Here is a 53,443-nt window from a genome sequence, read left to right on the forward strand (position 1 = left end):
TGCAACCCAGTGCCAGGCCTCACAAAACCCAGTACTGGATCCCAAGTTTTACCTTTCAAGGCCTAGAATGGTAACCATGTACACTTCACATAGTGGCATTCTGCATGTTATATGTTGCAATTGCTAGGGATCCCCATAAAACATTCTCTGCAGTAGTGGTTTTGGTCAAAGAAGCATAGAATTCGACAGCAGCAGACAAGAATCATTCAGCCCATCTAGTCTGCCCATTTTTTCTTGATGTAAAAATTCAAACCTTAAACAGTCTTCGGTCTCGTAATTGGCAATTAAGTCTATGGGTAGCCTTCCCTTACCTCCCTGACGGATGTCTTGCATGTTTAAGTATACAATCACTGCTCTACTAATTTAATGTCGAGACGCCAACATTACCAGCCATCCGTTGTAGGTGCATGGCGGTAGTGATGCACCATTATCTCCCAGGTGGCAGTACGGATGATTAATGTATAAGTATTTTTTTACCTATAGAAATGTTTTGAATACACATTGATACACTGACAAACCAAAAAACATTCATATGACATAAATTGAACATTTTGGATTCTTTGATTATTCCACCTACTGAGAAGGTCCTAAATTAGGAAGCATCAGGCGTCTACTATAAAAATATTTGTACTGGTCTAATGGTGGAGTCTCAGAAGGAAGTGATTTAAAATCTGCATAAGCAAATGCAGTTTCAAGGTCATGTAAGACAGAAGAAGAGATACATATTTTTGTTATAGGTGTATAAAAATATTCCTAACCTCTTTTCACAAGCAAATTAGAAGGCAATTGCTTTTAATTTCTTTAATGAAAGATAAAATAAGGTCCAATGACACTTATTAAAATACTTAAGTTACAGCCTAGTGGCACAATTGTTTTTCTTTTTATCTGCCTTAATCTGAGTTTAGCTATAGATTTATAATAACAATAGTCATGTAATGATAAAGAGCACATGTGCATCCATTAAACGTATCCAACCATTTTCCTTCGGTATGGCTGGAAGGAATTATTACTGCTGTTGAAAAAATATTTGATTTTCCGTTCCAACCATTCTCTTGTGAAATGACCTCAAATATGATTAATGTCTATGGCAAGTTAAGGACTTAATAAAAACGACAGGTGGATAATTGACCAGCTTATTTTTACAGTGGTTAAACATTTGTTGGAAGCAATGGCACAACATCATTTTATTTGATTATTTACAATAAATATAGTTTAAAAAATAAAAATGTCCTCTCTTTCTTTTGACACTTTAAAATTTTCTGTTCCAGGATTTGTGAGACTCCAGTCTTGGCAAATGAAACACTCTTGGCAGTGTTCACTTTGTGAAGCACTCAAGAGGGTAATGGGAAAATATTATTTTCTATGGCGATTTATACATTCACTTTAGGCTAAAACTATATTTAGAGGTTATCTTTAAGGTTATTTCATGTCCTTTTTTAAAATGGCTGATAAAACACTTTTTTATTTTTATTTTAAACTTCACTACCCCTTTTTTTTTAAATCATAAGTAAAAAAGAGTCACTTCACTTCACACTAAATCAGGAAACAATTAGGAAACTTTCACAAAAGATTAATTTATAACTAATTGTTGCAAAAAAATGTAGCTGCTTTCTTGGTTTCCGTAGTGATGTCATTAAGAGAAAAAGTATCTGCACAAAAAAGCAAAACATTACTACAGGAATATCACAATCAAAATAAATCTCTTGACACTTTTTTGTAAACTCCCAATTTGAATGTAAGTCTGTTGTTTGCTGTTCCAGTAACCGTGAATTTAATCTACAAAAACTTCCTTTTTTTTCAAAGATTTATTTTCCATCTGCAGCTAAAAGCATGATAAATATTCATAAGATATCAAAAATACCTCTATTTCTGCGAACAAAGGAAACAATGGTGGTGGGATGTCACAGGAAGCCCATTGCAAGTACATATGAAGAGGTCCACCTAATGACTGTCCTGGTCCACTGTCCTCAAAGTCTTGTGGGGAGTAGAAGGTATGTTCCACTCAATTTCAAATGTTATCTTTCACGCTGCTCTTGAGATTGCCACACACTGATATTAGTGATGGCATATGATATGGCCCACCACAGAGCTAAGCACAAGGGTACTGATCATTTGCTTTGGCTCATTCATTCAGAAAAGCTTGGACTCTCTCCGCATACATAGCCAAGTAGTAAGTGCATATGTTGCAGCGTTAGTTAATACAACATTGGTATTAGTTTTAGCTTGTTCCATTATAAAAGCAAAATCAATTTTTAAAGTCCATAAAAGAAAATATAAGAGTTGTACTCCTCATGAAAGTAGTAAGCCCCCCCCCAAATATACACTATTAGACACCAAATGAAAACAATAGAAATGGGCATTTATACACATTCTCATTGTAATTGCCCTGTACTAAAAATAAGGCAACATGCAATAGTTTATGATGGCAATAGACAAATCAACACTTAAGACCATATACAATTTACTCAAAGATCACCAACAAAACATGTTATTAGGTGTATTCTACCCCCCCCCAAAAAAAGCAAATCAGTAAATAGAGAAAAGTAAACTGTAAGCCTGCCTAAATAGTTAATTTTCCATCTAGCGTTTCATATTATGATATTAAAAAATCTATATATTTATCACAACTATGTTTGCAAAGAATCCGTACCAAAAAGTACTACATTGTGGAATGTAGCGTTTGGACTAAATGCTCTTTCCTCCTCTCACCGGTCCAATTACAAGACTTCAATAGCCATGAAGCCAATTTTAAAATACTAAGCATTTTTTGTACTCAAGAGTCAACGGTACTGAAATTTTGGCAGGTACGTTGTTTAAAGAACGTGATCCCAAGTTTTCAATTGGAATGTGATTTCTCTATACATGAGGCTGGATTCTTTGGAAAGAAAATATGCAAGTGCACACAGCAAGCTTACCCTTGTATTGTTTTAAATATACCACACAGAAATGTTTTGTGGACTTGCGTTTTTTTAAAACAAATCCTATTAAATTACTTGAGGCTGAACAGACATTTATTCTTGTTAAATAAAATTATTTTTGGAGCACTAAGGAAAACCAAACTTGGCTGAGCTGAAAAGATAAAGTAACAACTAATTATAACAGACTCCGATAACCTTTTTTGAAAGGTCACAGCTTCCAGTGACCTGATATGACCTGCAATCAATTAAGGACATTTACAAAAGTCCAGAGATGGGGTGGGTACTGAAAGCAAATTAAAAGAGAAGTGGTTTTGTGCTGTGAACATTTACAAAACACTTTATCAGGAGATCAAGTAAACTCGTTGTATGGGAAACCCCTTATAGGCTTCCACACAAGGATTTTGGCTCTGATGAATAGAATGCTCGAAACAAGTCATGATTGCATTCAGACAAACCGCTTCCTAGACTTCTTTCACACAGTTGCATTCAGCTAGACTAACAATGTTAAATCTGCAGGTCACACATGAATTAAAAGTTAATGACCGGTTTGTAGTGCATAACAGGAAGTCTTTTTGTAATGAAATTTTGGACAACAGTAGGATAGGTTTTTTTTGCTGATCAGCCTACACTAAGGGATAATGAGAAATTATCAAAAAAAGGCCGTTGGGTTTTCTAGTAGGACATTTAAACCCTTAATGACAAAGCCTGTACATGTACGGGCTCAAGATGCATTGTTTTCAATGGGTTTAGGGACCGCCCATTGTCTTTAAGGGGTTAAACACCTGAAACTTTTACTGATTGACTACTGGGTGGAAGATGATTTCAATCATGGTATCCCTACATTTTGTGGAGATCCATTTTCATTAAAGATATTTCCTTCTAAAAGATATAATTACTATATATGACTTAATCTCCCTTGTTTTGAAGGTGCCCTCTAGTATGCATGTGTACTTTTTGTTAACAACAACAGAGTTGACAGAAGGGTGAGAAACAGATTGATTCACCTGTGCTCATGTAAACCAAAACAGGAAACTTTTTGAGGACACTATTTGATTGCCTAGCCTCTATCATAAATCTGCAATACAATAACAAAGCTAATAAAGGGCAGTCTTGTTTACCTTAAGCAGTCTCACCCTCAATGAATGCCTATTAAAGTATTCAATAACTATTTTCATATACATTTTTTGTACCTGGAAATACATGTAAAGTGGGCCCCGGACACACAAAATAGGAGGGCCCGCATGATCCGGCCTTGGTCATGTTAGGGACCTGATGACCTATGGGGTAGAATTTGGGAAGGTTATGGTTGAGGAGGGGGTGTGGTTTGAGTCTTTATAAGAGAGGTCAGGGTTTAAGGCCTTCCTTTTTCATCCCGCCAAGACCAGTAAAGTTTTTACCTCCCACCCGCCCTAAGTTTTGACAAGTTACAGGTTGATGGTAGGGATCCAGGGACGGGCTGGGCCGGGGGGCAATTGCCCCCCAGGCCGCCCTGAATCCGGGCGGGCTGGCAGGGCTGCCGGCAGACGAACATTCATGGCAGCCGCAAAGTTAAAAACTAAGCCGCTGCCACCGGGACTGTCCGCCGTGCCTCCAAAAACGATGTGCGCGGCAACTGTGGCTGTGCGTCGGGATTTGATGTCAAATCCCGGCGCACAACACTGAAGCCACCTCTTCCGCGCACCGGAAGGACAGGACACAGAAGAGGAAGAAGAAGAGGAAGAATGAAGAAGAGGAGGGAAAAGTGACAGTGCCAGAGGAAAGGTAGGAAAATATTAGTGTGTGAGAGTGATGGGTGTTATGCTGTAGTTTATGATGAATGTTTGTGAATGAGGGTTTCAGATTGCATGGAAGTGTGGGGGGATAGCATAGGAATGGCCATTGGGTCTGACTGCTGCATGTTGCAGGGGTGTACCTAGAGTATTTGGCACCTGTGTGATCCTGTATGTGGCACCCCCCCACACACACACACACTTTAAAACTGCATAGTTTCTATGGTTAGGCAAACATTGACAGGGGTACAGCAAAATTGTTATCATTATATACTGAGGCACACATTGACGGTGGTAAAGCATAACTGTTAACATTATATACTTAGGGATTACGCTGTACCACCGTCAATGTGTGCCTATACCTTGAGCCAGACACTGACAATACTGCAGTACAACTCCTATCACTATATACTAAGCCAAACATTGATGTGGTGTAGGCCTAACACTTCAGTGACTGGCTTAGTATATAGTAGGGATGCACCGAAATGAAGATTCTGGACCGAAACTGAGAATTCAGCATTCATTTGGCCAAAACTGCAAAAAAAAAAAAGTTTAAAATACTTAAAAGTAACACACCAAAATTAGACAAAAAAAAATCCACAATATTAATATATATATATATAAATATAATTAACAGCAATCACAATCCTATCATGCCCAGGTTCTAGCATGTACTGGCTGACTTAGCATGATAGGCGTGTGATTGCTGTTTGCGACCATATATATCTATTAATACTGTTATTGAATTATTGGACGAAAAAAAAAAAAATGATAACAGCAATCACACGCCTATCATGCCTAGACAGCCTCCCTATGCCATGCTATCCCCCCACACTTCCATGCATTAACCTGTGCACAGAACGGAAATAGGAGGGCCTCTGTCCTTTTATAACTGTGGTCCTGGGGACACAATTTTTTTAAAATAGTATTTTTAAACTGTTTACAGTGGGTAGGATTTTCTGTGTTCAAAGAAATGCTATTAATAATTCAAGTTGAACTCCATACATGCGATTGGCTGCAACTACTGCTATTGATCATGATGGGAGCTCATTCAACAATATGCATGCAATAAAATGTATTTGAATCTATGCAAAATGGACTCCAGTATGCATTTTAAATGAAATTAGGACTCAAGTGGTACTTTAGGGATTTAGTATTTGGCGTCTCTATTTTTCAATGCAGTGCTGTATGTCTTATTCTATTCTTTTTTCTCATTTTTCAAGTTTATGATATCCTAGTATCTCAATTAAAAGAAGTATTATTACCCCTGTTGGAATTATTAGCAATGGTATTCATTCTGATTTAATGAAGCATCAGACACAAAGGGTATAATTTGTCTTCTATTATACAAGAATAGGAAATTGAAATTATTATTTTTTTCAATTCATCTAACAGATGTAGGTTACATTTTCATTTGAAATAGGCATATATTTTCTGTAAATCCCAATGTGAAGGATAATTTATGTCTTCCTATACAACAAAATGACATATTTTTAAAAAACATGTAGCCATCTGTCTAAGATGCCTATAGGTATATTAGAAATTAATGCTTGTTTGTACATGTTTTTAATTCATATACATTTAATAGTTTCAAGAACCCCAAATATGTATAACACTGGTCAAAATAACCCCTCTCTTTTATTTGGAAATATTATATGGTACTTAGTACAGAGCACACAATAAAATAGGGAGATGTCAGATACAGCTTTTCCAGGACTGTGTAATTGGAAGGAATCATTTTAACAATAGTCTTTATTCTAGTTTCCTTTTTCGGGTTATCCTGTGAACTCTGGAAAATTCGGATTTGGCATCCAACATGTACAATATAAAGACCAAGGTTATTTTTATATTCAAGAAGGCAGGAAGCCATTCATTGTTTACCGGTAGCCTATAAACCACCTACCTGCTTTGAAAAACTGTGCACGTGTACCTAAGAGAATTGATGCTGATTTTAAGACAAAGGGTGGTAACGCAGAACATTGATTTCGATGTTTCTTTTGTTCACTCAATTTGCATTTTGTTAAATGGTAAAAATAAACTATTAACTTGTCTATTTTTGAAAGCATTCTTACTTTATAGCGTTTTACAGCAATGACAAAATTAACGTTGTAGAAATAAAACATTTGGTGAATGCCTGTGCTAAGGAATGTATGTATACACGAACTGAAATAACTCCCAAATACTCCCATATTAAAGTTTGTTATACCAGATACTTCCCAATGTAAAATGTGTCGGTTAGCAATACTTAGCTGAAAAAGTTGAGAAATTAATGTTTTTATTTATGACTCACACCAAGTAATAAGAGACGCTAGCGAGTACCATCACGAACTTTCAGATGTGGCTCCCGTTGTACTCATGATTGAATGTTGGGTTGATTGTTGTTTTGAATAGGGGATGAATAATGATATGGCTCAGACAAGGAGCAGTGTGGACACCAACAATCACAATTTTCTTTTTTATATTTTTGTATATGAGGCCAAAAAGACTTAAATCTACATAAAAATATATGCATCACACGAAAAAAATTTCGATGTCTATTTTTAGAAAAAAAACCCTCTTATTTAGCTCACATAGAAAATTCCAAAACATGCACTTCAACAAAGAAGATATTTATAGTTTCTTTGGTTTTTTTCCAGTGTTGTTTCCATTTCCTTATTCCCATCATCCTTCTTCCTAAAAAAATGAAATGTGACAGTGCATCATATTTCCAGTCTGACAACTTTAAATGTAGTCATCTGGGTACATGGATATTTGAAAAATACACTTTATCAGCTGTAAATATGCAATTCAATCTAATGTGCTATGTGTTGTTACTATGAAGACTAGTTTTCTTTCATTGCAAAGGGACTCATGGAATCCAAAAAGTCCAACTCACAAATTCACTGAAACCAACTTAAATTACTACTAGCAACAAATCACTTACAACACACATATAGTTGCAGGTAAACCAATCTGATGTGAATTGAGAAAAGAAAGACATTTGCAGATTCATTAACCTGCGAGTTGCCTGCAAGGTACAAGCGCCAGTTGTCAAACTCACAAACATGACTTGACATCTCCAGGGTGTTGCAAGGTGACGTGCAAGCCCCTGCTTGCACAAATATATAAAAAAAAAGTTTTGGATTTTGAAATTGAGTAAGTTATTGGCAGTCCCCTTCACAGAGAACCAATGTCCTGCAGCATAATCGGGAGAATGCCGCAGCCTTTTCTGTAGGACATACTGTTATGTCCATGTGGTCTTTTATACCACATTCCTTGAAGCATAATCATATATCCTAGTTGTAACAAAGGGTTAAATATGTTTAACATGTGTAAACAAGTGTAAACATGACCTCCTTTGCTAACTTTAACCCCTTAAGGACAATGGGCGGTCCCTAAACCCATTGAAGACAATGCATTTTGAGCCTGTACATGCTTTGTCATTAAGGGGTTAAGACAATAAAATTATAGTCTCTATTTCCCTTCAAGTTATCGCTCCCCTGTCGTTAAGTTTCTGTTAAGACTGGGGTATGGAGAAGGGAGATCTTTAGGCTAGTTATGAGACATTAAACCCAAGTGCTACTTCCAAACGTCTTTTTCAGAATTAAATATATTAAATATTTTTGTGCATTTCCCCCTACATAGAAAACTTTCTTTAACATGACCTTGCCTTAAGCAAATACTGCAGAGCACTTTAGTTTATCCAAACATTCCAGCAATGTTCCTGGGTTTCAAGAAACATGGCAAAAACAAAACTAAATAAATAAAATCTTAATTGATTCCAGAAGAGTATAACTTCCTTAACCTGCGTCATTCTTTCTAACTGCTTTATGAGTGATCTATTTTTCCTGTAATTCGAGGTTAAATGTATGCAGGCTTGGGAATGTACATGAAACTTCTTAAATAGCTGAATATCTAGCAGGGGTCGACAAGGATATTGTGTTACATGGACACAACATGACAAATACTGTCTAAGAAGACTATAGAGACTAGGATTCCACTGTATATTATAAAATATTGTAATATAGCGATTTTGGTAAATCTGAAACTAATGGCCAAATGACAGCCAATAGACTTTGCTTTCGTTCATGTCTAAAAGTGGCCACTCAAGGCACAAAAATGTTTGTCTTCATTGTCGTAGAGGGTTTACAGCTTTATGTAACCTGCTCATATGTCACATCAGGTAGACATTCAGAGACCCCAAAACAAAAGGACTGTCCCTCCTAAACAGGGTTGTATGTAGGTTTTTTAATGTCAAGTTAGCTATTAAAGCAGTACATTGTATGGATCGTCATGAAAATAGATGGTGTTCCTGTAAATTTAATGTGTTCTGCACAGCTTCCTTTCCTAAAGTTTGCCGAACTCCTTATGTATTTGCATACTTATGTCTCCCCGAGCCCTTGTCTTATTTGTGCTGGTTTAGTACCGCAGCAGGACAGCAATAATGTGAAGTCGGCAAGCTTTACAAGGTCTTGGTTGGGGTGCTAGTGACTCGGAAGGTAGAAAATGGTTAAAGAGGCAGAAAGGAATTAAAAAAGGACTTATGGTAAGAAAGAGAAAAATGGAGAGCTGAAAATGAACCGAAAAGCAACCAGTGCAGGATTTATCCGTGGCACATCCTAGAGTTTTTTTTGTTCATCTCATTTGGCTGTGTCTTACATGATTTGTTATAATTTTTTTAATTTTATCTTTACATTCACATTTTTTAGAGTTTATCCTTTTTGCCCTATAGTTCATATAAGCTGTATCCTCTTCTCACCCCATATTATCAAAAAATTCTACCTGGCTTAAAAATATGTCGAGGGGATTGAGCCAATGTGATTAGTCCATGAGGCAGGAATATAGGATTAATGGAGTCAGAGCTGGTGCTAACAGATTAAGAATAGGAACAGGATGTAATTACAAAAAATCATGACTCATATAACCAAAATCTTGTTCTAAGCCAGCGCTCCTTTAGCTGTGGAGACTACGACGGGATGACAGATCTCGTACAGAAATAGTAATAGCTGGGGGTGGATAAGTGGGAGGGATGTAGCCCTAAATCAGATCTCTGACAATACAATAATACAATATACCCACTTTTAACATTATAACATAGGTAACATTTCTGCTAATAAAAAGGTAGCAGGTGTTTCCGCTGTTCTTGAAATCTTTCTTTTTTTTTGGCAAGTTTTCCTTGTGTAGTTGTTTTTGCCATTAAGCAGTAAATTGTTTTCTTCTAATGCTAATAATCTATTGCTACAGAGCTATATTGTTAATTTGGTATTACTGGAATAATATATATATGCTAATGTGAAGCCCTTCTCTCAGCTTCAAATAGAATTTAATCTGCCAGAAGGTGAAGCATATAATTATTTAAGAGTTAAAAGTTTTTTATTAAAATCTATAAACTGGAATCTAAATGTAAAAGTACAAAAACTTTTAAGTGACCTAGTAGTAGGGGATTCACAAAAAAAATTGTTGTCAAAAGCACTAACTTTGATAACGCTACTTAAAAGGGAATGTATCCCCCCAGCAATTAAAAAATGGGAGAGAGATTTAGATATTATAATTAAACCGGAAGAATGGAATAAATCATTATATGTATCGTATAAAAATATACACTGTTTGAACCTTAACGAGATGCAATATAAACTGATGAACCGGTGGTATTTAGTGCCTACAACACTGGTAAAAATCTCTCCCAATAATCTGGCGAATTGTTGGAGATGTGGGTATTATAAAGGAGATATGATCCATATTTGGTGGAGCTGTCCTTTGATAAATAGAATTTGGCAAGAATTATCTAACAAGTTCATTAAACTGTTTGGATCACACTGGGGATTAACACCAGAAAGAGCCTTATTACATCTAAATCTACCTAAAATATCTATTCAGGAATTGCAGTTCTTATTACATGTGTTAACATCAGTTAAAATAATTATATCTAGGAATTGGAGAACTTCTGACCCAATCAATTGGATAAAAATAAAAGCCCAGATTATGCATCAATGTTATATGGAAAAATTGCTTCTGTTATATGATAGAGGGAATAAAGCTGGGTCAGAAGCCTGGGAAAACTGGATAAAATTGCTGCAAGAAGGCAAAATGGATTAATTAAGATTAGCAATCCTTTAATTTCTTCTTTTGCAGCTATATCTCTGCAGTTTGAAAGAAATAGAGCTTCAACAATATCCCAATAGAGTCAATAATACATTGATATGAAGAAGTAGTATTGTCCTCGTATTTCTTATTTTTTTTTTCTCTATTTCTTATTTTTCTTTTTTGAAATACGTGGCAATTGAGGTTGTTAATTGGAATCCAAAATTGTATGTCTGTCTTAAATTATGTTATGTATTTATGTATTCGTTTAAATGTTATCGATGTATTTATGTATTTACTTGAAAGTCTTTTTGTATTTTCGTAATAAAAAAAAAAAAAAAAAAAAAAAAAAAAAAAAAAAATCGGAGGCAGGAATATAGGATTAATGGAGTCAGAGCTGGTGCTAACAGATTAAGAATAGGAACAGGATGTAATTACAAAAAATCATGACTCATATAACCAAAATCTTGTTCTAAGCCAGCGCTCCTTTAGCTGTGGAGACTACGACGGGATGACAGATCTCGTACAGAAATAGTAATAGCTGGGGGTGGATAAGTGGGAGGGATGTAGCCCTAAATCAGATCTCTGACAATACAATAATACAATATACCCACTTTTAACATTATAACATAGGTAACATTTCTGCTAATAAAAAGGTAGCAGGTGTTTCCGCTGTTCTTGAAATCTTTCTTTTTTTTTGGCAAGTTTTCCTTGTGTAGTTGTTTTTGCCATTAAGCAGTAAATTGTTTTCTTCTAATGCTAATAATCTATTGCTACAGAGCTATATTGTTAATTTGGTATTACTGGAATAATATATGCCATATCACCACTGAAACATCTAATGCAATTTAATTTGCATATCTTACAGAACGATATGAATGTCTGGCCCAGTATGGGAATTGTTCAGATGTGTTAGGGAATTAATTTCATAACGGAATGTAGCTGGAAAATAATTTGTGTAATTATCTGTGGAATTAATCTACTGTATGTGTCTATGAAGAGTTTGATTGCCATAATGAAACTCTTTTTTATCTATACGTAATAAAAACTTGAGTTTCAAATAATGCTAGTAATTCAACGGTCTAATTTATAAAGATTTTTGGCTCTAAGAAGATTATCATAATAAAAAATAAGGAATTATGGTAGTCAGGGGCAGGCTGTCATTTTTGGTCCAGCGGCAGTCCCACTTTAATGACCCACTAATATATTGGCACAAACACGCACCAGATCGGTTTGATACATGTTCTATGCCAATGCTGCTAAAGTGGAAATGCACACCAAGTACTCCAAAAAATGTGAAACCGACACAATTTTCATATTTTCTATTTTACTGATACTACATGAAAGATGAATAAAATTAGCAAGTCAATTATAGTCCACGTGGAATAAACTGAATCCTAAAACTAGGGATAGCAACTCTTAAATGTCTCTGAAAATCAGGAGGCAGCCACCAGGTAAGTAACCGAGCACACTGAAATATTAGATTAGAACAGCCACAGTGTCTGAAACTCTTCACTGTTCGCTGACCGCATCTTTACGCTCTAGTAAAACAAGAATATGACATAGCTTGGGTGTCTACCAGGCAATTTGTAATAAATTGGCCACTGAGGTCCATCCCACCCTTTGAACTGGATAGTAGGCACTGCACGTTTTCTGCAAGAGTTCTAAGATAAAATTCAGTGGATGAAGAACAGATGAAGTGTTCGCAGCAACAAATGCAGGGATTTCTGAGTTATGTCAGATAATTAGAACTTCTCAGTGTCAGAAGGCTAATCTGTACATTGCATTTTTTGTTTTTTGGTTTATAAGAGAGATTGGGGGGCTTGATTCAAAGTCGGAGGGTAGAATACTTAAGTGTAAAATACATAACTGCTATTCTAGACAAATCCCCAGTTGTGTAATAGAGGTAGTCTATTTGTTCATATGCTTGCACCACAGAAGTAAAGGGGTCAGATCAACTTTGGACAGCATGCCCACTATATATGACTTTCTATGTGTACTATAGATACTGCTCCTAAAGTGATGTTTTCCAGACTTTCTGGGCCATTTCCTGAAAATGTGCAATAACAATACTGCTTCACTCCTGCTGGCTGGAATGTTTTCTTTCTGCACAGCTGTTCAGCCATTTTGCCAGCTCCTCGGTCTTGGTAGTAGTTGTAGCACAAAAAATCGATTCTGAACTCTTTTATCTCCTAGTTACAAACACTAGAGAGGGCAAACAGAATCTAAGTATATAGTTTATAGTATCCTCCTTATTGTCATCCCCAAGGTCGGTCTTGGTAGAGTCACCAAGCTTTAATCAGTTTTTTTTTTACCAGTGTGAGATCAATTGACATAACCTACTCAAGCTTTGAAGAGCCTATGGGTTTTAGATGAGTTAATTAAACTGGTTGAGCTGAGCTGGAAAACATCACGGGGCAATGTATATTAATCTGTAAGGCTATCCTTGGAACAATAAAAATATTGGTATTGCAAAAAGGAAGAAGCTGAGAAAAAAAAGAGGCAGTTGAAAAATCAGTACTAAGAAAAAAACAGATTAATTTCTAAGATTTTTGCAATTTCAAGAAGGCACGCATTATGTATAAGAAGCAACAAACACTTTGAAAATGATTTTCCTCTTGACTTTGTTTAAATCCAGTTGTGCTGTTTGGATAAAGAAAAGCATTCACCTGGTCAAGCCAAGTCACAGTATGTGCGAAGGATCATGTGATTTGAGGATTTGGGGAAAAATAAAAGCCATGCTGTCATTTGACATATAAAGTTATAATGGTTTAAATTAACTAAATCAACTAGAGGAAGGATGCCCCTTAAGTGTTAAATATGGGAATTAAATTATTTCAACATGATTTGAATTAAGTGGACATTAGATAAATGTTACCTTGCTGTTTATGTTTCAACCAAAACATATGGGGAGAAGACAGAAGAGCAGACTCTCTAGTAAAAACGTCCAAATACCTAACCTGTGAATCACAGTCTTGTTCAGACTAGGAAAAAAACATCACTTAAGTCACACACAAGTCAGTCATAGCAGGCAGGCTCTATACCATCTGAATAAAGAGGTCAGAAATAGTCACAGTAAACAGTTCCTACAGAGACACAATAGAGAGGTAACATACTATTCTCTATGGACAGAATTATATGAGAATCCTAGATTTTTTTTTCACAGAAACACTTCAGAACTATGTTTCACAATGGAAGACAATAGAACATGCTTTTATTTTATTCATAGACTTTAGAGCTCTCATATCCTAAACAGTGCAGCATCATTACGTATACAGAGCAACTGTAGTGTAAAGCGGTCAAAAGATATGCAATCACCAAAGCAACCATTGATGACATCACTGCTGGAATCCCCTCACTCTGATGAAGAATTGTCTCTCCTAGCATGTTTCCATGCTGCTGATCATGCTGTACAGACACAATAGCTTTCAGGTGTATGAAGAGAAGTACAAACATGAAGTTTCTTCTGCTAAAAAAACAACTAAATAATAAAAGTAAGTGTACAGACTTAAGCATTTGGATTTGTACGAATTTAAATTTTCATATAAATGTCCAAAAATAAGGAGGAGACCCCAACTAAAAAATGAAAACGAAGCTCTGAATTTTTGTTTGCATTTGTTTTTTTTCGCTCTCACTCTTATTCATGTTCTGACACACTCTCTCTCTCACACTCTCACTCTCATTCATACTCTATCATGCTCTCTCTCTCTTTCAATGTCTCCCTACCTTCTTAGCTGACCGCTTTCTTGTCCCTGTCTCATTACCTGCAGCCCCACTTCTTCTCTTTCTTCTTCTTGTTCTTCATGTATCTTTCATCTTCTGCTTTTCTCCGCCATCCTCTCCATTTACCTGGCCTCCTGGAGAACTTTCGCAGAAGGGGGCATCCTCAGAGCACATCCTCTGAGCACATCCTCTGTGTCCTGACTGGAGGAACGGGGAGAGACTGTCTCTGTGCCTCTGCCCTTTGCTGGAAGTACTACTAGAGGCCAAAATATTGCAGGCAGATTTGAGGAGAAAGAGAGGTGTGGAAACGCAGAACAGTCTCCACTGCTTCAGGATCCAATGATTTACGTCGCTCTAGCTAACGCCGCTCTAGCTAACCTTTGGCATTGCACGTTTGGCACGTTCTTCAGTATGACCCATTCTACTGCCACTGTTTGTCTATGGAGATGCCTGCCTATGTGCTTGATTTTATACACCTGTTCGCAATAGGTGTGACTGAAGCACCTACACTGAATAATTAGAAGGGATCTTCACATACTTTTGGTCATATAGTGTGGCTTGCTCGAGCCATTTTTTGCAGCATTGCTACCTTTGCTTATAGGGCAACTAATTTATTTTAAAGAGAAGGTGGACACCTTCATCAGAAACAAACCCCAGCTTAGACTAAGTCCTTAGAGTTTTAAAATGTGCTCACCTTGAAACAGTATATCTACGCTTTTTAATATCAATCAAACATACAGTCATGGCCTGGGCACAAGTATAAGGAAGAGTTTGCACCTCTCAATTTGCATTAAATGATCCGGCATTCTATACATGTTTAGACATCGTACCCTTTCTACATATACAGTACTATGCTGGAGGAAAAGAAACATGTTACAACAGTTATGGATAACTTTTCTATCCTCCTTTAGTTTCAGCCCCGGGATCTAACTGGACAATAAAATGTGAAACTGGTAGGCCACGTGATGCTAGAAGCCAGGATATGATCTCTTCTTTACAGTATTTTAGCTCTTATTTCAGTCAATAAAGCAATGACATGTTTAAGCCCAGATGTTCTCAAAGCCAGAGGACATCAGAGAGGTGCCTTGATGGTAATTGACTTTCCTACTTACCTCTCAAGCCAAGAGAAACAAATCTTGACAATGCATTTAGGGTTCCAAAACCCTCAATGGCCCATGTGCTATGCATGACTAAGCTGGAAGCTGGCAAATAATGCATCGAAAATACTCATCCAGTGCAATTCCCTATTTTTGAGAATGAACACACTAGTGCTTGTTAATGCTAGTTAAAGCCAGCACTAGCAAAAGGGATTGTTTTCAAATTGACTTATTCTTAGTTAAATACTATGATTTGCTATGGGATATTGGAGTCTATTATTTGGTCACCAAAAGGTATAAGGTCACATAAGCTTTCAGCACCTCAGAAGTTTCTTCTTGAATAGATTTTAAAATATACTTATTACTGGTTCTTTACTACTAAATTATTTCCTACAAATCCTGGATTGTATCTGAGTCTCATTTAAAGATTTGCCATACCCCTCAACATTTGACTTCCCTGAGTATAAAACTGTCCCGTACTAAAAATCGAACAGTAGGGCAGCTGCCTGGAAATCAGGACCATTCCATGAAAAACTGGGACTATTGGGAGTTATGGTTTGTGTACAATTTTTCAGACTCCTCCACTCAAAGTTTATCTTTACGAAAGGAGATTTTTTTTCTCTAAAAATCCTATGTTTCACAGTTTGGTACAGTCCAGTAATTGCTATAATAGATTAAAATAAATTCTATATCTATGTGCATTCTGCTACGGAATATGATGGCGGCATATAAAAACTATAAATAATAATTCATAATAATAATTCCATGATTGCTACTTTGATAACATATTTCGCCACCTTCAGCCACATAATTCTGTTTAACAGTGATACATTTCTGGGAGATAAAAAGTGAGATAAGGGTAGTTTTGCTAAAAGCAACAGATCCCTTTTTAAGTGTTTCATTACAGATCATGGTCAGATAATGCTTGAATGTGCAGTAACTGGAGATGTTTCTCCCCCAGTCTTGGTTATACCCACCCCAAAGGAAGTAAGTAATTTCTCCTTGTGGGTTACAGTCTATGAGTGACATAATACATGTCTAGAAATATAGTAAGCAGGATGGAGAAGAGCACACACACTAAAAGCAACGCTACAATACTTCTGACTGTTAAGAGAACCAAGGTTTTCATTTGTTTATTTGGGCTAAGTTATGGCAGCTTAAGCCACACACCATGTCTAAACCACAACCTGAACACATTCCTGACACACCGCATTACTATGTATATAAACACAACTATTTCTGAATTAAATAGCACCATGGGATAAGTCTACAGCTGCCGATCTCTTGACCAAGAATTGTTCCTCTTAGTTAAGAGTTTTCCTATGAATGAGATTCTTTTAAAACACTGTGTATTCAATTTCTATGGAAAAAATATGAGGAAATTATTCTGTTTATGTTCATAAATGTAAAATAATGCACTTGGGAACAGTGACGTATGGGGCCTCAGACCTCCAGATGCAAAACTGGGAGGCAGAGCATCCTCCTGAGTGATCAGGCCCCCTGTTGTTCCGCTGCTCAATGGGATCTTTGTTCTCTTCAACTGGTCCATTTACTCTATGGAGGCTATGCTGGTTCAGCACAGCCTCCATAGACTGCATTAGAAGGTGATGCGCGCCTTTAAGACACAGAGCGCCGGGATATGACATCATATCCTGGCCCCGTGTGTCTTAAAGTTACGGTGCACATTTTAATGCAGTGAAGAGGCCAAACGTGGATGAGGATACTGCAGCGAGAAAGGTAAATAATAAAAATCCAAATATAATATTGAGGTACTATGCTGCCAGTAACAACAGGAGTAGGAGAATTATTTCTGAGGACTTAAAGTAAGCAGGTGATGCAACAAAGTGTCATAAAAAACAAGTTAGAGGCAATAAGAGAAGAAAGAGATAAGTGGTTCTTGCCACCTTACAGCGGGGACCATGTTAAACGCAGTGCAAAAGGGGCAACTGCCCCAGCCCAATTATTTCTGGGGGACCCATAGCAGCTGCCCCTTGAGCCTGCAACAACCATGGTCACAGGGACTGCAACTCGAGGGGGCTCAGGTAACCTCTGTGACCACTTCCACATGGGCCTGCAGCATACCTCTGTGTTCCTCACACACTGTGGGGGTAATGATGGTGAGGGGACAACACAGGGGTGGCCTGCACAGGGTGCCAAACACCTAAGACTGGCCCTGTCTGACTTGGATGTCTGTTTCAGGTCACTCGCCGGACCCGCACCATTAATTTGCTATATGAGTGGCAATAGGGCCCCTACTCTGCCCTCCATGTGTGGCATGATGACATCTCACTCAGAGTCACGCTGGGGTCAGAAGGAGGGAAGACCGCACTGACTCTAACAATCTTCTCCTAATCTATGGAGTCAGTGCGGCAAGTACTTTGGGACCCGGGACTGGGGGGGGGGGGCTCACAGTCCCCAGACAAATGCTTGCCAGGGCCCTGCCTTACAGATCTCTGATCATACCTCATCTAGAGTATTGTGTTTAGCTCTAGAAGCCCCATCTCCAGAAGGATATCGACATTTTAGAGTTCAGAGGAGGGCTACCAAGATGGTGAATGGTTTGCAGGCTAAAAAAATTCAGGAAAGTCTAAAAGATATCAATATGTTCAACTTGGGGAAAAGACGAGAAAGGGAGGATGTAATAGAAACATTTAAATACATAAAGACGCATGTACTGTAAAATACAGGAAGTGTTAGAATGAGGTCATAATCTAAAGCCAGAGGCTGTAGTTGTAAGGAAGTTTTACTTTACTGAGAGAGTGGTAGATGAGTGGAGCAGCCTCCAAGCAAGCGTGGTAGAGGCTAATACAGCGAGGGAATTTGAACATGCATGGGATAGACATAAAGCTATCCTGAATCCAGACCTAGGAATAATTAAGGGTCTTTTCTTTGGAAAAAAAAAAGGCAGACCAGAGGGGCCGGATGCTTCTTATCTACCCTCAAATGCTATGTTTCTGTGTTCACCTTGTGGGAATGCACCTTAGTGAAGCAAATCATACACTATATAGTAAAACTACACAAAGAAAAGCTTCTGCCCCTTTTTTTTTCTAAACCCACAGGATATTACTCCAAAACAAAGCTAGAGGGACAGCCATGTACAGTGCGAGGGACTGTAATGTGAGAGAGGGGGGCTGGACTTTACAATGACTGACAGCAACTGGGTGAGGTTTTTAAGAGGAAAAAAAAAGAGTAAGAAGTGCAGAGGCCCAGCACAGCTGTTTGTGAAGTTGAAGATTTCCTGTTTCCCCTGGAGTCAGTGAAGTGAGTCACAGAGCTTTCAGCCAGCGAGCGGTGCCCATAGGAATGCAGGGAGGCTAGCAAGCCGAGTTTGTGGCGAGGAGGAGGGCAGAGGAGCCCCCCGTACATACCCAAAACTCTGTGGAGTGTTCGCGTTATTAGACTTTTTTTTTATCCGCTTTGTTAAAGTTCTGGAAATTTGTTTCTCTATTTTTTTTTTTAATGAGGTTAGGATAACCCACGCACAGTATGGATTCAGTGGGCTTCTGGTGGGTCGCTACTTTACTGTGGAGTTTGACAGCCAGCGGGAGTCTCTCTATTCCACGGAGTTCGGGTGAGTTCTCGCCACTTTGTAACTGGTTTCTGTAGGTTGAGGCTGCGTGTCTGTGGGTGCGTGTGTGTGTGTGTGTGTGTTTGCGGGTGTCTGTGCGTGTCTCTGTGTGTGTGTCTGTGTGTCTGTCTGCGTGCCGGGCTTGGGTACATTGTGCGTGTGTGGAAATGGGACAGGGTGAAAGAAGAAATACGGTACCAAGGTGGGGGGATTCTGCTAGGAGAGGCCTGTGGAATATTGTTTTTTTTATTATTATTTACATTCAGGATTGTCCGTGGTTTGTTATATGTTTATGTTTGTCTTATAATTAAAGAGTATCTGATGTAAAAATAACACATCACTTCCACCTTCTTTCTAATCCTATATATGTATGTATAACATAAACTGCAATTTTATGGGCTATACAATTATATATATATATATATATATATATATATATATATATATATATGCATAAAAATATTATATATATATATATATATTATGCACACATATATATAGTATATCTTGTGTAGTTTATTCAATACATTGTAAATGAATACATCAGCCTACATCAGATAGAGTGCTGAAGAATATGATGGCAATGTATAAATCAATAGTAATAAAGAGTAAAGTGAGTCCCCATTAAAGTAACAGCAATGTTTTCTGTGGATTGCGGCAAATGCGTATGTGTATGTCATTTGTACTATGTGTTATTAGTGTGATCACATTGCAGATATGTCAGTGAGCCCCATAAACAAATTCCAAGAATCCATGTCCCTTAGAGGCACCTCTTTAAAGCAGTAGTTGCTAATACCTATAGTATTCTGCAGACTGTCTGTAGATGTGATCTGTGCTGTACCGTTTTTCTGAAATGTATGTCTGTTCGGTTGTATCGTTTGTTGTTTAAATGCATACTTTTATTTACCCAGCTTTAAAGGAAGGCTACCACCGTTTGTTTGTGTAAGTGTATTGTAGTGAAGTAATATGTCACAAATCAGTGTCAGAGTTATGTAGTCTAAGTGTGTTGGGTATGTGTTGATTTGCGGCATTACGTATTGGGTTTTACCCACCCCCGCCAGAAAACCTAAATTATGCCCCATTTCATATTCCATGTGTCTGTGGGTTGTTTCCTATAGTATTTTGCACGCCTCCACTATTTTTCACACTTGATGCTTGCTGCAAAAGACTCCTTCAAAGGACACAAAAGGTTAGAGTATAGATTGTACAGTTAAGACATTTGTGAATCAAAGTCAAATCATTTTCTGCAGACTTGTGATTTTCCAAGACATGTGGGACTGATTTTAGATCAGCAATAGAAAAATACATGACTGTGGGACCGTCTATAGTCCTTCCTTCAAATAAATACAAACACTAATACTGATTAAATAATTTTTTATTTAGCTGGATATATAAATTGTCCACAGTGGCCAACAATGTCAACCACAGTGACACTCCACAATACATCATAAATGATAGTCATTCACATAATAATAAAACTTGTTGCAATATATTTGATCATTAATAATATCAGCAATGCTCCGTTTAGAACCAAAATTCAGCTTGAATGACATTCAGTTCATATAACCTAATATTAGACTAACCATATAACCTATATGAAAGCCAACCAAACTTGGTGTATGTGTACTGGTGCAAAGCCACTGGCGTCTATGGTAGATATGAAACCACTTATGTATCCTTGTAGGGTGGCCCCAACTTAACCAAACACTCCTGAAAAACTGATAAGAATTGATACCGTCACAATTATCTCCATGAACGAGTAATGATTTACAACCAGAAGGGCAAGTCCTCAATTACTCAAGGAGGCTAAACCACAGGTAGACCGCACTGCCAGGTAGCTTTCTGAAAAAAAGTGGAACTCTCTCTCCTTCAAATCTGTCGTGGAATGCTGTATTTCAATTAACACCCAATCCTCCCCCACCTGCACATCATCCATCATACTGAGTGCCCTTGTTTGTCCTAACAGGTCACTTATACTAAAGGCCTCAAAGAAGGCCAAAGCAAAACCAACCCTGAGCAACTCAAATTCAGTAGGTTACACACAAACGGACCGCAAGAGCCTCACAAGCCTTACCAACAGCGCAATATGACACCTTCATAAGTGAACTCCTCAGTAGCTGTCTACTCCTCTCAGCTTCCAAAGCACTTCTAGCGAATGGACCCTGATCCAATCTGCTGGAGGAGCCAACATGTAAAATCTGTCCCACTGCTGGCGAGAAAGTGCTTCATCCACCCCAACACATGTTCATCTGCAGACATCTTAAAACTAAGTTCCTCAGCAAGGCAATGACTGGCCGAGAAGAGCTGCACTATGCTCAAATTAGCGGACCAAAACTAAACCCTCTTATTAGTCAGACAGTCCCACATAAACCTCCACTACTATAGGGAATAGTTCCAGGAAGACCAGGTTTACAACCAAACCTGTACCCTTCCAGCTAACAGACCAGATGCCAGGTTCATTTATCCCTGAAATTAACCCCATCTGTACAGGCCTTCATTATATTTCAAACATTTTGTAGATTGGCCGGTCCTACTTCGGAGCCTGAAGAACTGGCCAATGTCCTTGTGCTCCTATTGTAAATCTGGTCACATGCTCCTGACATTTGTTACCCTAAATGTTAATTAATGCGAACCTAAGTTGTCTTGTGAGTTAAATTCAGTGAAATGTGTAAAGCTGCAAGGAGAATTTATCATAACAGCTGAATCTGATAGGATTCCCCATTCAAACCAAGTTCTAATGTAGGCACAAAACCCTAGTGAAGTCAGTGCGCAATCAACAAGTAAGTTCAACAAGAGAAGTTCAACAAGTAAAGACGCAACATATAACAAAAGTCCCTAAAAAGGTAAAATGGCACCTATAAACATGCATTATCACACAGATTACTGAGAATTGGCAATACATATGTAAAAGAATATTAACTTGATAATGAAATAATAGACTAAATGATTTGTGTAAAATATTTGGATGATCCAACTCCAATGACTACTGTTATTCACTGAAATTATAATTTGTTTTTGCCCCCATTCAGTAGTAATATTATAATGACATCTGTATTCCTCACTACTTTATGAAAAATCATTCTAGCAAGTAAATTCATTACCTAAAACTATTCATTCTGGGTTATTTGATCACCATAATAGTTTGTATATATTAATCTTATGGAAGTTTAGATCAGTGGCAGCCTGTGGCAATTCCCTGTTTAGTAGTACACTCTCTTCTCTTCTATCCCTTAAAAAGGGCTGTCAGAACCAATCAAGAACAATCAGAGGCTTAAGAAATCTATATTACATATTGTATATGTATAATATGCTTTTTTAAAATCTGTAAACACCTTACATGTGGCCCCCCTTGCAAATGTATGGGGGGTTTTGTGGAATACTATGATACACAACCCACCCCCAGCTTCCAAACACATCCCTTGCACATGATATACTTAGTGTCAGTCAGCTTCAGTGTTGGCTCCACAAATTTTGTAGGGACTGGGGGTCTAATGAGAAAAGGCGTTCCGATTATTTTAAGTGGGAGCACTTTTCCTGACACTGATTGGTTGCTTTCTAAAGTAAGTGAATTTTTAAAGAGTACATATTAAAGTACTCACAAAGTAGTTTAATATGAGTTATTCTTATGTAGAAGTGGGGTTGTAGCTATTAAACAAGCTTCTATTACATTTGTATAAGCCTAGTGATTGGAATTTATGGTAGACTGCATTAAAAATACCATTGCCTCTTAAATCATTTTTTAACATGTCCTTATCAGCATTGTTACCATTTCTGGGTTTCAAAGTTCCTTTTCAAGTGTAGGTCACTTTGACTTTCTTCTTGCCTAACAAACTCTTAAAGATTTATTGCTGAGAACAATAAGGGTTAAGTAAAGGTTATGTCTCTTCAATGAACCTATTAGCGGACTGCGTTAAGGAATCATTGGGTCTTAGTCATGGTCCTGATAGAAAAACAAGCAGAATGACTGATAATTAACAGTTGATTTGTTGCAGAGGCCAGTATGTGGAAGCATTTGTTATAAATAGAAAACAATTAGCAAATAATAATGGAAAGAATCAATAAGTCTGTGGGGCAAATTTCCTGGCGCAAACACTACTTACTTAAAGTACACCTGTTGCCAAGAATTCCTCACATTATATTTCCTTACGGCCTAAATAACTGTAAATAATGTTGATGTTGCTTTTTAATTGTACATTTATCTTGTGCTTAGAACAAATCAATCCTCACATGTACATACCTGGGAACACTCCTTGTTTCACCCAGAGACTCTGAGCTCTGAGTGAAGCACTGCTTCTCCGGGCCATGATGCAAAATCTCTAGATTGTGGGAGTGGCATTAAGGCACGCCCCATCATACCCCGCCCATTTCATCTCCCATCCCATATAAATTGAAAGCATTTGGGACTAGATATTCCCTCATCATCAGTCATGCCCACACACATCATCACCCCCCCATCCCCAAAGATGGAGGGCTCCGAGTAGCCAGAGGCTAGAAGTTGAAGTGACTCCCAATGAGACGTTATTACACATGCATATAAAATGCACGTCACTATGGCACTTGTTATGACAGAGGGACCAGGTTATAGAAGAAAGGGCCCATACACAGGTCCGTTTGGACTGTGCCGATGCTTTGAGTTTACCTTGCTGACAATAAATCTATCACCAGTAATTGAATTGCAATTGTCTCATAGAGTGAAATGGAAAATATGAGATAATAAACAATGATACATTTATAGTCAAGGTTAATATACGTCTATACATCTAGACTAATGAACCTGGCCTAACATCTCTGTTTTTGAATCCGATATTTCCCCATTGTAGTCTTTGGGAGGATTGCTATTCAGTTACTTGTGATAAATATGCCCCACGGCAATTAAATGTTGCTCCTTTTGCAAAAGATGCGTAAAGATTGCAGGCTCTGTTGGCTTTGATGTGTATTAACCATGATAAATTTGCAAAGGGATGTGTTTAGTTAAATGCGTGCAGCTAGCCTGAGGAAATAGCTGTCAGATACAAGATTCCAGCATGTATGTAATGTGAAAGTAAGTTCTTTGTACGCTTAATACATTTTTTGTATGTGGAGGAGAATATAAGAGGTGTCAGAATTTTGGAATTATGTAGCATTTCTTTAATGTGTATGGTTTAATGCCATTTTATAAAGAACCTCCTGTGTGTGTTTTCCGCCATGATACCAGTACTTCCTGCTTTTGTGTTCATACAGGAAACCGCATGAATGAAAAATGGCAGTGTTTTTTTTTTGGAAAGGGTCAAAAAGGACAACTGCTTGAGGCCAACAACTCACAAAAGCGCCTTAGTCTTTTCTATAGGAGCCACATTTTATATGGCATCTTTGTGTCTTCTCAACTGAATGCTTCTTTTATTGTTTTCATGAACAAAGTTACAGTTTATAACACTTCTTCCAACACATTAGCTAAAAAGTGCCCTGCTTGCAAGCTGATGTTTTGGTAAATCTTTGTCATATTAGTGCTTAATGATTCTTGGTAGAGAATAAATACTGGCACATCCAAATTACAATATCAGTGTTATGAAACACAAGAACACCGAAGGTGATTTTAAATGGTGTTCCACATAGACAAAACATTAATGATACTGTATGTTAAGGAAATAAAAAAAGAACGAGGTTTGAGTATTTAGCGGTAGAGTAAGTGGAACAGCACCTTTAAAAGTAAACGATACCGTCTTGTTCCAATCAGCTGCATTGCTGTTTATACTGTTTAAAAAGCATCAGCTACCAACACAGAAACTGAACTATATGTACAATAGTTGGTCAGTGCATACCGTTGTTTAGCAAAACTCACAAGGATTGCCCAATGAATCCATTTCCCTAAAGAGACTTATTCATCTATCATTTAATATAGTGCTTGCAGTGTATGCAGCAGGACAGGCTTATAAAACAGATCTCTTGTGCTGCGCACAATGCACAAAGTACACTGACATTGATTTACTTATGCAGCAAGGAGAAATTTATTTCATCATATACACACATAAACATTTAATGTCGATGTTAAATAAAGGGCACAACTTAATTAATAAGAACTTTGAATACATGTTAAAAGAAGTATTACTACTAACAAACATATTATCATCTCCATAGGCTAGATTCAGAAACAAAATAGGGGTTTCAGTACATATCACTGAAAATACAAAATATGCACCTGTGACTAAGACTATCAATTAGAAGTATTAGAATTTCTGACCCAGGCCTCGACCTGCCCCCCAAGATGTTCTTCATGTTAAAAAAACCCACATGCCTTTTACTTATGGACATTGTGTCAAAGCACAGCTCTCCAGCACCCATGTAATGACGTGGGTGAAGGCCCCAGGGCCCCTCCAAAGGCTGGGCCCCATAAAAGTGTTAGTGGTGGTACCTTCCTGATGATGACCCAGAGGAATAAGATTTAGGATCACATGGGCTTTCAAGAACGGAAATAAATCTTTGGAGTCTAAAGAGAATAATATGCATAACTGGAGTAGGTCTTGACTAGTTTCCAAATTCAGAGTTTACTGTCTTACCATTTCAAGGTTAAGGTTGGAACGTGAGATACTAATGTAAAAATGCATTGAAATCATAAAGCATGCCTCACATTTTCTCAAGTTAAAATAAATAATTTACTTTCAAAATCATAGGAAACATATGAAAGCAAACCAGGATTGACCTACGCTATCTGTAATGGCTTTTAGTCTTTATCTGATTTGTACAAGTCCTGTAATTTGTATCTTGCTTGTTATTTTATGTTTAGAACAGATTGATGTGGTTCCTTATATAATTGTGTCTTTTACCATTACTGCAGTTGATGTTTTTTCTGTTGCTCATCAGACATCATTTCTTCACAAACTGAGGAAACCCTTTGCTCCACGAGCCAGGACCTACTTTGTTGATAGAAAAATATGTTTTAATCATCCTGGCAGGCAAAACTAGGGCATAGAAGAGAAGAACATGCTCTTTAGGAAGTGAAAATGAAAAGCAAATGGGTCACTTTGCTTATATATATGGAACGTCCAGATAGAGGAATGCTGGGGCTGTGATGTTCAGTGATGGCATTAGTGACCACACAGGTCTCCTATTAAAGAGCCATGTCTTACTCCACGGTCTGGGTTTGTCACCCGATTATAGGTCATTACATTGATTTGGTAGACAGAAGCCAGTAAGTTAACAATGCTCACCACCATTGCTCTCCTCGCTGTTCTCTGACTCCTCTCCGAATTTTGTCCTCCAAGCCTGGAATACCAATCTTTTCTAGTCTGGTCTAGAAGAAAAAATGGATTTTTGATCATTCATCCACCAGTTTCCCTCTGCATCCTATCATATTACGCATACTCAAATCTAATTTATCGCTGGTAGAATGAAGGAATTTAAGAAAATGAGAGGATTTAAAGATATGATCACTCTGGAGATCTGCAGAATTACAAACTAGGTATAATTTCATTGATCAGAATGCAGGCCCACATCCTGCTACTTAAGCATTCATGGAACTTCATATTCCACTTTTGAAAGTTATTCAGATACATGGAATAAAATGTGTTTGTGTGTGTTTTTTACCATGTTCCCTTTCCAGTTGTTACTGTACACACAGGCACACGTATCGTAATGTGACCTCTCTTGCTACGTTCATTTTTTTAAGTGAACCAGTAACCTAACAATCTGAAAAAGAGCAAGATGAAGCATGTTTAAAATATGCCTAATAACTAGGTTCTTTTTGCATTCTGTGGCCAAGTTAGAAAGTACTGTTGACTGCGTAGGCTCTGAGAACACCATAATTAAAAGCAGTTAAAAGCGCATGCATGGCCTCCGGCGATATTCTCTTCGTCTCGCTTCTATTCTGTGCATTTCTACTAAGGAGTGAATTAGAAAAAGACCTTTTCAAATGACTCTGTGCAGACTTTTTTTTATCGGTCCACTTATGGAGGAGGACAATGAATTGGAGATTTCATTTGGCTGCATGACCATCATTGGAGGCTTTCTTTATGGACAGTGGAGTGCCAGAGATCGACTCTCGCTATTGAGTCAAAAACTGCCGTTACATCTAGTCCAAAACTCTGTGTCCATTAAAAATAAACAACTGCGTTTGAGTGCTGAATGTTTACACTTTTATTTCAGTCTCGCCAGAAGCTATGATTTTTCCAGCAAAAATGATAAGTTCCATTTGACGCTTTATAGATTGCTTATTTGCCTGAATTTGCTGTTTATCTGTGTATAATTTCTTGCAGCCATCTTACGCTGCCAAAACCTCATTATATGTTTGATAGAGTGAATTATGGTGCCTCAAGTTGAATCTTTTTTTTGTTCCATGAGGATGTTATACAACAATAGCCTTCAAAATTCATATTTTGCTCATTCTAATTAAAAGGTTATCCAATAAGTAATATCTGTAAGTGGTTTAAATAAAAGCACAGTGTCATTTATTTGGGGCAATTTCAGGCGGTATGTTTTTAGCGTATCATCATGCTGCCTGTAATATAGGAGAATCTCCATTTCCCTCACACTTGGTTTGGTAGCATCTTGATAAAGTCAGAATACTAAATAAAATATTGGAAAGTTACCAAGACATATCCCTTCCTAATGAAATACAATGTTTTTACTGTAACTAGGCTGCCCTACTTGAGTCTGCTGTGCTCATCACTCAACTTGCCATAACAATCTTGACATTATTTACAGTTCTTGGCAAAAAGACCTTCTAAAAAACTGGTGGCATGTTACTCATTCTTACGAAATTCGAAATAAGTATTTTTTTACAATTTATTCGGTTGGTAGACTTGATACGAAAAAAACGTACCAGTATTAAAACAAAAAGTAACTATACCAGCGGTTAAGTGGAAATATCAAAAGGTTCTTACACCGTTATGCTGCATGTGTTTTACTGGGTGTACTTTGCATTGTCCAGAAAAATGATTGCTATTCAGATGTTCAAGGAGAAAGGGAACAATGCACTAAATTCCTGGATTCTTTTTTAAATTCTGTCCTTATGGGGCATCATCTGTTAATCTTTTATTTACTTAACAAATAGAAAGTCATTAGATTTTTTAAAAACAGATAAAAACAAATATGCAGGATGGATTTCCCTATCTTCTGGCTTGGACCTCAACCCTTTATCTAGATTTTTCTTCTCATTCACAAAACATCCTTTTTAATAAAAGAAAAACATATATATATATTTTATTGCTAGTTTCATAAATAAATACTTAGACAACTGCTACTGGCGAAGATGTTTGTACGTCAATAAAGTAGGAAGTCATTGAAAATCCACAGTACAGACAGTGTTGAGAACAGAGATGACTGTGTTAGGATCCAAGATGCATTTCTCTTCCTACTCCCAATACAAGCAGACAGAGTCAACTGTCTATTCTATATTTCATGTTAGGGGTACAGCTCCTAGCAGATATGTTCTTGCAGTTGAATAATTAAAAAATGGTGGTTTCCGTTTGGTTACCAGATGTCACTCCAGTGTCAGCTAACCTCATCAGGACAACGTCAGGGTGTGTATATAAACAGCAAAATATTGACTTGTCTCTGCGTCAAGAATGTCCTTACTCAGCAGGGCAAGGGATTCATTAATTTTTAGACAGGACAGTTGGTGCTGGTTCCAAGGGAACGACTCCCCATCAGAGTTTAACATTGTTTGACTTTCTCCTTATGACACAGTCCCTTAAACTGTTATCCAGAGACCTTTGCATACACATGTCCATGTAACAATATTTAGAATTATTTTCATTCTGGTTGATAACCCTGGTGTACTTTTGTTCATTTTCCATACTTACTATGAAAGACTGATAAAGCATACTGAGTCCTTGGGTTTATCAAGCGTGTGTACAATTTGACAAGCTTTTCTGAGCTGGTGTGTGTGATGCTTGCTACTCTCAATTACATAGCTATCTGTTTGAGATTACAGTTAACAACCCTATAAAAATAGCTTCTGTTTGGCGGGTGGGGAAATTGTATACAAGAACTTCCAAGAAACATATAAAAAGTAAAAAAACAAAGAAAAAAAACCTAATTTCACCTGAAATAAAATAGTACTTAAGTACTTTAAAGTTTCTACTCACATCTTCAGGATTGGGGGGGTTTAAAGAAATGGCAAAGGTAATTTATTCCAGCATACCTACGATCTTCCCATTTTGACCAAATCTCCACCACTTCTCCTATTGTCTCACCCGTTTTATGCCTGGGCCCCTCCTTGAAAGATTTTTTCAAGTGTGGGAAACAAGTGCTTTATGTTCATAGAGGCATTTAACAATGCGACTGCGACCCTTTTCCCAATGAGAAAAAAGTCTGGAATAACCCAGACGCTGTTCATATGCTCTTCTATAACAAAGAATGCAATTATTACATAAATATGTAGATACAGTCTATGTATTCATATTCAAAAAGGAGGGGTGTCACATCTAGTTTAAATGGGAAATCATAAGAGGAAACAAATTAACCATAAGCCGTTCTGCTATAGTAGACATTACTATTTTAGTACAAAATTGCCAATAAAATTGTAGAAGAATGGCGGTATATTGTTTTCAGAGGGCCTGAGGGCTGTCGTTTCCTCTAGGTATAAAGAAGGGCTCATTAGCTCAAATAAATTGTTAATGTTGTTGCAGCTTATTGTAGTTTTGTGTAAAATAATATATATGATTTCACGGAGCATTTATGTGGTTGAAATGGTCCTTTTATGGTACATTATGTTTTAAGAGGTATGTAAACTGGTTCTAACGTGTCATATCAAGCAGTGTTTATTGGTAAAAGAACTGTGTGTTTAGTGCCGGTTACTGAAGTTATGTTGTCATTTATAGGTTTGCAGCGAAGCCGCTTAAAGGAATTACTAGTGGCTTTACATCCATATGAAAAATAATCTGAATGACCTAATATTTAAGCATGTAGATAGAGAATTGACAGTGGGGTGCGATATGTTGATTGTTGTATACTTTATGTATTTATGTGTATGGGACTGAATGGTTTATTCATTAAAGCAAAATTTGACAGGGGAGTTGCTGTGGCCATTCCTATCCATCTTGTGAGAAATGCAGAGGCACCTTCTCTCTATGAAGATCTCTTTTAATGGGTAATAGGGACTTTACAGCCCGGAAGATTTAATGGTAGAAATGAATCTGGCTCAAAAAGCTCCTCTAATGCAAAGGCTGTGGCATAAACTGGGGTAATTGAAGAATTGCAATGAACTATGTACGCTTTTCACAGTAATGTTTATGCTTTTTAAACGGTAATATGCGGATACAATAAAAACATACATTCAATACAATGAACCACTTGAGGATCAAAGTCCCTAGTCACAAATGTACCTTGAGAAAGAGGGTTTCAAGTTTGAGTAATTTTTAGATGCCAGCTAGCTATAGCTCTTGACCTTTGCTTGTTAATTCTTGTCATTGATCTCTATGGATATTGTGACAAACCCTGTGGCATGAGGGCCATACATGTCACATTTAGGGGTCCTAAGCACAGTCCTCTAGGGCAATCAGAGTCAGGAACACCAGCTTTGAACAAAACAGCACTTTATTTTAACTCAAACCCCCAAAAAACCAAATCATAAAAAGAAAACCTAGCTCCCAATTGGAGCCTTCTCTAACTGAACTATGCTGGTCCAGACTGACCAGCCTAAATCACCCACTAACTCAACCTCCCAGCCAGACCCAGCTACGCCAGGCTCTGGAAAACCTCCCCCGACAGCACACAAAATGTCCAGGCAGGTATTGCCTCACTTGGCTCAGGGATGGTCTTCTTGTTCATGGCCTCTCCTTGCCCTGGGAGCGCAGGGAAACTTCCTCTTCCCCCAACAGTCTCCCTGAGTATCAGGCTCCAGGGGTTTTTAATGCCCAGCACCTGTGCCTGATGCCGGCCCCATAGGAATCCCGGACCGGATGCTGCAGACTTCTAGCCTCCTGGAAAACCCGGCATGGAATTTCCACAGCATGGGGAAACGGAGCATTGGCCCACCCTGCTCTCCAATTGCTCCACCCCAGGGACCCATATGTATAATCTGCATAGCAGCTGTACCCAGATGCCATGCTAATCATCTCCCTGGGGTTCACAGTCTCACAATATACAAATCCTAGATTTGTTCAAAATGCTAGATGAATTGAAACATTCTAAATGAGATAATGGATAGATTCTGCCAAACATTTACACAATCTATTGCTCTACGTATACACATAGCTTTATTATAATTAGTCTGCTCGGCTTTTCATCCTCAAATTCTATTGCATTCTACAAAACCAGCCATGCCAGATATTCGGTTCTCAGCTGCAATATTTACCACCGCTAATGCCATGAAGACTAGAAAATAGGCAGTTTAAATACAATAATAATACACAGGCTGTTTTGTGGGCACAGAAACTACATAGAAAGTATCCATTTTAATACAGAGGAAGTGAACTCTCTATTATTTCACCTTAAAATGATAGTCGGATATTTACTAAAGCTTTACTTTTCCATTCATCTGAAGCAGCATTTGAATCCCTTTAGTTTGAGCACTGCTTAAACTGCCCAGGGATTTACGTACCAAACATTGAGCTGCTCTTTTAATGGTGCCCTGATATTTGATGAAGTTACATGAGGGCTACTTACTATTATAACTAAAGTTTGCAGACATTTGTGAGTTCTGATGGGGATGATGTGGGTAAAGACCAAACGAAAGGGAGGCCCAAAATGGCAAGTCATTTTTGTGGAGCCTAATAGCCTATAAGGTAGTGTAGTTGTTACTGTGAAAGACCGAAATTGGTGAATGTCGACTTTCACCGGTGAATGTCAACACATACCAAATACGTTGGTGAAAGATCGAATATTTCATTTCATGATATTACATTCGGACCCTCACCGGTGTATGTCGACAATCACAGATATGCTCTGGTGGAGGTCAAAAAGAGTACATTCGGACCCTCACCGGTGTATGTCGGAGACAAATAGGCGACTGGCTGTCTCCCGCTGCTGTCAGTCCGTATGCCAAATCCTTTGTTCTGCTGTCAGTCCGTATGCAACTCCCGCCAAATCCTTTGTTCTGCTGTCAGTCCGTATGCCAAATCCTTTGTTCTGCTGTCAGTCCGTATGCAACTCCCGCCAAATCCTTTGTTCTGCTGTCAGTCCGTATGCCAAATCCTTTGTTCTGCTGTCAGTCCGTATGCAACGTTTGATGGTGCGAGTAACGTTTTCTACATTTTTTACGACACCCTTATTTATAATCAATGGATACCGCAGTGAATCGTGATCTTTTTATTGAAAAGTTAAATGCATTAATTGCGGAAAAACGAGAAGACAATTGTTTTTATTTTTCTCAAGAAAAGTACTCTAAAATACTTTCTGAAGTGGTTTCTGCTAAAACTAAGTGCAATACACCTTTGGATTACAGACGATTAAAACGTTTTGATGTTTTAAAAATTAATGATGAAGAGAAGTTAATTGTACCATTAAAACAAGGAGACACGAATATCCAGTATTATGTTACCAATGAGGAATTGTTCAGTATACTATATGAAACTCACACCAGAATAGGCCACGGAGGAAGAACACGTATGCTGAAAGAATTGCAAGTTAAATACAAAAATATTACGTATGAAGTTGTCATGTTGTATTTAAATTTATGCAAACAGTGTCAAATGAAACACAGTGCACCTAAGAAAGGTATTGTTGTGAAACCAATGGTCAGTTCTGAGTTAAACTCAAGATGTCAAGTTGATCTGATAGATCTACAGTCAAACAGCGATGGCGAATATAAATTCATAATGGTTTACCAAGATCATTTAACTAAGTTTGTCCAGCTACGACCTTTGAAAACTAAGAGAGCTGAAGAAGTAGCGCATCACGTTCTTTCAATATTTTTAACATTTGGTGCTCCAGCAATATTGCAATCAGATAATGGTAGAGAATTCAGTAATCAAGTCATATCCGAACTATGCGCTATGTGGAAAGATGTTAAGATAGTCCATGGAAAGCCTCGTCACAGTCAAACACAAGGCTCAGTTGAAAGGGCCAATCAAGATATACAGAATATGCTATCCGCATGGATGAACGATAACGATACAAATAAATGGTCAGATGGTTTACCCTTTGTACAATTTGCCAAGAACACTACATACCACGAAGGAATACGCCAAAGTCCTTATGAAGCCATGTTTGGCGTTAAGGCTAAAAGAGGCATAGCATCGTCTTTTTTGCCTAGCGAACTAATCGCAAATATTGAAACCGAAGAACAACTCAAAGAAATTGCCAATACTTGTGAAACCGAAAAACAGCATGAAGAAACTGTTGATACTTCTGAAAAAAATTTGTGCGGTGGTCTTTCGGAAAACCATATTTCAAGGAAAAATATTGAAGAGGACCTGCATTCTACTACGTTTCCACATCAAGCTCTAACTGGAAAACACGAGTTAATTTCAATAAAAAGAGCGGCCGCGAAAGAGAATCTTGTACTGCAAGCAAACAAAATGTTACGCACCTCACAAAAACAATTTCCTCCTGCTCAAATTGGCGATAGTGTACGAATACAAGTGCCTGATGTCGACCGTGGTCGTACAGATAGCCGAAATGTGTTAGCGGTTGTTGTTGGGATAGAAGACTCCGACTTCTATAAACTGGCAAATAAAAATGGTACCCTCAAGCAGCTTTACACACGTAACCAGTTCGTAATTTGTAAAGAAAAGTTACTTTCCATAAATGAGATTTCGGCTCAAGAAATTTCGCTGAGAGAAGCAGCTGCAGCTAATTCGAGAAGCGGCGGGCAAGGCTATACACGCTGTCATTGCAAAAGGAAGTGTTCCACAAATAAATGCAGTTGCAAAAGCAAGGGACTTCTGTGTAATTCAAGATGTCATAATAGTTTCAGTTGTTGCAATAAATAAGTTAATGTAGTTGCAAAAGCAAGGGACTTCTGTGTAATTCAAAATGTCATAATAGTTTCAGTTGTTGCAATAAATAAGTTTCTAATCACATAATTGAATCCTTTTATTATCACCCTTGTGATATTTTATCGCCGCTGAAATACGGAGAAGAAAATAGAAATCTCCGACATTCACCATTAGTACTTGGTGAATGTCGACATTGGCCGGTGTAAGTAAGAAATAAGGGTATTTAGCAATTATTTTGGACATACACCAAGCGACTATGTGAATGTTGTGACTTGATTACTGAATTCTCTACCATTATCTGATTGCAATATTGCTGGAGCACCAAATGTTAAAAATATTGAAAGAACGTGATGCGCTACTTCTTCAGCTCTCTTAGTTTTCAAAGGTCGTAGCTGGACAAACTTAGTTAAATGATCTTGGTAAACCATTATGAATTTATATTCGCCATCGCTGTTTGACTGTAGATCTATCAGATCAACTTGACATCTTGAGTTTAACTCAGAACTGACCATTGGTTTCACAACAATACCTTTCTTAGGTGCACTGTGTTTCATTTGACACTGTTTGCATAAATTTAAATACAACATGACAACTTCATACGTAATATTTTTGTATTTAACTTGCAATTCTTTCAGCATACGTGTTCTTCCTCCGTGGCCTATTCTGGTGTGAGTTTCATATAGTATACTGAACAATTCCTCATTGGTAACATAATACTGGATATTCGTGTCTCCTTGTTTTAATGGTACAATTAACTTCTCTTCATCATTAATTTTTAAAACATCAAAACGTTTTAATCGTCTGTAATCCAAAGGTGTATTGCACTTAGTTTTAGCAGAAACCACTTCAGAAAGTATTTTAGAGTACTTTTCTTGAGAAAAATAAAAACAATTGTCTTCTCGTTTTTCCGCAATTAATGCATTTAACTTTTCAATAAAAAGATCACGATTCACTGCGGTATCCATTGATTATAAATAAGGGTGTCGTAAAAAATGTAGAAAACGTTACTCGCACCATCAAACGTTGCATACGGACTGACAGCAGAACAAAGGATTTGGCATACGGACTGACAGCAGAACAAAGGATTTGGCGGGAGTTGCATACGGACTGACAGCAGAACAAAGGATTTGGCATACGGACTGACAGCAGAACAAAGGATTTGGCGGGAGTTGCATACGGACTGACAGCAGAACAAAGGATTTGGCATACGGACTGACAGCAGCGGGAGACAGCCAGTCGCCTATTTGTCTCCGACATACACCGGTGAGGGTCCGAATGTACTCTTTTTGACCTCCACCAGAGCATATCTGTGATTGTCGACATACACCGGTGAGGGTCCGAATGTAATATCATGAAATGAAATATTCGATCTTTCACCAACGTATTTGGTATGTGTTGACATTCACCGGTGAAAGTCGACATTCACCAATTTCGGTCTTTCACAGTAACATAGTTAAAAATACCAATATGCTGAACCATTTTATAAATGTGACACACATACGCACAGACATTTCTTACACTTTGTTGATTGTTGTACATTGATAAACACTAAAGATAGTTTTTTCTGGTAATAAAAGAGCAAAGCTTCCCCACTTGGGATGTCTCTTTCCCATTCGCGTAAGGCAGAGAGTGTATAGTGAGTCAGGGAGCAGAGAACCCGATATAAGGGTGCATGGGAATTGTTTCTAACAGGATGATAATTCAACATCCTGGCACATGCTTGGCAAGATGAATACGTCTTTACGGAATATTTCAGATAGCATAACTTGTAACTTATGTTTTTAAAATGGTTGTGAGTCTTTCCAAACTTGTGAACCGTGAAGCAAACTTTCTACAGTGCTCAAACATATGCCTTGCTGTAATATACCACAAACATTTTTGTGTGGGTGGCTTAGATAAAATGTAGTAAATGCTTCAAAGTGTAATTAAAGGCATACTGTTAAAATTTCACACTGACCTTTATGAGCTCAACCCACATGATTTCCATAGAGGGGAACATGACTGGAACACAGCTGTACCTAAAGGTTATGCGGGTCTTATTTCATGCAACTGGTCATCTCTTTTGCACGCGTGCTACTTTCTGCATGAAGAATGACGTGGGCTATTTAGGCAGTGAGATAACATGATGGTTACACGGAAGAAATCCATTATTTAAGAGGGCATGTTTTTGTGAGTGAGTGGTTAGTGATACGGCTAACTAGATGATCTTTTGATAACCAAGTGGCAGGCACTAAGTGGCTTTTACAGAACGCATGTGTAGGCTGATGTTCATTAGTCTACAAGAAAACAGTTTAGCAATGTCTTTTGTTGTGAGACACAGAAAAAACTATTTTCATCCCAGTGTAACAGGCAGCTGTAGGTTTTATTTCATTCAGCCTCTGATTGCAGATACGCTGGACAGGAAGACTTTATTGATTCTCAAACTATGTGTTCATTGCTTCATCTGGTAACCGGGACCCTTGATTTTTGTATTGTGACTTATGTTTTGAACTCGTTAAACCTAAACAAATATTTTACCCATAATTTATCCTTTTTCAACAGATGACATGCAGATGGTGGAGTACAATGATGGACCAAGGATGTGCAAATTCTGTGAGCCCACATCATCCACTTGTAATGGCCATGGGTACTGTACTAGCAACTGCAACATAACCTCTTTTTGTGAAAACCCCGAAGAAATCTGTGTAGCTATCTGGTACATACATTCTTGGTTTCCTTTTCATTTTCTGAACTATTTATTATACAAAATATGTTGATATAAGCAAACTAAATGATTATGAAGACAACATTCTTTTTAAATGCTCATCACAGCTATTGGCATTCCTTCTCTTTAACTTATCTGTATTAGTTACCAAAATATTCCACGACGGATAAGTAATTAGCCGGAATCACGTACGAGAAATCACATACACAATTACTCAACTATAAGCTGTGTTTACTTATAATGTAGTTTACAAAATCTTTGGTCACGCATACCCAATGTTTGATTAATACTACACAAATTGTAAAAAATTAGTTGTCACATAGTAAACATGGTACTATTTTTCAATGATTATTTCTAGACTAAATAATCTTGACTTATCTTTAAGAATAAGTTCTACCATTGGTAATAGTGAGTAAATTATACATACTTTTGCAATTGGAAATAGGAAGCAAGTCTTCTAAGGTGTTTGTTCCTTTACGCCGATGTAGCGGTGTGCAATAAATGTGTATTTCCTTGCCCACCAGGAGAGAAAACTTGAAAAATGTTACAATAGAAACAATGTGTCATGATCCCAAAGTGGAACTGTTTGGCCACAACTTGATGGAATCATTATCAGACACATGTATCATGCAGAAGAAAAAGTCACACAGAGAAAAACTTTACATCTGCTCTTGTTTAGAGGAAGAATGTAATGACATTCTTCACTTCCCTGGTGCCAAGGCAGCGGGTAGTATAAAAGGTAAGGTGTTATTCAACTTTAGTTATTTATCTTCTTGTTATAAAAAAACCCCGTAATTAGACATTATTATTTCCTGGTTTCTTACCTACATTCCCCATCCTTTTCCCTGATTCTTTTTCTGTAACACCAGCATGGTAACGTGAAAAAAGAGGACTAAGTTATCACACAGATCATTAAGATATTTGATAGAAGATATTTGAGAAAATATTCCAGTTCTTATTATAGAGAAAGGAAAAGGAGGAAAGGGCCCTTTCTAGTACCCCCAGTATGTTTTTACATAGCATTGCACTGGGTCATTGTTTGTTCTATGTGACAGTTTCGTTACATTCTGTATTTTATTATTGAGTTGTATCATTTATGGTGCCTGTATTTCACTCTAGCCAAATAAAGCATAAAAGTTCTGTCATTTATTTTCCCTCTGATGTTTTAGTGAGGTAGCAACAACATAGCAACATCTAATATGCTTGTTTTTGTTTCTGTGGTAATGACCTATCAGTGTCTGGTTGTGTGTCACAATTAAGCAATTAATTAGAATTAATTACAAATACTCAAATTAACTCACATTCATGCTAGCACACACCCCTTCTCACACACATGCACATTCATGCTAACACACACCATCTCACATACATACATACACATGTATGTTAACACACACTCTTTCTTATACACATTCATGCTAACATACACACGTACAGATACACACTCACTGTAAAATACATACTAACATAGATGCTCACTTTCTCACTCCCTTCCCTGCTCTGGCTATGATAATATCTACATGGACTGTGTATTCCAACCATTTGCTGGGATTTAAAAGTGTACACAGAATAGATACATTATGTGTCTTTGCATAGTTCCAGTTACACTTCAGCTGTATCCAGCCCCGTGTTGATTGGAATTTCCAGTAGCAGTGCTACCCCTGTGATATATGATCTGGTTTAATGTACATATTTGCAGTACTTCAGCTGTTTCAAGTACCATCTGAAGAACAGACTTGCAGGGGATACAAACAGGTGGTATCTCAGTTCCATAAAACCGCACACAAGTCAATCCATGTGCAGCAGTCATCACAATCATAACTAAGAATAACGTGGACCACACAAGGTGTGAATATCACCAGCTCATTAGTTTATGGAATTTAGATCGAATCTAAGAGCCAATATTCAGGCGATCATTTTAATGGCATTGTTACAGGACATCATTTATTTGGAGCAAGACAGGCTAGCCTTATTGAGACTTCTAGATAACCTGTACATGTGGTATGTAAAACTAATGCCAGCTTTAGGACTGGATATAAACATATGAGAATATTTGCAGCTGCAACTTGAAACAGTGTTTGAGTACAGCACCGAAAACCCAAGTGGCCCTTGTATTAAGTCTGTCCATAATGTCTAACAGCTAACAGCGAAATATAAGCCCAATATCAAATGTCAGAGAGATGGTATGGTAACATTTACCTAATTAGCATCCATTTTGGAACAGGTTGACATTTTATTCCTTTGCAGTTACGGCTTTCGAGTAGCTCATCAAACTGCTTGGTAAAAAAAATTGTCCTTTTGCCGTAGTTCTTATAGGACCCTATGACTCGCCTCCTAAAAAGTAAATGAACTAGAGATACTATAATTGCTAAGCTAAAAAATGCAAAGTAGTCCTCAGCTTCTGAATCTCCTAAAAGGCATTTGTATGTTTTTCTGTCCCTGCCAGCCAGGGATCTGAGGAGCCTTTCAGCGTTTGTTTACTCATCACCTGGCGCTAGCAAACTCAAGATGTCACAGGTTCAGTGTATGAAACAGTTCATTCAGTATTGCTGTTAGTATGCATGCTGATGCACACACTGGGAGCGGGTGGAGAACAGGAATCTGCCGCTCACTGTTCGGTTTTCATGCCCATGCTGCCATAAAAGCCCGTGAGACAACCTCCGATACCAACATCAGCAAAAGGATGTTGTTATAATCACTGATGGCTGCTTTACATAGAATCACTAGAAAAGCACTGCAGCAGCATTATCGTTATCAATATAGAGCTGCTCCCATTGGTTAGACACACAGGGGGTTAAATACGACTCAGCTTTACATTAAAACATGTTTAATGCTTATTAATTACAGTGTAATTAGCATATAGGAAACTGCTGATATATGTGTGATATCTATAATATCATTAGTTATGATTTTCTATTTTGTTTGTGATCTAATTAATAAATGTAAATCATGGTGATGTTTTAATTGACTTAATTTGTGTGTAGTTTGTATTGCTTCTACTGGTCACACCTTGCCACATCCTTAGTGCAAACTAGATAACAAAACTTCATGACGTTAGTCCCTTATTTTATTTTTTTGCACGCAGGTAAGATTCCATCCTCATATATTTTCTGTAACTAGGCTAAATTTATTTTTGTTAGGGGCAACATTTCTTTACGGAATACAGTAAAGTTTTGTAAAGATGAATACCAAGAAAGGTTATGATACATAATGAGCTACTTTATTAATACCTCTGGTGGTAATAACAATGTATTGAAAAGAGTATCACAACAAGGTTACAGATAACATATTTTATATCATATGTGTACTTAGCTTCAGAGATGATCAGCAAAACCAAATATTCCCAGTTAGGGGAGTTGTTTATCCAATTGGAAATACTTTATAGTGTTAATAAGCACATATGACATTGCATCTGTGACATGAATCACTAACAATGACAAGCCATGTCCACTACAGGATCAGTAGAGGCAACCCTTCCATATACTATTGATGATGTGCAAATTATAACCTCCAGGATCACGTTATATTATCCCATTGCTGAGAAGTGAAAAATTACTGCCCTGACACTTACTCTCTACTTAATTTAAGACATTTTGTGCTGACATTCATATTGGTTTTTAACCACTTTTCTGTTCTTAACCAGAATGTGTTCTTTTTATTTCTTTTAGAAAAGAATGCTGCTATTACTAATGTTTTACCTGTACAGACATTACAAAAAGGTAAGAGCTAATAAGACAACGTACTTCCTGACTGACCTTTCAACTTGTGTTTTCATATTTTGGTGTATGTTCCTGGAATTTGTAATCTAACATCAAAAACCTAGGAGTGTTACTTTTAGAAAGGGAAAGCTCATCAAAGACCTAGACCTTTTTTTAAAAATCCAAAAAAGTAGTCTGTTGATTTAAGAGTTAGCTTGATTGACCATGCTCATTGGTAATTGCATGCCCTCACATGTTAGCACTACTGAAGCAGCTTGTATTTACTGATATAGCTATGTGGTGGACGAATCTGGGTTTGGCGGATGTTAGAAGATTGTTACCTACCCTAAGGCATAGTGCCTACTGTTAAATTTGGTGGATGAGGGATAATGATCTGGGGTGTTTTTCAGGCTTTGGGCTATTCCCCTTAGTTCCAGTGAATGGTTATTGTATTGCTCCAGCATACAAAGACATTTTAGACCATTGTGTTCTTCCAGTTTTATGGCACCAGTTTGGGCAAGGCCGCTTCATGCTCCAAATACCTGACAGATATGTAGCATTTGGTTCAACTTCAAATAGTGCCATCAAGCAAGAAACCATTTCATTCTTTCCTCTGCAGGCTCAATCACATATAAACAACGCAAAAGCAAAGCTTTTTATATTTCTATCTGTGACCACTTTTGCGTCACATGGTAATTAAGTGTTCCTGGCAACAATTGTGAATGAGACCAAACTTTTACATGATTGAAAACTATTTCTGAGCAGGGATTGGGCTTTCAAGAAATAGGAATTATGTTTTCATTGCCACATTAGATGGCCAACACCCTTATTATTATCTTGTATTTATATAGCCCCGTCATTTTATGCAGGGCTTCTTACGGTATATATTAGCTGCATATGGCAGGGCTAGAACTGGCAGACTAAGACAAACCAATTATGTTGGATGGGCACATCAGCTTGTAACAGTATACTGATGGGGTATAAAGAGGAAACATTTTTAATGCCAATTCTGTATCTTTTGTGATTGAGTGAACCTTGTGTAACCCATTAAATGTTTTAATCAACTTTATGCTATGGATGTTTAGACAGATGGTTTAAGATGATTGTAAAATGCTTGTGGTTGTTTTTCTTTCTTTCTTTAGAAGAAAATAAGAAAATTGGGCAGCTTGGAGAGTACAAATTGTCCGCACTATGCAGGTTTTGTGACGTGACACAAACGTCATGTAAGCCAAACCAAGGCCAGTGTGAAAGTACCTGTACGAGAAATGCCATTTGTGAGTTCAAAGAAGAAGTGTGCGTCTCTGTATGGTATGTGTCTTTTGTGTTTTTTGTTTTTTTTTGTTAAAAAGAAGTTTTAACAACTCAAATTCTTACAGTTAACAATGAAGAATTATTGTGCAAATAATGTAACTGATGTTTTTTGGGTGCTTTTGGCCTTATAATTTAACATCCTGATGTAGTGTACATTGTACAGAGGGGGGTGTCACTCTTGCTCAATAAATTACTGGTAAATCATCAGGTTATGAGAGAATTGGATTAATTGGATACTTCTACCTTTTAGGAGGCAGAATGATGAAAATATAACAGAGGAGACGCTTTGTCATGACCCCAAGGTGAAATTGTATGGGCACAAGCTAGATGACTACAACTCGTCAAGATGTCGAATGAGAGAAGTGAAGATGCCCGGAGAGACCATGTACATGTGCTCCTGCAGTGCTGAAGAATGCAATCTCATATATTATTTCGCAGAAGGTATGCTTTTATTATACTCACGTTACAAAAGACAGTTTCAACTATTCCAAATACTAGTATTTGATGATTTTGCAAAACTGATCCCTATGAACACATTTTTCAATTTTCTCTGGGTGCAGGGGCACGGCTAGGGGTGGGCTAAGGGGGCTACATTCCTAAGTGTGGTGGGCAGCCCGAAGGGCGACTCTGAAGCTAACGTATGCATCAGTACGGAATCTCTTACTTCAGCTTCAGGAGTTTCCATAGATAACTTTATGTGGCGGAGCCGCAAAGAGGGAAGCCACAAGCACCCAAGTAAGCTAAAAAGCAGCTGGGTAAAGGTAGATAGACATTGAGGTATATTTGATGTGCTTTTATTTTAGTTTGCCTAATTTTATGGGCAAAATATTAATACACCATCCATTAAGTGGTAGAGGGTACCAAAAATATCCATAATTAGAGTTTTAAGAGCATTAGCATGTTGGGATTGTTATTTCAAACTGGTGGTAAGGCAGGTTGAAAATGCATGGTTTACAATAAAACTTCTAAGTGATTCAATGGTGACTTAAATCGATATTTTAGAGGCTAAAAACTATATATTGATGCAAAGTATATTTGTTTTACTATTCCCATCTGCATGAGAACTGGGCAGGATTTATTTGTTGCCTGTTATGAGTTCATTGAATGCTTGAATCAGCCCCAAACAGTGTGTCTGATATAGAGCTGAAACAACGAATCGATAAAATCGATAATAATCGATAACGGAAATCATCGATAACGATTTCCGTTATCGATTAATCGAGTGATCAATTCGTTGTTGGAGCACTCGGCTCCTTTTACTTACCTCCGCGAGCGTTCCCCGCTTCTGCTACACGCTCTGCAGTCTCCGCCTTCTTTTAGCTACGTGACGGATGTGACGCGTTCCGGAGGTAAGTATTCTTCATGTCTATGTGCACAGATCGCACAGAGCCACTCGCACAGAGCGAATCGCTCTGTGCGAATGGAGCCACTCGCACAGAGCGGTTCGCTCTGTGCGAGTGGCTCCACTCGCACAGAGCGGTTCGCTCTGTGCGAGTGGCTCCATTCGCACAGAGCGGTTCGCTCTGTGCGAGTGGCTCCATTCGCACAGAGCGGTTCGCTCTGTGCGAGTGGCTCCATTCGCACAGAGCGGTTCGCTCTGTGCGAGTGGCTCCATTCGCACAGAGCGGTTCGTGAGTGTGGGTGCAGGGCAGAGTGGGGGTGGGGGTGCAGGGCAGAGTGGGGGTGGGGGTGCAGGGCAGAGTGGGGGTGGGGGGTGCAGGGCAGGAGACTGGGTGCAGGGCAGAGTGGGGGTGGGGATGCAGGGTGTGAGTGTGGGTGCAGAGCAGAGTGGGAGACTGGGTGCAGGGCAGAGTGGGGGTGGGGATGCAGGGCAGGGTGTGAGTGTGGGTGCAGGGCAGAGTGGGTGCAGGGCAGAGTGTGAGTGTGGGGGCAGGGCAGAATGTGGGGGCAGGGCTGGGTGCAGGGCAGAGTTAGAGACTGGGTGCAGGGGCACAGTGCAAAGTGCTGGGTGCAAAGTGCCAGTGCTGGGTGCAAAGTGCCAGGGCTGGGTGCAAAGTGCTGGGTGCAAAGTGCCAGGGCTGGGTGCAAAGTGCAAAGTGCTGGTGCAAAGTGCTGAATGCTGGGTGCAAAGTGCTGGATGCAAAGTGCCAGGGCTGGGGCAAAGTGCTGGGTGCAAAGTGCTGGGTGCAAAGTGCCAGGGCTGGGTGCAAAGTGCTGGGTGCAAAGTGCTGGGTGCAAAGTGCTGGGTGCAAAGTGCTGGGTGCAAAGTGCTGGGTGCAAAGTGCAAAGTGCTGGGGCAAAGTTTCTTGAACAGTAATAGTCCACCTCTTTTCAGAATGTTTGGGGTTATTTTGTTTCATAAATATTGTGTTTGGGTTCTTGTACTTTGAAAATATTGTTTTTTATTACATCATAACAAAATAAGAATGTTAATGTAAATTTTAAGTTGTTTTTTAACATCCAGTTCATTAAATTCTTTTAAATAAACGAAAAATTTGCATATTGTTTTTTTTATCCGATTAATCGATTAATCGAAAAAATAATCGGCCAACTAATCGATTATTAAAATAATCGTTAGTTGCAGCCCTAGTCTGATAGAAGCTCCAAACAAAAGATGTAGGTTTTGCGTGAGTTATTAAGACGAACATTCTAGTCCCAAAATGTTTTCTTTTTTTAAATTCATATTGGAGTCAATTTGTACGAAACATTTTACCGTGTTGAAATCTGTGAAGGCATTCTTTAGCTGGTGAAGATTTTCTCGCCTGTGAAAGAATAATAATAGCACTGCTGTTGAAGTCATTGGGAGTGGCGGCAGACAGTTGCATGTAAAATATGAGTGTTCAGCTAGCAAATGTGTGACGGGCTTTTGCGATTTGGACTCCTACTGGGCATGTGCAAGAAATGTACATAAGTGCTTTCTGCTTTCAGAAAGGGCAGCAGGGATGAGTTCAAGAGTCAGAAGCCCCACTTTCTAACTCCTAACCAAAGAATGCCTGCACACACACTTGCATGCTTTGGACCCCATGCAAAATAAACCCCGATAACCATTAAACATGAAATAGGATTAGAGTGTGCCTCAACAAATACTGCATAAAATGTTTTAACTATCCCTGTACTGTATTCATATAATGAAACTCTCCGTGCTTCTGGATGGCAAGCAAAGTATCAAAAGGATGTCTAGACCAGAGCAGTTGTATTGTCATCCACCCTGTGTTGACCCTAATTATATTCTTTCGCAGTCTGTAATTCTATTGTTGCTTTTTGGAGCGTCAGCTGCAACTGTAGCGGTGTCGTGAAGTAGGGAGCTGTACTCTAGGAATAAGAATAAGAGAAACAATACCAAACAGGGCTCTGTTGTTCTCTTAAAAATTGTCCTAGATTAGCATTTCATTAAAATGAAAGCAAACTTATTGGACTGGTTTCCTTTTTGTAAACAGCAGGAAAGTAAACGGTCTTGTATCACGCGTGATGTTTCCTGTCTTTGTTCAATGATAGAGAGAATCACAGCAAGCCTGTATCGAGCTATTGCAGACAGCTAAATAACACACTGTATAAATATCCTGTTTTAATCTATCCGCACAAAGGTGTTCACAGCTTTCAGATTTAAGAATACGTTAGGTAATGACAAAGGCTGATGCTTTTGCTGTGCTTTTTTCATGTTGTTTGAGAGATTAGGCCTAACAAAAGCAATTTGTTAAACCTAATAAACCCTTGACCAGTCTTGTTTCTTTTCCAGTAAGCTTTTATGTTTGATTTAAAAGCCGATTTCAAGCAGAAAATGCTCACATTTTTGTTTAGGAATGTAGTCCTTGAGATCCAACCTGGCTTCCCATCAAGGGGCCATAACTGAATAAGTCACGCTTAGGACACGTTGGGCTCACTTGGTCACATTCATTTGAGCGGTAACCAGGTCTACTGGAACTACCTTATTTCAACAGAGACCTGGATTATTGGCTTGATGATTTATCAGGAACTCATATCTCTTCCATTTAAGAAGACAGTAAAACTCCCCTGCTTTAGTAGACCTACAATCCGCAGATGTGTTCATCTTGGTGTCTTGTTCTTCATTAAAGTGATTGCTACATGTTTGCTTTCTTCATATGTATTCTTATTCTTTTAGGGGAGGTGTTGCATTGTTTCCTCAAAACTAAGTTCATTAATTAAAGCTTGTGTTTTTTCTTTGGTATCGAGTGTAATTGTTTTGGAGACATTTAGTTTAAACACTAAGATCATGGAATCTGATTTAAGTGTCTCAGGGTGACAGGGCCAGCATTATCATTTCTTGTCATAAAGTTCTCATCCTTCTTCTCACCCACCCTTACAAAGGCTGCCTGAAGCACCCAATAACAATTATCAACTTAAAATACGGGATAAATAACTTAAATCATGCATACACATTTTAATGAAATCGAAGTATTACCATTAAAAAAATCATTTAAATTTGAATAAACCATTTTCTACTTATTCATGCCCTCTCTTTTTTAGAGTACATTGGACACCAATCATGTTAGGAAAAGTGTTTAACCATTGAAGAGCCTTGATTGGCCTTTTTGTGGGGGGTTGGGTTAATTTGTTGCCACAGGACCTCATAATTATATATCTTTTTCTCCTCTTTATGCATTCATGCTAAGCCTGTCACATACCTTTTGCTTTTATTTGCTTGCACTAAGAGCACTTTATCACATGTTTGTATAACAGAATTATACCTGTATATTTTGTGTGTGTCGAGGAAAACACACAAATATTGCAGCTGCTGGTGTGTTGAGAAACCTGGTGGGTTTTTTTTTAGTTCTGTAATAAATTACACATTTGAAAATACCATACCGTTTTATGGTACCAATATACTACATTGCTTTTTTTTATTAATATCGTTTGCATTAATATATGTTTTGTATCTTTTAGCAGAAACAGAGGTTGGATGGAAAAACATGGCTTCTCATGTTGCACTGATAAGTCTTCTTCCACCAATTGGGATTACTCTTGCAATTATTCTCATCTTCTACTTCTACCGTATCCAGAGGAAAAACAAACTCCACAAAAAAGGGAAGAAAGATTCTAAATGCAGAAAGCATGGAAATATAGACTGCAGTGATGCCCACGCCATTATGATGGATGATGACCGTTCCGATATTAGCTCAACATGTGCCAATAACCTGAATCACAACACCGAGCTTCTGCCAATTGAATTGGACACGTTGGTTGGAAAAGGCCGGTTTGCGGAAGTGTATAAAGCTAAGCTCAAACAAAATACTTCAGAACAGTTTGAAACTGTGGCGGTCAAAATTTTTCCTTATGAAGAATATGGATCCTGGAAGATGGAGAAAGATATTTTTTCAGATGTAAATCTGAAACATGAAAATATTCTACAGTTCCTGACAGCTGAAGAGCGAAAGACGGACCTGGGAAAACAGTACTGGTTAATCACAGCCTTCCATTCTAAAGGCAATCTACAAGAGTACTTAACAAGGCACATCATTTCATGGGAGGGCCTTCTAAAGCTTGGAGGCTCTTTGTCCCGAGGCGTGGCTCATTTGCACAGTGACCACACACCATGTGGAAGACTCAAGACGCCAATTATTCACCGTGACTTAAAGAGCTCAAACATACTTGTCAAAAATGACCTCACTTGTTGCTTATGTGACTTTGGTTTGTCCCTTTGGTTGGATCTGTCTTTAACAGTAGATGACCTTGCTAATAGTGGGCAGGTAAGATGAATTACATTACAAGTTTTGAATGCTAACCTAATATAACAGTTCTGGGCTCAAATAAGGCAGGTGCATCCTCCTTCTAACCACAAAATGGGCAGAACTGGGATGGCTTATAAATGAAATTCAACAGGGAACACGTAAAGATGGCAGGTGAAAGTGGGGAGTGAGACAAGAGGGATATTGTCAAAAGTGTACGGGGTGTAGTTGAAATTGGAATCGCAGACATTTACTGATGGTGTCCCTGCAAATCAATTTTACAGGTTGCTAAAGTCTCTTTGGAAAATGCCAGTGTTGGCTCCCTTAAAGTTAACTCCTAGAATCTGGGGATGCCCAAGGGCATTATCTATTTTAACTTTATTTTCAGGTTTTATCACTTTGTCCTGTGTTAGCCAATAACATGATTTTCTAGCATTAATATGCAAACCTGCAGGTGATCGCAGAAAGTAAATATATTTGTTTTACCCTTTTAAAAACATAGAAAAATAAGCCCTATCAGCTAGTTGGAGAAAACCTTTAAACCATGTTGTATTTTTAATTTGAGTTACAAACTCAATTAAGTACTGCCAACATCAAAGCACACACATACAGTATATCTATATATATATATATATATATATAAAGTATATGCAAATGATGCAGAATAATCCTTCTTTGGAAGAAGCCTGTATGTACACCTGTACATTTTTATCTAATGTAAATGTCTGCAGTACAGCTAATTTAGGGAATTTAAATAATTTCTATTTCTCTCCACGTACAGGTTGGAACTGCCAGATACATGGCTCCAGAGGTCCTGGAGTCCAGAATTAATTTGGAGAACATGGAATCGTTTAAGCAAACAGATGTGTACTCAATGGCACTTGTGCTTTGGGAAATCACGTCACGCTGTACTGCAATTGGAGGTATTAAAACACTTGAGTATCGTCAGCAGAAGTGTCACATTATGCAAAATGTTTTATGATCCTCTCTAGGATATGCAGCAGTGTTTTATAGTATTAAATACACCACAATTAATAATTTAGCATATTGAAGTAACACTCGTGTCAACATAAGAATCCCAGTCTTCTAGTTTCAAAAAATAACTATGTAGTGTTATTTTTTGTGCTATGTAGAATATCCTGTATTTTTTAAGGTCACATAAGGTAAAGTAATTAGTACTCAAGATGTGCAAATATAAATGTTGGTATTAAGGCAGCAGCCCTTGATAAAAATCTTTCAATAACTTGATTTTCCAAAACAACCCATTCAGAAGCCGAGCAATTGAACAAAAGCTTAAAAGATCATTTCATCAGGTCATCGCAATGTAAAATATATTAGAAAAATTCCCAGAAACCACATATCCCTGAAGGTGTGATATGTAAATAGGGATTTTAGTAAACATTAACAAAAACAAATTCAGTTTCCCAAATACTGAAATTATATATTCCGTGGTAGGACCTTAGCCACATTTCTTTTAGAAATATCCTCTTTATTATTGCAGATTTGCAAGTGATTCGAATAAATTCATTGGGGATCCCAAGCAAACAAAAAAGTTAATTTTGAAAAAGAGAATTTAAAGAAAAACATGCAATAAAAATGTGCAGAACACACTTGCTAAATGGACAAAAGTATCGGGACACCTGATTATTACACCAACAGGGACTTTTATGACATCACATTGAAAATACATAGACATGAATATATAGTTGGTCCAGCTATAACCGCTTCCACTTTTCTGGGAGGGCTTTCCACAAGATTGTGGAATGTTTCTGTGGGAATTTTTGCCCATTTATCCAGTAGAGCATTTTTGAGATCAGGTACTGATGTTGGACTAGAAGGCCCGGCTCACAATCTCCGTTCCTGGTCATCTCAAATGTGTTCGATGGGGTTGAGGTCAGGGATCTGTGTTGGCCAGTCGCGTTCTTCCACACCAAATGCGTGTCTTCATAGAGCTTGCTTTGTGCATTGGGGCAGTCGTACTGGAGTAGAAAAGGTCCTTCCCCAAACTGTTCCCACAAAGTTGGAAGCATAGCTTTGTCCAAAATGTCTTGGTACGTCCACCTCAGCATACCAAGACATTCTGCACGATGTTATGCTTCATATTTAGTCATTATATTAATATCTATGTACTTAGAATGCAATGTTATAAAATTCTCTGTTGGTGTAATTGTCAGGTGTCCCAATACTTTTGTCCATATAGCGTGTGTGTATCTATCTATCTATCGACGTGCACCAGTGGCAAAAAATGGTTGGAGCATTCAATGCATCCTCTAACCTACGGTGCACGTAATTATATTGGTGCTTATGCAGCCTGCATCCATTGTTCGATCTGATGTTGCCTTTTTTATTTTCATTTTTGTTTTGCATTTTATTTATTTATTTTCTTCGATATGGCCTCTTTTTGATTATGGGCCATTAATGTGCGTTCATGCGCCTTAGGAATCCAAACAGGCCCACCCTCAATGTATTTCCTTGGACTGCTAAATTGAGGCACTGAGCCCCGTGGAAACCTCTGCCACTTTTGCTGAAGGATGTTCCAATAATCTTCCATCCTCCTACTAAAGTAAAACTACCTTACATTGTATCTAAGCCTCTGACCCTCTATGACCTTTTGTCCTAACATTTATTTACACTTGAAGTTTACTTTAAGAAATAATCTGAATATAAATGTTAAGAATGTGAGAATCTATGGTGGTGTTTTACTTCTCCCACTGTTCCTTAAAATGCCAGGAATGTCTATATAAGCCTGCCTGGTATGTTGAGAATCTAAATAGTAGTTTAACTGAGCTACATCCCATTTGTACTAGTACTGAAAGGAAGACATTTTGCTTTGGTGTGGATTTCATAAAGTTTGATATGTACTAAAGAAATGTCTTCATCATTTTCACAAACAGAGGTAAAAGACTACGAGCCTCCGTTTGGTTCCAAGGTGCGGGAGCATCCCTGTGTTGAAAGTATGAAGGACAATGTACTGAGAGACAGAGGAAGACCCAAAATTTCCAACAGTTGGCTTAATCACCAGGTAAAAACAGTGATTCTACAGAATGAGTTTTGTCCACATATTTATAATTATATATTAATAAAACACACACAATATTAAATTAGTTCTATTGATAGGTAGAGTAAGTGTTTCTACTATTAACCTTCCCTTTTCATTGTCAATGCCTCTTTTTCCAGGGCATACAACTAGTGTGCGAAACCATAACCGAATGTTGGGATCATGATCCAGAAGCTCGACTCACAGCTCAATGTGTGGTTGAAAGGTTCAATGAAATGGAGCAACTTGACAGACTGTCTGTGAGGAGTTGTTCTGAAGAGAAGATTCCAGAAGACATCTCAGAAGACACAAACAAATAGAAACACACATAGGAATGCCATTGACTGTGTAGTAAAAGGCCTTCTAGGAATCGGCATTTTGTAAACCTATGCAACCCAATGAAATGACTTGCAGAAACGATGTATTCTCCATATGGCTGGAGGGACAAAAACAGGATTAAGTTACACTGACAACCAGAGCGGTATATGCAGAGTAGTTTGTGGCTTGGCATTGGATGAACATTAAGATTAAATGACTCCTCAGGATATTTCTATTTTTTTATAGTCAGAATATATTTGCACTTTATATGTATTTGTATAAAGCCATATGTTGACTTTATAGTATGTATTATATGATATAAACCAAAACACTTTCCCAGGAAAATGTATAATACAGAGGAAAATGATAAGGAAAATAAAGTACGTCCGTTACCAGGATGTGTATACATATATATCTATATGTGTATGTATATATGTATATATATATATATATATATATATATATATATACATATACATATATATATATACACACACATATACATATATATATATATATATATATATATATATAATTATCGTTAAACTGTGCTTGTATGTATTTCAGTGCACTGAATAAAAATGCCATTGTATTCCAGGTCCGAGGAAGCTTTAACGCAAAGGATACAGTATTAGTGTTAGATTTACACTCTGATTGCAGTAACCATAGAGGTTGCAAGTATACAGGTGAGACCAGGCACGAGCACCAGGACGTCCCTGTGACCCCCATAACCGAAATAATGTATGGTCTGTTGCAGAGCAGGGAAATCTGTGCCTATGTTGGTGAATGACGTATTATTGGCAAAATTTATGCTCAACCTTGTTTAGTTATGTTCCGTTTGCACTTGGATGTTTACAAGGGCTGCATTTCTATTATTATTTAGCAGATATTTCTGGTGAGATTCAAATAATATGTGCATTTGTCAGTCCATGTGACTGTTATCTATGCAAAATCACAAATACTAGCAGAAAGTAATTCTGTCACTAGCACAACTCAGCTATAAGGTATAGAAATATATTCTCAGCAAAAAAGAAATATGCAAAAAAAATGTGCATAGGAATTATTGTAAACACAAGTTTATTATTTTTCATATATGCAAGTAACTGTGTATATATATATATATATATATATATCTATTTATATAAATATAGATATATAGATGTAGATATAATTATATCTATATATACACACAATTGTCTTAACAAAAAGTCACTTCCCCTGCTTGCAAACCAAACTTTTCAACACAAAAACACTATTTGTTAACATTTTACAAAATGCTACTAAAATCAAAAGACCAATGATATTTAATAAAATTAACTAATGCTTTTGTGTAATATTTTGAAGAGTATAATCCAATTACTTTTATTAAGGTAATTTTGTAATATAAACTGTTAAAAAGTATATAGATTGTCTATATTATGACATCAGCTGTGCTTGTTCCGGTGTTAAATATTAAGTGAAAACTTTTACCATAAATAAATCTTAGCACTAAAATGATTTTGTCCCATTAAAGGATTAACCAGTGCTTTATAAGCAAAATTTGCCTTGATATCCCCAAATCTCCCACTGAAGATTTTTACACACTTGGGTTCTATCTGCAGTTTATACAGACTACTACTTATTTTATAATCCATTGCACCACCTGTATGTTTTATTGATATTTCCAGCTTTCTACCTATTTGTTTTCCAATTCCTAAGAATAGACATCTGAGACATCTGACTCTAATGAAAGTTATCCCTAGTGTCACTAACTATTTTATATTAGCCAGTGAGGCAATGTAAAATACTATATGGCAATAAGGCAGCACATGGCAGCTTTCACATAGAGCACAAAAGAGACATTACCCCAACACACACCATGACCTAGAGTAGTTTTTTTTAGGTTTTTGTTTTGTTCTCAAAGCATAGGTGCTGAAAAAAGTACAAAAAAATGTTTAGTAACATCTATAATCGGCAAAATGCCCCTATTTCATTGGTGGGGGCGGGGTGTAATGAAGGTCGTTTTTTATTTTTCCATCTCATTTTTGGATTTTTTTTTAGAATATTTTTTTCAGACTTTGTAACCTTAATGATCTCTCTTGTAACAAGACTTTACCCTTGATACAGAGTCTGTACTAGAATGGCTGATGCTTCTAGTGGTGTTAAAGCTCCAGTACATTTCGAAGTGTACTGGAGCATGCATCAAGCATTGTTACCCCTAATGTCTGCCCACAACCATTAATGCTGAGTCCAGGGCATCATTGGATCATCAGTGCAAAAAGTGGTCATTGTTCATGCCTTGAGCGGATGTAATAATAATAATATATAAACGTTGCGAAGGGATTAATACTCAAATTCAATAAAAATAATTAATACATAATAAAAAATATAAATAAAATCATTGATAATCTGGAATGTGACAGGTCCATTAAGCTACTTTTTAGATCATATGTATGTTTTTTTTTAACTCAAATCCAAAAAGTATTCAGATTATAGTGTTTCAAAACTAAGGTGTTGTCATTTAAATCAGCTGACATTTGCATGTAACTAAACAAATAGTATTATAGAATTTGTCTTGCCAAAGAAAATATACAAATTATTATTGTTCACTAACACTAGACTAAATGAAGAGCAATACATTTCCACAAGTGAAAAAAAATAAATAAACCAAATTGAAAACTAAGACCAAATGAATATGTTGAGACAATATTTTCCAAGTTATTGGTTGAGACCTTTTAGGATGCAGCCATTTAAGTTTAGT

At 37.6% G+C, this 53,443-nt stretch overlaps 1 protein-coding gene across 2 annotated transcripts; it reads left to right on the plus strand.

Annotated features, from left to right (window-relative positions):
- The first annotated feature begins 18,803 nt into the window (after positions 1–18,803).
- TGFBR2 (transforming growth factor beta receptor 2) lies at positions 18,804–51,067 on the plus strand. Of its 2 annotated transcripts, none has more exons than XM_053467790.1 (10): positions 18,804–19,138; positions 36,532–36,685; positions 37,219–37,433; positions 40,363–40,413; positions 41,535–41,700; positions 41,954–42,144; positions 46,567–47,369; positions 48,130–48,271; positions 50,243–50,370; positions 50,526–51,067. In XM_053467790.1, exons 1-10 carry the CDS (start codon positions 19,054–19,056, stop codon positions 50,703–50,705), a joined length of 2,115 nt encoding a protein of 704 aa, XP_053323765.1. In that variant the 5' UTR covers positions 18,804–19,053; the 3' UTR covers positions 50,706–51,067. The 2 variants fall into 2 exon arrangements, with proteins under 2 accessions (XP_053323765.1, XP_053323766.1); XM_053467791.1 differs by having other exon boundaries at positions 46,570–47,369.
- Positions 51,068–53,443: the final 2,376 nt, after the last annotated feature.

Source organism: Spea bombifrons, chromosome 5 (assembly GCF_027358695.1).
Source record: "Spea bombifrons isolate aSpeBom1 chromosome 5, aSpeBom1.2.pri, whole genome shotgun sequence".
Classification (NCBI taxonomy): domain Eukaryota; kingdom Metazoa; phylum Chordata; class Amphibia; order Anura; family Pelobatidae; genus Spea; species Spea bombifrons.

What these genes read in the sequence shown, in the direction of transcription:
- TGFBR2 (XM_053467790.1), top strand. Translation starts at nt 19,054, where the DNA reads ATGGATTCAGTGGGCTTCTGGTGGGTCGCTACTTTACTGTGGAGTTTG. An exon ending in GAAATCTGTGTAGCTATCTG is followed by an intron (nt 36,686 to 37,218) that starts GTACATACATTC and finishes CTTGCCCACCAG; the next exon opens with GAGAGAAAACTTGAAAAATG. An exon ending in TGTACAGACATTACAAAAAG is followed by an intron (nt 40,414 to 41,534) that starts GTAAGAGCTAAT and finishes TTCTTTCTTTAG; the next exon opens with AAGAAAATAAGAAAATTGGG.